At 36.7% G+C, this 72,089-nt stretch overlaps 1 protein-coding gene across 1 annotated transcript; it reads left to right on the top strand.

Moving 5' to 3' along the window:
* The first annotated feature begins 21,022 nt into the window (after positions 1 to 21,022).
* On the top strand, positions 21,023 to 28,232 carry FAM174A (family with sequence similarity 174 member A). The gene is made up of 3 exons (XM_070935744.1): positions 21,023 to 21,539; positions 26,009 to 26,143; positions 27,785 to 28,232. The coding sequence occupies exons 1-3, from the start codon at positions 21,166 to 21,168 to the stop codon at positions 27,786 to 27,788; spliced, it is 513 nt and encodes a 170-aa protein (XP_070791845.1). The 5' UTR covers positions 21,023 to 21,165; the 3' UTR covers positions 27,789 to 28,232.
* Positions 28,233 to 72,089: the final 43,857 nt, after the last annotated feature.

The following is a 72,089-nucleotide window of genomic DNA, read 5'->3' as shown; positions in this document are numbered from 1 at the left end:
GACATATCGGCTGTCAAGAACCTGAATACTCATCACGTAACCATGGCGATGCTATGAGGGTTGCAAATGCGAGGACTGATTGTAAGACTACTTTGTAATGCTATTGTAAGTTTAAAAAATTGTTAAACAAATGGTTATAAATCAAAGACTACAGATAGATACAATTCATTTAAATGTAAACCTTTTTGATATTACACAACTGGATTACCTTTATTTACAGACACTTGGATCAAGGGTTTTATTATTATTATTATTGTTATTATTGCTGTTATTATTATTATCATTATGATTATTATTATTATTATTATCAGTGATGGTGATGGAGTAATGAGAATGATTATTTTCTTTTCTTTTTCTAATCCCAAATGAAGCACTCTGAAAAAGATTAGGAAAGGGATTCCAAAACTGACATTGCCTGCTTTTTTTCTTGAAAATATTCACTCTGTTTCTCTTCAGCTCAGCTTCTACCTTAGTTCAGGTAGCTGCTTTGGTATTGCAAGATTTGGTAGAAGTCCATGATGTGGCAAGAAAATATATTTTGTAGTTACAAGTACTGAATACTTGTCATTCTAAGAAAAAGTAGAAAGCTGATTCTTCAGGCATAATTTCTTAGGCTGTGCCTATAGCTGTAGCATAAATAATAGTCCTTCCAGTGTATTTCTAATTGGAATTTAGGAAAATAACATGTTTCCCTAGACAGCCATTTATAAAGTATAGGTGTTCTATAGCATACAAATAAAAGTAGTCAAGCTTTTAATATTGTTTATTTATGTTAAAACATTGGATAATGTTTTGTAAATGCCAGTGAAATGAGATGAGGGAGGGTGATATTTTGTATTCTCTTAAAAGAAGGACTATGGTCACCTTCTGTAGAAAATCAGGAAGTGCCAAAAAGGAAACAACTAATCATGCAATCATGCTGATGTTTTATTATGCATGTCTATAACTGTGAATGAATGTAGAGAGAATGAGAGGAAGACTGAGATTATATGCAGAGAGAAGAGCTTAATTTCATTATACACAAATATACAGATTTTGACTAGAGCTTCAATGTAATTACCAGGACTATGCAAATCTGACAAAATCCAATTCAAATTTGGGAATTAATTCAAGCAGACAAATCAATTAAAATTGATTTAAATGTCCAATTTGATAAATCTATAAATGCACATCAGCAAAAGTATGGTAGTTTTAAGTCAGTCTGAAGGAATTTGAATCGATTTACAGGTAGTCTTTGGCTCACAACCACAAATGAGCCTGAAATTTTGGTTGTCAGTCATGATGATCATTAAGTGGTGCCCCCACGTGATTGTCAATGACTGCAATTCTGGCAATTGCCCTTGCAGTCATTAAACAATCTTGTGGGTCATTAAGTGGAGGGTATTCCTAGTTAGAAATGCAGGGGGGCCTTCAGGGGGAGATTCTGGGAGGCCAGGTACAGGCCATGCATATCCTATCAGAGGTGCTGCAGTGTGGCACTAGTACATGGAGACTAACGAAAGAGACTGCAACTGCCCCAGCCTGGCCCGGTAGTGTGACAAAAAGGTGCCATGTCTGGGAAATGCAAAATTCCCTGAGAAGTCTTCACAGTGGAGCACAAAACAATTACTCTACAAAGGGCCAAAAGCCCAGGAAGTCTTTATAGTAGGGTGCAAACCAATGGGGTACAGAGCAGATTCCAGAGCCTCCAAGGACACACTGTAGCACTATAGCACCTCCCACAAGAAGCAGCAAATACCTAGGAAGCCCCAGCCCAGCTGCCCTCACTACCTTGATCGCTACGTAACACCTGACCTTCATTGTTTTCTTCATCCCACTGCTGACTAGGCATGTCCAGCCTGGCCATTGGAGGAGAAGGAGGAGGAGGAAGATGAGGAGGAGGAAGCTGGAGGCAGCTGTTCAGCTACAGCATCTTAAAATGCCACTTTTCCCGTGTTCTTGGGCAGTGCTAGAATTCTGGAACTAGCTTTATGCTAATAAATAAATAAATAAAAGCAGAGCTTACCTTACTGTCTTCCAGGAATTGGCTCGATGGTTTTAAAGAAAAGTTTTGACTTGACTTCCACGGGTTAAAACTATTGAACAGATTCCTGCAAGAAAATGTAGAGGGCTTCCCGGGCATTCAGCCCTTTTATTTGTGGTTGTGGTGGATTGCTTCATGCTAAACTCTTAGAGGTTCACTGGCATTTAAGTTCATAGATGAAGAGAAAGAAAGGCAAGCATGGGGAGTTGTAGCATCCTTGGTTGTAAGGATGAGAAGATTACCAAGCACTCAAATTTTGATCACATGACTATGGGGATGCTGCAATGACTATAATTTCAGGGAGGGGTTGTAACTCCTTTCATTCAGCACTCCTGTAATTTTGAACAGTTGCTGAATTACCCTACCTGTAATGCAGTGCCTCAATCTGGCAATCTGGAGATTTGTTTCAAAGGAGTGACTAGAACAAATCTTTTTAGACTGAAGCTTTGCACAACCTTAGCAATTGCTGAGTTATTACTCTGTTTTACAAAAGTACAAAGTACATCATCAGTCAATCAAGATCAGAAAGAGCACTGGAATCCAAGATATACCACCAAAGGAAATTTTATAAGCTTATAAAAGACCTTGAAAGATGAAATACCAGACCAAAAGAAGGGGGAATGGGGAAAATAACTGTTATAATTACATGAATCACATCCCAGACATTTATTGGAACTAATTGGTTATGTTAAATGAATGGAGGTATAAATAGAATTGCTATTTATAATGTTAGTTCTAGTAATGCTAAATGGGCTATTGGCCTTCCAAATCTGGATGCTATTTGCACTTGTCTTTAAAATAAAACCAAGCAGAACACCTTTATAGAAGAGTTAAGGCATCCTGCAAAGTTTGTCCAGGAGCCTCTAAACCCAGCAGATGATGTGATGTTAACTGATTTGAGCTGGGCATCAGAGTTGATTGGAATCAGATAGTCAAATAAATAAACATAACATGGTTATCTTACATAGCAGGATATAAAGCCGAGGTGTAGTGGTTAGAGTGCAGTACTGCAGCTATTTCAGCTGACTGCTATTTCACTGCAAATCTCACCGGCTCAAGGTTGACTCAGCCTTCCATCCTTCCAAGGTGGGTAAAATGAAGACCCAGATTGTTGGGGGCAATATGCTATTTAGTATACTGTCTTTGGTGTAAGCCGCCCAGAGTCCTCGGAGAGTGGGCGGCATAGAAATATGAATAATAATAATAATAATAATAATAATAATAATAATAATAATAATAGAAATAGTTTTTTTAAAAAAAACAAAATTGTATTATTATTTGTATGGGGATTGTCTTGCCAGAAAGCAGTTTTCAAGTTCGTATATCATTGCATGGCCTGGGTTATGCTATTCTCTCTATGGAAGTAATTTTACACCAAAATGAAGCAGCTGCTCCTGTCATATAAAAATAGTAGACATCCATCTAGGCAAAGAGCCACAAAATGTCATGCAACAAGTGTGATGACTAAGATAGGGCTAGAAGTGGAATGACAGAGGTTCAAGTCTTCACTTAGCTTGATTACTTAACAAAGTTGATCTTGATAGAATAAAATGAGATTTCATTTGGGTTTCTAAAAGAAAGGATGATATAAACATAATTACAATACATTAACCAAACATCCAGAATTGTGATTTAGAGATAATTTCTAAGAGTAGCATCCACCAAATAATTTTTAAAATCTATGTACAGGCATTATAATCTGGCATGATCTGTTTTAAAGCTGCTAATGATACAAATAAAAGAATGTTACAGGTCTACTCTGTAATTGAATATTGAACTGAACTGAAATTAAAATACGATATAAATACATGAAAATAATAAAAGGAAAACAGAATAAAAAACATTTATTTAATAGATATTCTGAACTGTATCCTAGATTCTGTGTACATATAGTTAAATGCCATAAAACATACTGTGGGTAATTTGTTATGTACTGAAATTTTTATTTTTATGTGTGTTTAATTTCAACCTTGGGATATGATTGTTGGTTGATTTGTCTTTAAGGACTATAACTACTAAAAGACAAGACATTTTGGCATTTTTCCTTTTCCTTGATCTCTTGCACTGCATATACAAGGAACTGTGATGATCTGTATGCAAAATACATATAGAAGCGTTATCATTAGCTATCAGTTTGTTTGTTTATTTATTTATTTAAAGCATTTATATAGCTGTCCATCTTATTCCAGATGGCTCCCAATAAAAAGTAAAAAATTGTGCAGTTATTACAAGAAGCATAAGAAAGTATTCCAAGCACTAGCTTTAACTCTTCTGGATAGAGAGCGCTGATATCATCCCTGGGATCTGTTGGATCCACTCTCCCATCATGGGAGCCACAATCGCAAGTGTTCCTACCGTTACTGGGGCCACTTTGGACTTTACTTTCCATATCTTTTCCAGGATAAATAACCATCCACAGATTTAGATAGAACAGGAAAAAGCAAATTACATTTTAAAATCTTACAAGACTCAAAAGATAGAAGTAGCCTTAGTTTCCCAAATTTAAACTATATTACCATGTATGTTGCTTGTTATAATTTTATCCATAACACAATGGATAAAATCACCAAATAGTAGAATATCAATATTAAAAAGAGCTGGTCAAGCCAATGGACTTCATGGATATTTGTTTATAAGAAAGAAAAGACACAAATCTGAAAGAACATATTATAATACAAAGTTGATCAAAATATGGAATTTCTTAAAACTAGTAATAAGTCCAGCAATTTCATTTCCGGCCTTCAAAGGATTTCTATGTTGAAGATAACTACAGCAAGAAAAGTATAATTACATGTTGAAAATGAGGACAGGACAGCTTTCAAAATGTAAAATATTCATCTTCAAAGGCACTTTGAAAGTTGTGCAATCAAGAGGATAAAGGAAACTGCACAGAGGGCACACATCTAAACTGAACAGGGCAAAAATATGCTGTTTTCTCAAAAAGTTCTCTATGTTGGATTGGTTTGCTGGCTGAATGTTGACTTTTTAGAGTCTCCAACTTTTTTTTTTTTAAGCCTAAACATACTACAGTTTCTGTACTCTGTATATTTTCTTGATTCCTATTCCTATTATGGAAATTCAGCGTTTTAAAACTGCAATGACTTTATGCTGTATGGTTTGAAATCGGGTTGAGCTTCAGTATGTGTGCATGCTTGTTGATGTTTGGGGATGGAATTGCTGTAATGACTATCTATGACTATCTATGACTATGCTATAACTATCATTCATTCATTCATTCATTCATTCATTCATTTATTTATTTATTTATTTATTTATTTATTTATTTATTCATTCATTCATTCATTCATTATATTTCTATACCGCCTTTCTCCCGTAGGACTCAAGGTGGTGTACAGTCAAGAAAAATATAGACACACAAATATCATAAAATTGCTAATTAAAATTATTACTTAGTTTGGTCAATTAAATAAAACCCAGAATTAGATAACATTTAAAATATCATTCACATGTTTGTATGTTTAGCCCTGCCTGTTGGAACATCAGGGTCTTGAGGGCAAGGCGGAAAGCACGGAGATCAGGGATATTCCATATCTCCAGGGGCAGTTCATTCCAAAGGGTTGGAGCCCCCACAAAGGCCCTCCCCCTGGGAGTCGCCAGTCGACATAATTTGACTGACGGTACCCTGAGTAGTCCCTCCCTGTGAGAACGAACTGGTCGGTGTTATTAAGTGTTGTACCTTATGATTCTTGACGAATATATCTTTTTTTATATGTACTCCGAGAGCGTATGCACCAAGACAAATTCCTTGTTTGTCCAATCACTTGGCCAATAAAGAATTCCATTCTATTCTATTCTAAGAAGTGGTTGGCTTGTTTGGCAGTTCTAGTATAAAAAAAGAACAGTTCCTTTTTTTCCTTTTTATTTTTGGATAAAAAGTCACCTTTTTCATCTGTGCTGAGGAATTAGGGAGAAATGGAAGCTGTGAAGACTTGGCTTTATATCAGTGGTGAAATCTGAACCGATTTACTACCGGTTCGCTGGCTGCATATGTGCGCTGCATGTGCATAGACGCAGTGTGCACCAGGCACGCCAAAAGGAGGCATGGGATAAGTAGAACAGCGCACGGGGGGGGGGAATCAGCTGTGGTGCGCAATTTTTTTTAACTTTTAAAAGCATTTTTTTACAACCTATTCGGCCGAATAGGTTGTAAAAAAATGCTTTTAAAAGTAAAAAAAAGCTCTGACGGTCTTGTGGCTCAGCTGGGATTGTCAGAGCCTTTTTTTACCTTTTAAAAGCATTTTTTTACAACCTATTCGACCGAATAAGTTGTAAAATAATGCTTTTAAAAGTAAAAAAAAAAGACTATGACGATCAGGCAGCTCATCTGGGATCATCAGAGCTTTTTTTTTAACCTTTTAAAAACATTTTTTAAAAGAAGCGGCAAGCAGGCGACCGGGTGATTGAGTGGGCATGGGGGGGGTAGGGATTTTTACTACCGGTTCTCCGAACCACCTGCCATTGTTACCGTATCAGCAGATCTGGTCCGAACTGGGAGCATTTCATCCCTGGTTTATATTTATTGGTGAAGTCCTGCCGGACTAGGGCAGCGCCTAATGTGTGGTTTTTGTATGTTTGTGTCTGTGTAATCTTATTCCAGTTGGAGTTAAACAACAGCTGTGAGCACACTGCCTTTCTTTGGCAGTCAAGCAGCCTCTGCCAGGCTGCCAAAAACCTCACAACAGACATACAACATACTATACTATATCTGTTGCTTGAACATGGTATCTGCTAAGTAGATGAGATGGCAGTCCCTGATGACTGATATCTGCAATTCAACTTATCTTAAAATGGAGGAGGAAAGGGTGAATATAAATAAATAAAAATAGCATCTCACTATATTTGGGTGGAATTTGGATATTGTACTTTAATGAAATGATTCATATTAGCATCTCCAGCAAGACTGGGCCGGGTACATGCATAGGAAATTAACTGCTAGTTCCATAAATTTTGTGGGAGTTTTTTCTCTTTTAAAGTTTTCTTTTTTGTTTAACCCAGTTTCCTTGTTATTTAAATGGCAGCGGGAGTCAGAGCAATATCCACAGCACACTGTAACAATGCCAAAATAGCAACGGGCAATCATGCATGGTGGAGTTTTTTCACAAATGCCTTGTCATTTGCCTCCTGTGTGCTCTTCTTACAAATAGCCATTGGTAGCTGGCATAAACAGTCCCATGTTTAACTTCACCAATTCTGAGTGTAAAATGTAGTAATGCAAGGCTTCTGTAGACTTGCCATTGTTTTTCATGATCAGAGCAATCAACGCATTTTCACTTCTGCTCCAAGAAACACATACCTCTTAAACTGCTTTGTGTTTGTTGAACAGTATTGAATATATTGAAATGCATTCAGCTCAGAACATTTCAACAAGGTACGCTGGATTATCTATTTTCTGCAGAGCTAGGAGCAAAATAAGCCTTCTGTTTTGTGCACATCCTTAATTTTACTGCGCTTCAGTCACCTAACTTGGTGTGTTATCTGTCTGCTAAGTATTCTATAAATTGGTTGCCATATGGTGTGAATTTTTCAGCAGGTCTACAACTTCCGTTTTTCTCTCCAGCAACTGGTTCTAGTTAATCATGAAAGAATTGCATCCCATCAATGGATTGCATCCAGCTTCACAGTAAAACTGGCAATAGAACCTAAGCCAACTGAAATAATTTTTGGCAAAGTCAATTGGCCTTTTAGAGTGCCTCATAAAATTTGTGAATGACTGCCTACACAGATGGCAGAGAATTCGTTTCTGGAATCATGGTCTGAATTATCTAGATAAGGGACTCTTGGCAAGAGAGAGGTTGCACCTCAAAAATAATTTTGTTTAAAACAAGACATGTTACAATAGGACGGCTCTTAGATGAATGCTGTCGGTATTGGAGATAAAATCGTTGAAGACATACCACTGTACAAACAAGAGGGAGTGTTATTGTAATAGAGGCAATAAAGCATTAAATAAAATTTAAAAATAAAAAAGAACACTAACTCTAATGTTCCTGGCCTTCATCGTCTATATGCTAATACTCAGTATGGGAAATAAACAAGATGAACCTGGACTATTAATGCAGAAAGGCAAGTATGATTTAATGGAAATGAAATGGAATGAGACCCATCCTATAATGGAAAATATATAGGAATGGTCCCATGGTTGACATACAACAGCTGAAAAATACAATTTATTCAAACACAACAGGAGTAAAAGAAAGGGAGAAGGAACTGTATTCTGTGTTAAAACTAAATACTTCTGTTCAGAAACCCAAATGATTAAGGGTGGAAATGCTGTTACAGACCATCTTAGTCAAAGCAAACAGAGAAAGAAATAAAAGCAATGTTACTGTTTCTGCTTGCTGTAATTTGCTCAAGGAGATAACACCTTCCAAAAGCTAATAGTTGTTCTTTAATAGACACCTGAAACAATAATGATGCATAACTTTAATTATTGTTACATCTTTTGGGAGGCAAACTGCTGAGTATGGTCCATACAGAAAAGTCTTGATTTCCTACTGATAACTTTTTCCTTGAAAGGCTTGGTACTAACCACCAGGAAAGATTAGCTAAGGAAATGAAAGCAGTTGGAACAGTCGGAAGAAGTGATAATTTAATGTTAAGAACATTTTATTTTCACAGAAACTTAAATGGAGAATAAGTATAGTATGTATCATGGACTTCAAAAAGGGGGAAAAGACGATCTAGTGAAATATAATCTGACATTAATTCTTGGGAAGATATTAGATAAAATAATAAAATATCCATTTATAAGCACCTTGAAAATAATAGTTTTTACCAGGTCAGCATGGATTTGTTATGAACAAATTGAAATTGTTGAGCAAGGTAGTTACATGGGTGCTTCACTTAATAGCCTCAATGACTTATTACCAAAATTCCAGGAGCAATTGTGATAACAAATTGAGGATTACCTATACCAAATTATTTTTTCACTATTATCATTTAAAAACAAGACTGAATAAGTACTAATAAGCTAGTTAAAAACCAAAACCAAGCTCCTACTTTTTTGAAGTGGAACATTTGCTGTTTAATTTTTTTTCTTCCATCATACTATACTAAAACTGATAGCACCTAGTGGAAGCTTTGCTATTAAAACTCGGAAACCATTTAGCGATATCTATTTATTTCTTGACTCAGTGATCTGAAGTAAGCATGCCCTGCCCTACTGTTAAGGTTGATGGAAGCTAGGCTTATGCATCAATGGGTAATAAGAATTAATTGCTGGAAGGAGAAGCTTAAGTGCTTGCTATTTTTCAAATGCAGTTATGGCAAATATGATGCAAGGAAGGAAAACGATCGTCTATAATTAATTTTAAACATTTTTTCCTTCCAACTCCCTCTGGGTAACAGTATCACTGACAGATATTAAGTTAGCTATGATACACATTAATGGATTTATAAACTCTTATGATGCTTACCAGAGACTTATGAGTACACTACTATTTAAAATCAGGGATGGAGAACTTACGTCTCTCCAAATATTGCTAAATTACAATTCCAAGCATTGTTCATCGTTAAACACATTGGCTAGGGTTCCTGGACATTTAGCAATATTTGAAGAGCCACAGATACCTCATCCCATTCACAGAACGTAATACAAGCATTTATAAAGACGAAGGTAGAACAATGGAAAAAGTGCAGGGCATTCAGCTATTTTTCTTTTCTTTTGTCTAAAACTTCAAGAAACCAAGAATTTATTTTTGGAATCTTCTTGACGAGGATGAAAAGTTGATTGTTGCAATATTTTCAGGATCAGACTCAATAAATCTAGTAAGAGTTAAAGGTTTAAATATTTCTCCTTTTATTTACATTAGGCATTCTATATTCACTGAATATTCACAGATAGAAGCAGGGAAATGGATGCATACAGCTCCTTATATATACAATGGGTGGAGCTAGGTGTGGGAGTGGTGAATTATGAATACATTAAGAAGTGAAGAATAAATTAACCCCTGATACCCCGTTCATATACTATTTACACATTAGAGAATAAGGCATTTACATGTGACATTGATAAAGGGTATATTCCTTCTGCTTATTCAACAAAAGTTGAATAAGTTAAGCAATTATTAATTGCTGCATTAAAGGCCAGGAGGTCTGGGAATGTGAAAATTCCAAGCTCTCTTTTTTCTTTCTCACTTATCTTGTGAAATAAGAACCCGCTCAAACAGCATGAAAAGTTCACACCATTACTGGCTTGTGTGTGAAGCTGCAAACATTTCACAACTTTTTAATTTCAGGTTGTGTGAGACTTAAAAGTGTTAATCTGCTTGTAATTTTTCAATGTAGCACCTTTCATATGTGTCCTTCTCATGTTCTTTTTATGAAAAAGAACAGTAAGATTCAAGTTTTTGTTAAAAATGTCATTACTCTGCCCTCTAACAAGCTATTGTTAATTTTTTTAATTAAACAAAATTACAAAAAAAAAATCTTGATTGTGTAATCTGCATTGTCTGAAAAATGGTTGAATTCAAAGTAGAATAAATCACATGGTGCAGTGTAGCTTTAAAAAAAACTTCATCGGTTTTGGCAAGGTGGTGGGGGTGATGGAAGAATTAGTTCTGACAGGATTGGGGAATGGACTTGCAACGATCATATTTTTTGCGGTCATCTGGTTGTTGGCACTCTCCCTCAGAGCTCTTGAGGCTACTTGGGGGTTTATCAGTGCCGTCAGAGTCACCTGTATCAGAGTGCAAGTGAAATCTTCTTGGAACTGGTGAAAGGACTGCATTGTAGACATAAGATAGGTGGAATCTTAACCCTCCCCATCTGTTGAGAGAGGGCTGTTCAGTTGGTCATCCTGGCTTTTGCTGGGTGCTCTTCCCCCCTCCCGTTCCCCCCAATCGATTCTGAAAGATGTGAGAGGCATTTTGGGCCTCTGCAGCCGCTGCATCTCCCCCAAGGTAGTAGCCGCTGCATCTCCCCCAAGGGTGTGGGGGTTAGGGCTAGTTGGACACCGATCTCAGAAGGCAAACGGGCATGGGGGACCACTGGGAAAGCAGTGTGGAAGGCAGGCAAGCATGGCAGGGCTGCGGGGAAGGGAGTAGGCTGCTAGCTCCCTTCCCCACAGCCCTGCCATGCTTGCCTGCCTTCCATGTGGCCTTCTGCTTGCCTGCCTTCGCAAGCTGGCCATGGGGATGCCGGGAAGGCTGCGTAGAAGGCAGGACTGTGGGCTGCAGACTGGTTCAGGGGCAGGCCAGCCAGCCGTTGCTACCGGTTTGCCAAACCAACCCCAATCTCCGCTACTGGTTCGCCCGAACTGGACTGAACCAGTAGCATTTCACTCCTGCTACAAGCTTAATCGATTTCTGCCACTGTATCATCTTCATTCCATTCCACACACAAAAACAGGTTTTATCTCTAATTGTTCTGAATCTCAAGAAAAATTATCTCTCTCTCATATCAAATTATCTAAGTCTTTTTTTTTGTCTTGTTTTCCAAATTTTTCAGTTTATTATTGATTTTACATCTTGAATCAATTCTTTATTTCCTCTTTCCTCTTTCTTTAATTCACTCTTCACAGCTGCTAATTAGCATTGATTCAGATATCGTCTGGCCCAATCCTTCAAACACTTTCTACAATGTCTTTGGTTCAATCCCTCTTAGGTTGCTCTAACAACCCCTTCTCCTCCTTTTGATGCATTTCTGATGGTTGCCATTCTAATATTATAATCCAAAAATGAAACTGTCTTATTTACACAGGAAAAAACAAAAGCCAGGGTCCCTCTGCTTTTTTCCTATTTTGCCTTTCTATGTCCTTAATACTTTAGTCTCCTCCAACATTCTATAGTTATAGTCATACAACATGTCTCATATTACCTTTATCTTTATTTTATAAAATCCACCAATTGTCTGCATTATTTAACATTAAACCAACAATATTTCCATGAAAGTTCAATTTATTTATTTGGTTCTAATATTTTCAAAAGCACCATCACCAAAAATTAATCTTTCAAAATTATTGCTCTTTATCAATTTATACTTTCTTATATCAAACCCTTGTTGAGTTTTTTTGCTAGTAATTTAAAATCCATTAAATTTTAAAAGTGGTTTTTCTCTTATCCTGCCATTTGGAAGTTACCTTTAATTTTAAATTGATTATATCCAATAGTGATTAACAAAGTGGGACTTTTGCAAACCTTATGTCCAATATAGGCTACAGTGTGGTTATCAGCAAAATTGAAATCTTTTGACTTCTGGGCACTAAACAAACAAGTTGACCACAAAATCCACAATATCTCTAGTCTCGCAAGGAGCAGAACAGATGGGTAATTCCATGATTTCTGTTTTTCCAGAGAGCCTCTGCCAACCATCTGGCCATCAGTCTCTGCCACAATGCCCTTCCCATTCCTTCAGGAACATCTAGCTTGCCATTAGGCCTCACCTGGAAGTTCCAGCATACAACAGAAACTGGGAAATGAGGGTAGTCCGCTCTTAGGCATAAAGCATGCTGGGTGATTTGGAGTTAGTCACTCTCTCTTAGCCCTAAGAAAGAGGCAATTGGAAACTACTTTCAAAACCTTGCCAAGAAAACCACAGAGACTTGTCCAGGCGGTCTCCAGAAGTCAACATTGACTAAAAAGCATTTAAAAAGTGAACACATCTATGTCAAGGGTTGCATTCCTTTAAGGGTAATCTGTTGAGACTACATAATGAAGTTGAAGCAAGAAGAAAAAAAAGAATCTTTGTCCTTCCTGTTTTGACTTCCTCTTTCTCCTCTAATTAGTAAGCAGTGAAGACAAGGAAGATAATTCTTACTAGAAGCTTAAAGTGATTTCTTGCAGAGGAGATTAAAAATGCCTTATCTTTCTGTAGTTGAAGACTGTTCAGTTCAAGACCAGTCAAGGGAGACCCATAATAGAATCATTTGTTGGTGAAAAGCTCATCAACAGTTGATACTCATCAAGTGAAAACACTTAAGTAGCAGACTGACTACACAGACCACCTGAGATCACTTTCTTTCCTGCTAGGGAAAATATATATTCTTATTACTTTTTAAACGAAAAAATTTCTGGTTTTTTTTAATCTATTCATGTAATTTAACATATTTGAATCATTTTGCTAATACTTTTTTGTTTCAAAGTGATGAGCAAGAAGTAATCTTACACACAGTGTGATCTTACACTGTACATAGTTATTCAGAACATGTTCCATTGAATTAGGTGAATTAGCATCAAGGGTTGTTAAGGTTTGTAGCCCAAGTCTTACAAATTCTAAATTTTATTTTTAACAAAATATGAAATCTTCCTAAACCAAAGCTCTTTGATTCAAAGGTAACTTGTTACATTTAATTCAGAGAGACTCTCCTATCTCTGCCAGTCCAAGGATTTCTTGATCAAAGAAGGGCCAGAAAACACTGGCTTTTAACACTCAGAACTGGAATGTTACATTATACTGAAATATGCAGAAGTGCAAATAAGGTTGTTAAGATTCACTTCAGGGCTTCTTTCTAGTGAATGGTCTCTCATCCAATCACTGATCTTCTATTATAACCTACAAGCAGATTTGCACTTAATTATTCACACTGTTGAGGAAATGAAAGCAATTTCTCAATATAATGTTAAGGCACATACTTTGCATTCATTTTATGTAGGCCATGAGATAGCTACCATCTGAAGTACTCCAGATTCACAACAGTGTTTGTAACCAAAGCTAATTTATGGCCATGTTTACTTTTTTGTATGTGATATATGTTTGCTAAACTATGATATATTCTCCTAATCCATCACTGCCCAGTGCAACAATTTGATATAAAGGAGAAAAGATGGGCATTCAGGGATGCCCATATGCAGTAACACCAGTTGGCAACTCCTTAAAACTACCTCTTTTTTTAGGTTCACACAATTGCCCTTTGCAACTGCGAAGGCAGTTAGTAAACAAAGACTACATCTACAGGAAAAATTTCCACTCTCCTCTCTTGATTTTCTAGGACAGTGTTTTTCAATCTTGGCAATTTTTAAGATGAATGAACTGGGGAAAATGTGGGGGCTGGATTCACATCTTTAAGTTACCAAGATTGAAAACAACTGCTCTAGAAAAACAGAGTAACTCTAGGAAATATTCTTGAATTTAGTAGATGCTTTTATCTTCTTCTCTTTCTACCCCATTTTAGTAATTTTGTATTAAATTCTGCATAGCTTAATTTGACAGTAGCCACATCCCAAAGGAGAAGAGATTGAGAGATAGATTGTATGTTTTAATACTCTGTCATAAAACACAGATATTCAAACCAATCTAACCACTAATAAAATCTCCCAATTAAGTTTATGGGGCATGACTGTAATCCTCCAGGAGTAAACTCCACTGAACTTAGTAATGTTTACTTTTTATTACATACAGTCAGCATTTAAAATGTACTGAGGTCTTTTAATAGATCTTCACCAACTGAAACATAACCTTTAACTTGTAATTAGGCATGCAAAGAATCTTGAAAATAAGTGTTCTCAGTGAAGCTCATAGCCAACCAGACTTAAGTCTGTTCTATCTTTATTTTTAAAATAGTTTATTTATACATTCTTTTAGTGACTGTTTTCCAATTCAGCAAATTTCTGGCTGAGTTATTATAGAAACAAAAAATTAAAATCATATCTGAAATATGTTGGGTTGAACCTAGGTGTATGAGGAGGGTTGATTTACATTGCAAAATTACCAAGATTAATCTTCTTTAACTTTAAAAGCTTCCATATTTATAATAGCATCAGATTCTTTGAACAGTAATGAGTCTTCTTTTCTAGCAATTTCTTTATTGATTGTGTCAGCAAGTCAGTGTCAACTTTTAACATTCACACAGAAATTACTGAAATCATAATGAGACTTGTGTTAGATTTTGGGGACTTTAAGTATACTAAGAGGAGCGGCATGATGGATCAGCGGTTAAGGTGCTGGACTTGGTGGCTGGAAAGCTGACAGCCTAGGTTCGAGACCAGAGTGCTTCATGACGGTGTGAGTTCCCTTCCTTGCCCCAGCTCCTGCTCATCTATCAGTTCGAAAGCATGCAAATGCGAGTAGATAAATAGGTGGGAAGATAACAGCATTCAGTGTACCTTGATGTATAGTCATGCTGGCCACATGACCATGGAAAAGATCTTTGGACAATGCTGGATCCCTCAGCTGAGAAACAGAGATGAGTACCATCCCCTAGAGTCAGACACAACTTGACAGGAAAAAACTTTACCTAAGTATACTAGGAAAAATTTTTAAAGTGAGAAGTCATTTTTGGTCAATTTGAAAAGCATGCAATATAAATCAAATATTTTTCCATACAATCAAATGTTTTTGTGCTGAAAGGTAGCTATTACCTAAAAAGAATTTGTTCTAACAACTTCTGTATTGAGAATTCAATTTGTTCACAATATTTAAAGGCACTTTTGTCAGAACCCTGGGAAAATCATTTTAATTACCAAAAGCTGCACCAGAGACCTGTCAAACAAAAAAGGTATTAATCATTGTTGGATCGTTTTCTTTATTCTTTGATTTCCTCTCTGTTGATTAATCAGAAACTGTAGTAAAATCTAAAAACCTCATTATCATCCTATTCACTTGTCACAGTGAGCATCCATCAATTTCTCTGGCTCTCTGACATACTCCTTTTATATGAAACTTTAAGAAATATTTTGATAGATTTGCAGGAAGGAGGTGGGTTTTTGATTAGAGAAAAATTGATTTTTTGCAGACTTTGTTTAGCGTTGCAATCCAGAATGAGTTCTGGAACTTTTTACATTTCCACTCTCACAGAAATCCAGAATAGATTTCTTTAAAATCTTTAGCAACAATTAACATGATTCTGGTTTTCAGAGGTTTTCACTGCCAGAATGCATAACTGTAATTATTGTGGAGCTTCTTTACCTCAACATGCTAAGATTTCATATCTCCATCTATCCAGCCCAAAATTAGATGTACCAATACCTTTAAATTCATTTAGGAAGCACGAAGGAAGAATAATTTCCCAAGTTTCTGAGCTTCCTCTTGGCTTTTTAAAATAATAAAAAAAATTGTTGCGATAAATTACAGTCATTATCTGAGCAGGCTCCACTGAATCTGGTAAAATGTATATCCACAGTATGCTGACAAAAATAGAATATATTATTATTAATAGTAATATTTCGTTCTATGAAATTCTTGACCACCTTTTGGGGTCTCAAAGCAGCTTATTCTACAAATTTAAAACCTAAGTCCAATAAAAAAGAAAGCACAGTAAAGCTGCATTTGTCTTTAAATTTGGAGAAAGGAAATTTATAACTTTTCAAAGTTCCTAAGAGCCATTCTCCAAGATATCGCTTGATTAACCAATTTAAAAAGAAATTGTGCCTGAGAAAATTCGGTAAACTGAGCCATAATGTATGAACTTTCATCATTCATCTGCAATACCTATTTGTGGGAGAAGAAAAGAAGATGCATTTTCCTTTTTCTACCTAACATCAGCCAACCCTTTTTGATTAATTTAAAAACATAATTGAGTACCGGTAGCATTTACTGAATCCCAAGATCTGTTCCTATTATGTCATGTAAAATATTTTAAATGAAGAATTGACAAAGTATTTTAAATCAGTTCCTAAGGGAGCAATACAGTAGTGGGTTCCACTTACCTTCGCTACTGGTTCGGCATTGGGAGCACTCGCACACGCGAGCTTGCTTTGCTCATGCATGTGCAACACACTTCTGCACATGCTTAGAACCTTCTGTGCATGCACAGAAGGTCCATAATGACGTCTGGGCAGGTAGGCAGAGCATCCCACCACTGCTACTACCAGTTCGCCCACCACTGGAGCAATATCTTGATCTAAATTTCAAGGACTTTCAAGGATTTTCACCTTAAACATTCTACTAATAGACAAAATTATAGGAACTCAAATAGAACATGATAATTTCTTTTTAAAAAGTAGCATCTGACATTGATAACATACAAATTTGATAAACTGAATCTAAGATTAGATTGGACACCAATTTAATTAATAATCTGTAGTTTACTTAATAAAAGGTTACATAAACACTTTTTAAAATTATGCCTAATAAAATTAAAATCTGCCAAGTTGGCATTCTGTAAAGTTAACTTCAAGCAGTAACATAAAAAATGAAAAAAGCTTATTTTTAGGATCAAATTTATAGTACACTAGACTCCAATAATAGAACATTATTATTAATGACAGATGATGTAATACAAACATTGGAAGCAAGAATTGTCAATTATTTATAATCCAATTCTGTATATCTGTAGAGTGCTAAAAATTCTACATTTTTTTTTTAATTTGATTTATATGCCGCCCTTCTCCAGAGACTCAGGGCGGCTTACAATGTGTTAAGCAATAGCCTTCATACTTTTGTATATTTTTACAAAGTCAGCTTATTGCCCCCACAAACTGGGTCCTCAATTTACCTACCTTAGAAAGGATGGAAGGCTGAGTCAACCTTGAGCCTGGCAAGATTCGAACTTACTAATTGCAGACAGCTGGAGTTAAATTACAATGCATTAGTCTGCTGAGCTATCCAGGCTCCTCATATTACATCTTATCTTATCATATTACAGTAAAAAAAGGCTGTTATAAGTTAGAAGAGTAATGCAGATTTGTTCTAGCTTAGCCAGAACTTTCATACTAAACCAATGGAATAAAAACACTGCAGAATCCTGCTTGCCCCACTTTGAAATGCATGTATTAAAAAATAAGTTGGTGAGCAAAAATAATAAAAATGGCAGATTAAATTTCAATATATTTTGACTTCAGTATATTTTGACAGGGCTGATGATCAGTAGCAAAATTGCTGGCTGGTATAATGTCTACTGTACATTGGTGTGCCAGCTTCAGCTTCATGAAGTACAAGTAAACAAAGCTAAAGACTGATAAATCAAAAATGCCTAGGCTTCTTTGGACTCAGTTCTTGCAACCATAACAAAATACTAAGAAAGGTATAATGAAGTCCATCCAATGAAACAAATCATCAGATCATCTTAGCCAGAACACAACAATTTATGCTCATAGAAAGTCCCATGTTCAGACCAGGTCTTTCTATCACCTGAAAACATAACACAATACTTGTCCACTCTAGTCAAGTTCAAATCACTGGGATCTGACAGATTACATCCCAGAGTTCTGAAGGAGATGGCAGATGTGACCTCGGAAACACTGAATCATATCTTTCAAAGATCCTAGAGCACTGGGGAACTACAAGAGGACAGGAAAAGAGCTGATGTGATTCCCATCTTCAAAAAATCGGGGCGGGGGAATCAGATCCAGGAAACTACAGATCAATCAGCCTGACATTGATACCTGGGAACCTGGAAAAGATAATCAAGCAGCAGATCTATGAACACCTAGAACCAAGCAAAATTATAACCAGAAGCAAATACAGGTTTGTCAAAAAAGAGATCATACCAAACAAATCTTATTTCATTCTTTGACAAAGTGACTAAATTAGTGGACCAGGGAAATACTATGGACATAGTATATTTGGATTTCAGTAAGGCATTTGACAAAGTAGACCACTCCATGGTAAGCTAGAAAAATGTGGGCTAGACAGTATCAACACCAGATGGATTCATAACTAACTGACAAATTGCATTCAATGTGTAGTCCTTAATGGGACTACATCTACATGGAGGGAAGTAAGCAGTGGGTACCACAACGTTCTGTTTAGGGCAGTACTTTTCAGCATCTTCATAAACAATTTATATGAGGTAATAGAAGGAGAACTATTCACATTTGCAGATGACACTAAACTGGCAAGAATACCCAATACCCCAGAATATAGGCTCAAGATCCAGATGGATCTCTACAGACTTGACCATTAGGCCCTGTCTAACAAAATGAAATTAAATGTAGACCAAAGTAGGGTCTACACAGGCAAAAAAACCCAAATGCAAAGGTACAGATTATCTGAAACCTGATTTGATAGCAGTATATATGAGAGGGATCTTGAAGTCCTAGTGGACAATCATTTAAATATGAGCCAACAATATGTGGCAGCAGCCAAAAAAAACAAAACAATCCTAGGTTGCATTAACAGCGGGATAAAATCAAGATCAGGTGAATGTGAAGTACTAATACCACATTATAAAGAGTTAGTAAGACTACATTTAGAATACTGCATCCAGTTTTTGGTCAACATATTATAAAAAGGATGTTGAGACTCTGGAAAGAGTGCAGAAAAGAGCAACAAAGATGATTAGGAGGCTAAAATAAATGAAGAATGATCGCAGGAATTGCTAGTTTAGTGAAAAGGACTAGTGGTGACATGATAGCAGCATTACAATATTTGAATGGCTACCAGAAAGAAGAGGTGTCAACCTATTTTCCAAAGCATCAGAAGGCAAGACAAAAAGAAATGGATGGAAAGTAATCAAGGAGAAGAAAAAACTTGGAATTAAGGAGAAAATTCCTAACAGTGAGGACAATTAACCAGTGGAAGAACTTGCCTTCAGAAATTGTGGGTGCTCCATCACAGTAGGTTTTTAAGAGAGTGGACAGCCACTTATCTGTAATGGTATAGGGTTCCTACTTGAGCAGGTTAGGCTGGAAGACCTCCAGGTTCCCTTCCAACTGTGCTCTTCTCTTATCTTGCAAAGCACATTAATAATCAATTTGCCTATCTTAATGTCCTCCAAGTATGTTTTCTGTACTATAATATTGTGAGGAGATTTGTCCTGCAATATATATGATAGTATCAGACTTGGAAAAACTAAGGAGATAATAATGGGCTAGGCAGAAACATTTGCTGGAGTCACCTACTGGCTATTATCATTGCCTTAGAGACTCTCCACTTCATTTTGCTGCCATCTTTTATTTTTTATTGATTGTATTGTAATTTCTTTGATTATTGTGAGTCACCCAGAATCACTGAGTTGGGTGGCATTATGGTAACTGGTTTATTGATTAATCCAGTGAGTTCACACAGCAGACACTAACTACACCATTAACCTTGATTTACAAAATAGAAAAGTTGGATTCAGAGAAAACATCAAGCCCAAACTAGGTTGAAATCTACATTACACTACAGCTTCATGCTTTCACTTATCTGGTCTAAGGCAACTTTTGATGTTCCTCATTTTAAAAATCTCTTCCTTAACTGGACAACAGGTACAACAGACAGCATGGCTGATAGGTAAATGTTTCTTCCGGGTGGTTTATTATTATCTAACTACTACCAATTGCTTATTATCCTTTATTCTTGCAGGCACAGGAAATGTTGAGGAGCTCTATTTAATACAAACAGGAGCATCTATATTAGTGAGTGTTCACAATATCCCAAAGGTGCTTTTTCAAGATGCAATGGACTTTCTGGTTTTTCTTTGAAGATGTTCCACTTCTCATTCAAGAAGCTTCTTAAACTCTGAGCGCAAATGGTTCCTGTAATCTGCAAATTTTCTGGAAATCCGTTCATGCTCACGCACCATTGGGAGGGTGTTCATCCCAAAGTGCATCGCTAAATATCTATGGAGATTCTCAGTCATCCAAGTCATGGTTGTCCCAAAGGTGATTTTTCAAGAGGCAACTGAACTTTCTGGTTTTTCTTTGAAGAAGAAGAAGAAGCTTCTTGGATGAGAAGTAAAATATCTTCAAAGAAAAAGCAGGAAGTCCATTTGCCTCTTGAAAAAGCACCTTTAGGACAACCATCACCTGGATGACTGAGAATCTCCATAGACGTTTGCAAAGCAACCATCCAGATGTGGATGGATGGATGGATGGATGGATGGATGGATGGAAGAAGGAAGGAAGGAAGGAAGGAAGGAAGGAAGGAAGGAAGGAAGGAAGGAAGGAAGGAAGGAAGGAAGGAAGGAAGGAAGGAAGGAAGGAAGAGAAATGTTGGGACAAGAGTTATCACCAGGGAAGCATATACAAATCTGGTCCCTATCTGGCACTCCAAAGCACCTCTCTTTCTATCCGCTCTTTCTCCACCCTCCCCACTAAACCGCCGCGGCGACAACTATTGCGCAGGCGCCCGAGGGCCCTCGGTCACGTGGCAGGAACCGGGGATGAGGGGCGGAGCTGAAGCTTCGTAGCGTCGCTCGGCGTCCATGGCAGCGTTTTCAGTCGCCGGAAAGATGAGCACTTCCGCCTTCTGGTCTTCCTTCCGTCGAGGAACCGGCGGGGCTTAGGCCGCGCTCTGCCAGGCCAGGCTTTAGATTGGGTGCCATGCGGCGGCTCTGGCCGCCGCCGCCACCGCCACCACTGACGCTTTTGCTGGCGCTGCTTTGGGCGGCCGCGCTGTGCGGAGGAGGAGCGGCGCCTCCCCCGCTTCCCACCACGAAACGCCCTTCCGCGTTGCCGGATCCCCCTCTGCCAGCCGTACGAGTTGGCCCCGACAATGCGCCCTCGGGCCCGCCGAGCGGCGGCGGCGGCTCTTCTGTTGGCGAGGAAGCGCGGAGCGGCGGCGGCGGCGTGAACGGCAGCATGGCCGCCGCGCCCCACCGCCCGGAGGTCAACCAGCCCATGACCCAGCGCGCCCTTTCGGTGCTGGTCCTGGCCAGCGCTGCCCTCATCGTTTACTTCGTCATCCGGACCGTCCGGTGAGCGACGCCTCAGCCTTTTCTTCTCGCTCTGTCCCGGAAAGGGCTTGACGGCGCCCCCGGCTGCCTTCTCCGCCTTTAGCCCTCCGACCGCGGCTTGTCCTTGGACCTGAACGTAACTAAGGCTGAGTTTTTCGGGGAGAGAGCGGAGTAATTTGCTTCGGGTCGGCCTTTCTTCCACTTCCTGCCCTTGTTAGTCTCCCCAGGGCTTAACGTTCATTTCTTGGGCTCCGGTAAACTTGAGGAATCGTTTTAGAATCGTTTTTTTTTTTTAAAAAAAAAAATCTCCTACCCTGTTTTTGTTGGGTTGGTTTACTGTGGAGTATTTTTTGCCGTATATCTGAGTGTGGGGAGGGTTAATTTTGTGGCTCACTTAACGATTGTTTTGAAGGCCTAATTTGGGTTTGGCATTCCTCCACCACCCTAGAACAGGCCATCCCAATACAGTCACAGAATACAGAAGAGTTGGAAGGGACCTTGGAGGTCTTCTAGTCCAACCCCCCTGCTCAGGCAGGAAACCCTGTACCGTTTCAGACAAATAGTTGTGTCCAATCTCTTCTTTAAAAACAATTAAAAAGGGAAATGGGCCAGTGGATGTCTAATGCTTCTTGTTCTCACACTGGAAAAGATTGGTGGGGCTTAAAACAAAGTTCAAGCAAGGAGAAGGTGGCTTCAAATCAATATTCTGTAAGACTGGCAGGTGATAGATAATGTGCAGAGTAACCAAAGTCAGGGTTAGAATTCCTGTGGAGATATAAAAGAAACGGGCTTTTTCTACTTTATATGTCTTGTGATACAGTGACTGTGCGGTACAAATTCTCATGGATTACATGGACATACATCCTGATAAATGCAGACAGAAAAATAGTGATACAAACATATACTTATGGGTGTAAAGGGTATTGTATTTTGTTTGCTCCTTTAGGTTTGTTTCTCTCCCCCCCCCTCCCTCTCTCAGCATCTCTGCAATGCTTACAGAAGCACTGATAGCACCTGAGGCCTGAGATGTAGTTAAAATGATGAAATTCAGGGTGTGGGGAAATCCTGACAGATGAAGTCTGGAATGCTTACATAATTTTGGAAAGAGAATTTGAAATAAATAGCTTTAGAATCATAACAAAATACCGGTAGTCCTTGGCTTATGACCACAATTGAGTCCCAAGTTTCCATTGCTAAACAAGACAGTTGTTAAATGGGTTTTGGCTCATTTTACAACCTTTCTTGCCATAGTTAAGTGAATCACTGAGTTAACTTTGTTACACAGTTAAGTGAATGTATCTAACCAGTTGACTTTGCTTGTCAAAAGGTCACCAAAGGTGATCACATGACACTGGGACACTGCAACCATCATAAATGCATACCAGTTGCCAAACACCCAAATTTTGATCTTGTGACCATGGGGATGCTGCAACAGTTGTGAGTGAAAACTGTCATGTCATTTTTCCCAGTGCTGTTGTAACTTCAAACAACCAGTAAACGAATGGTTGTAACTCAAGGACTCTCTGTATAGCATTAAAAGATAGACTTTAGAGATTTTAAGGAAGAGTAAAAGAAAAAATGGTTGGCATACATTTGTTAAGTCTGGTGCTCTACTGAAAGGCCTAGTTTCAAGTGGTTTCCAGCTGCATAAAACAAGGCTTTTGAAAGCTTAAAAATCCTCAAAGGATAAAAGAATGTTCAGCAAGTCATGTGAATTTCATTTGGTGTTAATTGGAAGCTAAAGATGTAGATAAATAAATGGAAGGATGGATCATAATAAAATGCTTCCAGAGTAAGATTCCTTATTCCTTTTGCATAGATACAAGTGGACTTTTAAAGTGTTGACCCTAACTCTTAAGAGATTCTTTTGAATTTCTTCCTTTTCATGGTGTGTACAAGAGATTAGATAGGAAAATCAGCTCTCACTAGACATACACCATAGATATTATATTGAATCGTACATGAAAGAAGCAGAATATACTTTGGTAAGGTCTCTATCCTAAATAGCAGTTTAAGTTACATTTTTAAAAAATTATCAAATGTAATTTTAGAAGAAATTTGTAAATATTTGTTTTAAATTGGTATGCTATATTTCAGTATTTTCTGTATAATGAGCTGTGTAGTACCGTACAAGAGGAAAATCCTTAATTCAAATGTTCTTCATATAAGTGGAGCTCTTTCAGTATTTATTTACATGAAGCATAGATTTACCAGAATATCAGAAATCTGATAGCACCTTTTCTGACCAGGCATAAGCTTTTAGAGGCTACAGTTCACTTCATCAGATACAATTCTTTTTTAAGTTTCATAAATGCTGCAATAAGGTGCAATCCTGGTTTTGGTTCTTTCAAACTTCTAAATGGCGCACATGAATTGAACGGGGTTTTCCCCCCTACAATTTATTTTATTTATAAAGCCACATATGAATAACTATTTTCTGAAGTGTTGGACAGTATCAGAAATATTTGCCACCCATGTCACTACCCAGAGTGACTCTAACAGTTCTTTTTAATGCATGCATGCATGCATACATACATACATACATACATATGTACATACATACATATGTACATACTTATATGGCCACCTATCTCGTAAGAATGTGACTCTAGACAGTACACAATAATTAAAAATCCAATAATATATAAAAACTTCATCACTAAAAACTATTAAAAATTATTAAAACTGCAAGTAGGTAGGATGATGTTGACTGCAGTAAGAGAGCCATTGCAAGAACTCCCCAGTCTCTTGTGTACTGTAAAGCTCTCAAAGTTGAATCCATTATTATGCAGGCAAATTGAAGTTTGTGCATGGGATTTCATTTTCTTCTTCAACATCATTGCAGCCCTTTCTCAGAATCACTGACACCATTGTAATTAAAGGCCAACAAGCCAGTATAAACAACATCTTCTGAGAGTGATTTTGGACAAATAAAGTGCAATGAAACATTCAGTGAGTACAACTATTGCTTTAACCCCAAGTTCATGCTGTAAAACTGCGATTGACTCACTGTTTATCTTGCATAATCACCTTCCCTGCCTTTTTTAAATTCTACAATATTTATAATTTATTCAAATACACCTTATTTTCCTGAATAATATAATTTACATGAGAGACACAAGTAATACTGCAATACTTGAATGAAGAAGTGGGACACATACTGAAAACAATATCACAAATTTACTATGGTCATGATACAAGAAACACAAGGGATTAAATAAGACATTAAAGTTAGAGAAGGTGGCAATAAATATATATTATTTTATATGTGCGCAAACACAGAAACACACATCATCCTCATAATCACATATATAATGATTGTAAGCCACCCAGAGTTACCCTGTGGTAAGGTGAGCGGACAATAAATTTTACAAATTGTCTCCCGGTGACTCTGTTCCATGTAAAATTCCCATTTTACATATTGTTATTACTAATGGAGTTTTTAAAAAGTATTATTTTGATATGTCAGCAAATGGCCTCATAATGAAAGAACAATTTGAACTAGCTCATTGGTTATCATGATCACTAAAAGTAATTGAATAGCATAGCCTGTACAGTACACATACAGTTACAGGTTACAGCTAAATGTGAAATGTTAGTTTGTATAGAATATTGAATTAGCTTAGAAAAACTATTTGTAGAAGGAAAGAATAAAGTTTCTAGAGCTGCTGAGAGGCAGAAACCAAGAGGGCCTTAAGTAATATATCTTTGTATATTCTGTTTCATTGGTAAGAAATAAAGAAGGGGTATTTTAGAAAACAGGATTATTACTACTGTTTGCTTAATTTCTTCAACACAAAATTCAGAGCTGCAATGAACAAATCAGTACAAAGATAAAGTTCAGAATTCAGTATTCCACAAAAGTTTTTCTTATTTTCATATGTCCATAAGCTTCAAGGCGTGACTTTTTAGTTTGGCATTCTGATAGCCTGTATAAACTACAGAGAGAGGTTTATATAAATAGGCCAAATACATCTTAATTGGATTGTAAGCATTTCCCCTTCGTATTTAATACTTTTGAAGTAAAATAAGAAGCAAAAGCAGTTAAAAATGAAAATTGAAGTGAATATAACTGGTGAGAGGAGAGGGTCATTAAAACTCAGTGTGTAGATACAGTCTTTGGTTGTCCACTCCACCTCCCTTAAAAAAAAAAAACTCAGTGTCTAGGGTGCTTGATACTTTATAAACTCATCTGTATATTCTTTTATCTCTCTACAATTTCTTTATGCTCTACATTGTAAAAATATATTTAAAGTTTAATTAGTTTAATATTTTTGTATTTGCATGGGACAAATACTAAAATTCAGGAAGGGGTGGAGATATATTTCATTGTTGACTAACTTAGAATACAAACTTTATTTAAATATATATTGACTTATTTATATGGTTCAGATGTTTCATTTTTATTTTGTACGCTGAAAGCTCAAATCTAATTCTGCTCATATTAGTCTTCCTCAGCCCTAATTAACACATTGTAACATTTGTATTAGACTTAGACGAAGAAACAGGAAGACACGGAAATACGGTGTTCTGGACACAAACATAGAAAACACAGAGCTGACACCTTTAGAGCAAGACGATGATGATGATGATAACACATTGTTTGATGCCAATCATCCTCGAAGGTTAGTACCTTTATTTCAGGAAGCAATATTCTTGGTAGTAATCTTACTATAACATTGGCACAGGTAACTGAATAAACAGACTAGTATTTTAAACTTTAAGAGAGTTGACTTCAATAAACTATGAGAAAAATTAGGGAGGACTCCATGAATGGAAATCCTAGAAAGAAAAACAGGATGCTTGAGAAACTCTGAAAACAAGATAATAAAGGCTCAAACAAACAGAAAAACAGAAAAACAAGATAATAAAGGCTCAAACCACAGAAAAAGAAAAACAAGATTCCAGATGAAACTAGCATGATTGCACAAAGAGCTTTCCAATAAACTGAGGACTATTTATTTATTGTTTATTTATTGGTTCAATTTATATGCCGCCCTTTTCTGGAGACTCAGGGCAGCTTACAATGCGTTAAGCAATAGCCTTCATACTTTTGTATATACCTGCTTAGTAGGGCTTTTGCTCCCCCCCCCCCAGCGGTGTTCTTTTTTATACAAAGTCAGCTTATTGCCCCCACAAACCGGGTCCTCATTTTACCTATCTCGAAAGGATGGAAGGCTGAGTCAACCTTGAGCCTGGTGAGATTTGAACTTGCAGTAATTGCAGGCAGCTGGTGACTGGAAGGGACTAGAAAGGAAAGTATAAAAAATAGAAAGTGGTACGTAACGAACAGAATTCCAGCAAATAGCTCGAATCTGCAAGGACGGAGTCAAGGAAGGCCATGGCTCAGAACGAACTAAGGCATGCAACAAATGCCAAAAATACCTCTCAAAAATTTTCAATGTGTAAGGCACAAGAAGAAAGTCAAAGAAATGATCAGACCACTAACGGAAGATGGTGGCAAGAAGATGATAAATAGCAGGGAAAAAGCAAAACTGCATAATTCGGTCTTTGCATCTGTCTTTACATAAAAAGAAAAAAGTAGCCCAACCTATCAAAGTCAGCACTATGGGAAACAGAATAGGAATGCAGATCAAACTAGGTATGGAATTGGTAAGAGAACACTGATTTGCTGTGGACGAGTTCAAATCACCGGGACCAATTGGTTTACATCCCAGGATTCTGAAGAAGCTGGCAAATTCATTTGGAATCACTGATTGAAATTTTTCAGAGCTCCTGGATCACAGGGGGGAACTGCCAGAGGACTGGAAAAGAGCTGATGTGGTTCCAAACGTTCAAAAAGGGAGAAAAAATTGATCCAGGAAACTACCAATCAGCCTGACAACAATAACTGGGAAAATCTTGGAAAACCAGGGAATTTCTGAGCATCTAGAAATGAATAAGGTGATCACTAAAAGCCAAATGGATTTGTTAAAAGTGGTTAAAAACAGCAGTGGCTTGGGATAGCAAAATGGGCAGCATATACATTTAATAAATTTACTAAATAAATCTAACCTACAGATCTCATGAATCCAGGTTTTCAAGGATTTATGAAACAGTGAGCAGGATTGGGTCCAAATGAATCTCTGGCTACGATGTTCTATGGGGTAAATGTTATGGGGCAATATAATATAATATATTATATATTATAATACATTGGATAATATGAGATCCTACTTTTGTGAATATTGAATTTTAAAATATGTAACTATATTAATTTGGGTGAGCAGGTTTTGCTTATTTTATTTTTTTCTTTTTCTTTATAGATAAGTATGTGCCTTGTGGGAAAATATTTCAATTGTGGAGCAACAAAAGAAGGCTGGAAGGAACGTGAAGTCAATATCAGAATTGAGGATATGAAATGTATTATGACATCCTTAGTTTGTTGCAATAAATACTAATATTTTACTGTACCTTTTGTATATACAGAAATACTGTAAGGTCAAAGCCTATGGAAATAGCTCACTAAATTTCTAATCTATTTTCAACAGGGTATTTTCTGCTTATATTAATTTGTGATTTATTTTTTTTTTGAAATTCTTTTGTGGGCCAACTTTTTTTTATGTAAACTGTGGTAATTTATTTGTTTGAATTCCTTGCAGCTAGCCAAATCTAACCATGTGTCAGAAGGATGTATGTTCTTAGTAAATTAGATGTATACTGAAGCTCTGTATGAATGATGTAAATAAATGTTTACAGTATTCCTAACATTCATTCCTTGTTCTTTGAATCTGTTGGTATTAGATGATATGATTTGGATGGAAGAAAAATTGCTTGCAATAATCGAACTAATCTATTAGCTGAGTTTGGAACCACTTTTTCAGCAAGTATAAATTAGTGGAACTTTTATTTATACTATACCTAATTTCCATAAGCTAATTAGAGAAGGACTTCTTGATACTCTTTTATGGGGCTCCCCCTGGGGTGCACCCGGAGGCTCCAGCTGGTCCAGAACGCGGCCGCGCGGGGGATCATGGGGGCGACGAGGCGCTCCCACGTGACACCTCTCCTGCGCGAGCTGCACTGGCTCCCGGTGGTCTTCCGGGTGCGCTTCAAGGTGTTGGTGACCACCTTTAAAGCGCTCCATGGCTTAGGGCCGGGGTACTTACGAGACCGCCTTCTGCCACCAATAGCCTCCCACCGGCCAGTACGCTCACACAGAGTGGGCCTCCTCAGGGTGCCGTCCGCCAGGCAATGTCGGCTGGCGACCCCCAGGGGGAGAGCCTTCTCTGTGGTGGCGCCTACCCTCTGGAACACCCTCCCCCCAGAATTACGTATAATAACAGACCTCCGGATTTTTCGTCGGGCCCTAAAAACCTATTTATTCCAACAAGCTGGGCTGGCTTGACCAAATTTTTTAATTTTTAAATTGATTTTAAATTGGAAATGGTTTTAATTCGGCCAAAACATTTAATTATTTTAAATAGTTTTTTTAGATTCACCATGTTTGTATATATGTCTTGTTTTTACCTTGGCTGTGCACCGCCCTGAGTCCTATTTTGGAGAAGGGCGGTATAAAAATTTAATTAAATAAATAAATAAAATAATTGTAAGATGTGCAGAATTGCTAAGACATCTATCAGCATTTTTCTATGTGCAAGCTTTCATGGAAGCTGTTAAAGAAAAGTCCACCATTATAATAACTGGAGATATATCAAATAATTTTATATAATAGACCCATACAATGTAACTGAATTTCTCATGTGCTAATGGCTCCTCTTGTTATATGAAATGTATGGGAATCTAATTATTCATAAATGAAACAGACTATTCAAAGTTTTTTTACACACAGATACACACTCAGCTATTCCTTGTTTAGTGGCTACCTCATTTAGTGACCCTCTGCAAGGTAATTTTTAAAAAAAATTATTTTCCAACCAATGTGCAGAGTTTTAACCAAATTTCTGCATCTGACAATAGTGCACACCAGAGTGACAATAAAAGTGGCTTTGTTGCACAAGAGAATTTTATCCAAATGAGAAAGCAACAGCCTTGATCTTTCGCTTCTGATCTAGGGAACAGATTATCACTAACGTGAGGGTGTATATACAATATTCATAATATTTAATTCTTAAAAGTGCGGTATAGCATACACTTCCTTTCCCACTTTCATTAACAGTAAAATTCATCTCTTTGAAAATAAGATTGATAAATTGAAGATTCTTGGTTCTTAGGAGAATTAGGAAAATAATATTACTACTGCTATGCTACTTTTGATTTAGAAGAAATATATATATTTCAATTTATTTTGCCCATTATTCATAATCCACTGAAACTTCTATATTTCAATTTAGGAGCAAATTTAGCAATTTAGAAGAATTTTTGTCCAAAGAATGAATCGTTTCAGTTCTGTAATGTTAAACATTTCTTGAATTGAAACTTTACTGGAATATCCACATTTGCACAAATAAATTATGAAAATTGCCTCTAGTGAAATTAGTGCTCTTTACTGCAGGAATTCATATAAGTCTGATAGATTGCAAAACTTTTTTTAAAAAAAGATGGAAATTTTGCAATATGTTAAGAGCCGAGGTGGCACAGTGGTTAGAGTGCAGTACTGCAGGCTACTTCAGCTGACTGCTAGCTGCAGTTCAGCTGTTCAAATCTCACCGGCTCAAGGTTGACTCAGCTTTCCATCCTTCTGAGGTGGGTAAAATGAGGACCCAGATTGTTGGGGGCAATACCCTGACTCTAAACCACTTAGAGAGGGCTGAAGTGATATATAAATCTTAAGTGCTATTGCTTTTAATATCAGTTATTCAGATGTTCGTTAATGTTTTTGGCTTTCTTCAACTGCAGGAGAGTATAGTTCCAAACTTTAGTAGTCATAATACACTAAGTATAATGTTTTTAGGTTCTAATTCATCACATTATTGATGAAACTTGGAATATTTTATATTTCAGAAAATGATCCAGATAGAAGTTTAAGTTAAAATTTAATTTATTCAAAATGTACAAATTTATGTATATGATTCATACATATTAACAAAGGTGTGTAGTAATTTAGAAATAAAGGCAAGTGAAATATCAATTCACTTAAAGAAAATTAGTGTGTTATTCCCAAATGTCTGTTATATTAGAGAATACAAATAAAAGCCAACTTTTAATCTCTTTTTACATGGAGTAAAATTGTTGGCTGGCATATATCAACAAGTCAAAGGAATGCAGCCTCAATCATCTTTGCTACTTTGAAGTTTGCAATAAGGGGCTTTGATATTCAGTATTAAGCAGTCTTGGAGAAATTTCAGAAGCTCTTAACAACAGGTATAAAAACATGATTTAGGGCAGAAAAACAAGGAAAGTATTAGGTAAGTATTCAGAATGTCTATTCCTTGATTCACTGGGATATAAAAGAGGAAAGGTAAAACATAGGCTTGCAGAATTCTAATAACTTATCTTGATAGAGTCTTACATTACCATATTGGTCATTCCTAAAGATTCTGGAATCTTATCCAGTAAGGTATTATTCAGTTCTGCCTGTCTTGACAGTCTACTTTGGTTATTTCCCTTTCTTTGTATTTTAAAATATTTTTAATTGGATCCTTGTGTTCAAATTACTGGATTTTGTCATGCATTTACTTCCCATACTCCTCATTCACTTTTTGTCTATATTTTTTTTCAAGTTGTACCTTTTCTTGTAAACCACTCAAGAGTTTTATTTCACTGCATTTCTGTAGTGCCTCCTAAATCATTTCCAGCTTCCTATATTAAGAGATCTAGTTCTTTCCATTTGTTTCCCGAAACCGTGCATTTCTATACAGGTGCTGAAAATATATATTCTGTTACTCATATGCTCGTTACTGGTTATCTCCATATTCTGTGTATCATCTCCTGCCATCTTTGTAGTACTTGGAGTGACTTTTCTGGAGGCTTTTCCCCTTGTTTAAAGCTTTCTGCATTAGGTTTGCAAGGTGTCTTCCAAACATACTATTCCCACCTCATGTGGCCAATTTCTTGCCAGGAATTCCTCATCACAAATATGTCTCATAAACCGAGAATCCAAATTCTTCCCATGGGTACCATCTGTGTATCCATTTGTTTGCTTCCAGTATTCCTCTCTCAGTTCATGAGCTTCAGGGAGTAAAGAGAATGCCACTTGTACTCCCAGCTCCTTCCCCCTTTTGCTCAAAGCTTCATTGTAACTTGTAATGTTTTTAACACAATGTCTGTCATTTATTTCCATGCGGATCCATAAAAAGGAATGTTTGTCAGTGATCTTAAAAGGTCTTAAGAGCTTTTCTGTCACACAAATGTGAATCCTTGGAAGGTAGCATATTTCTCTTAAACAGACTATCTTGTTCACAGATTGCTGTTTTGGTCCTTGTCAATATCCTGTCCATCATCACAACTGCCTGTAGCTTACAGCCTCTAAGGCAAGTGATCCTTTACTTACACAACCTCTAGAATTCTATTCTTCAGTCCTTGAGGCTGGTGGCAGCTGTTATCTTTCTAAAAAAACATATATGCAGAGGCTTTGGAATCTATTCTGAAGAGCCGAAGAAAAAGTGTTCTTAAAAAGTATCATCCATTATGTCATATCCAACCATTTGCCTAGCTTTCTTTTATTTTCAAAATGGCCTCTTTGTATATTGTCCTTCCTATGAAGGATCCAAGAAAGGCACCAGACTAGAAAGCAGGACACCATGAGTTCAAGTCTCATGTTAGCCATGAATGCCAGCTGAGTGACTGCGCCAGTCACTGTTTCAGCCCAACTCACCTCACGTTGTTGGGAAAAATAGGAGGAGGAGGTGTGTTGGATATGTTCTCTGTCATGAGTTATTTGTAAAAATAAGGCACGATACAAACAAAATCCTTATGAGTTTAACTGGAATGTGGACATCATAGCCCCGTAACCTTCTCTTCCCGGAGGGTCAACAGCCTGCACTTGTAGCATGTATGTCCTATAGTAGCAATTCTTCCACTTCCATCTTAGAAGAGCTGGGCTGGGGGATAAGCAGCTTCTTCACTTCCCTGCTTGCTGTCCTTGCTTGTTCATTCCGTGAATTTTGAGTATTATCTTTTTTCCAGGAAGAAGGGCAAATTCCTAAAGAAAGCATTGAGTTTTGGTCTACAGAAGGAACTTCTGTTTAAAGGGGGCACAAGATATGTTGTGTAAGTGAAGTTCCCTTCAAAATGTTAAGTGATTATTTGCAAAGCATGTTGGGACCATAAGTGAACCAAGTGCGCTTTCACATCTGCCAAACAGCTGTGCCATAATTTCCATATATAGTTTCATTAACATTTTGTAGACAAGTCTGTCATTCATGCTCAAGTGCTTGGGAAAGCACCCTTTTCAATCTTTTTCACTGTCCTACTCTAAGAATGCCTCTATAAGGATTAAAAATCCTTAAAGATACTTAAAGACACTGCTCTGCATACTGGCAGCTTTCTGTTTAATTATATATTTTTTATTTAAATTGTAAAATGGGACAGTGAAGCTAAGAAAAGTTTTGAATCCACACAGTAGAATATTTTAATTAAGTGTTTCCATTTTGGAGCTCCCAAAAGTTTACTTGCTATCAGAAGTTCTAAACAAATCCACTGTCCCCCGCCCCCCCCCCCCCCACCTGTTTGTGGCATAACCTGTCAAAATAGTGGTGATCATAAAGAAATTGTTCTCTCTGTTCTCATCTTCCTGCTTTTATTTAATTTGCAGAATGGCTTCTAAATATGTTGTTCCCTTTAACTAGATTAATAACCATTTTTGAAAGGCAGTTGACACAGTAAAAGAAAAAAAACAAGTTAAAAAACTTGTACAATAACCTATATGAATGTCGTAAAATAATTTTGAGGTTCAAAATATACCCTTTTTAATAATAGAGTGGCTGACATGCTATATAATATTATTTTCCAAGTACTTTTTATTTTTCATTGTGGTATCATTTGATAGCAAGAGTTAGGAGTAGGAGAAGCTTGCTACTGATTCCTGCAAAAATCTTGAAATATCAAAAATCTTGAAAAATCTTGAAAAAAATGAAGAAATCTTGAACAATCTGTCTTAAACAAATGAACAATCTTCAACTTAACATAGTATTTTCTCCTATGATTGTGGTCAAAGATGAACACAACACATTGTCAAAGACTGACTACCCTGTTGGTAGAGTTTCAGTCTAGGAATACCAGGGAGACAAAAGTAATAGGAGCTTATGTTACCAGAGTTTTGAAACAGTAACACTATGTAATATTTAACAGGAACATGGATATTATGAAATCTGCAAAGTATTTTGCATAATATTTGAGCCATCCATTGAAGAGGTCCTTTTAGGTCAGACTAATTTCCACTAGTGCTTTTTGAGAGATTTAATTCTTCCTATATTGCTATACATTCAGTAACAAGAGATGCTTAACATTTCAGTCTTATATATTGTTAACATAGCAAATTGGTCAGTGAGCTTTTGTGAACAAGGTAATTCACTTACTTTCTTTAAATCAATGTTTATATTACGAATTTTATTTAATTCTGAGCTGAAACTTAAAACAGATAAGGCATCATATAACCATAGGGCTAGAAGGGATCTCAGAGGTCTTCTAGTCCATCCCCCTGCTCAAAGCAGGAGTCTTATACCATCTAGTCAAATGGTTGTCCAGTCTATTTTTGAAAAGCTCCAGTGGTGGAGCACCTGCAGTCCTGGAGATAAGCTATTTCATTGATTAATTGCTCTTATTGTCAGAATATTTTTCCTTACTTCTAGTTTGCATCTCTCTTTGATAAACTTCCTCCCATTACTTTTGACTTGTGCTCTGGTGTTCAGAGAATAAGATCCTCAAGTATTGGAAGAAAATTATGTTCTCCCTGATCCTTCTCTGTGATAGGGTAAACATACCTAGGTCCCTCCACAGATCATCATATGATTTAACCTCCAGATGCTTTATCATCTTTGTTGCTCTTCTCTGCACGCTTTCCAGGATCTCAACATCTTTTATGTATCCAGAACTGGACATAGTATTCCAAGTATAGTCTCACCAGGGTAAAGCGGTATTATCATTTCTCATTGTAATAATGATTCTATCCCTCTGTTTATGCAGTGTAAGTTTACATTGGCTTTTTTTTTGGCAGCTGCAGCATACTCCTGGGTCATATTCAGAAGTGGGCTGCCAGTTTGGACCGGTTCATCCAAACTGGTTGTTCTGATTCTGCGCAGTTCAGAGAGCCAGCAAATTGGGCCATCAGCTGGCCCTGCCCTTGCCGTTTCGGGGGCGTTTTCAGACAAAAAACAGTCTGAAAACGGCTTGAAAAATGGCCTAAAAACAGGCTGTTTTCAGGCAAAAAAAACCAGGCTGTTTTTTGGGCCATTTTTGGACCAAAAAACAGCCTGAAAACAGCCAAAAATGGCCCAAAAATAGCCGAAAATTACCGGAAAAATGGCCGGAAAACAGTCCAGAAAACAGTCCATTTTTCAGTCCAAAAATGGCCCAAAAATAATCATAAACTGTAAGATAAACTGGCAACTAGTTCACTTGAGAACAAACTATATTTATCTCTGCCTTTCTTTTAAAAAATTTAAGTGGATGGATATAGTCTCCTACCTACATTTTATCTTCATAACTACCTGTGTAAAATGAGAAATAGTAAGTGGCCTAAAGATAATCAGTTTGAATAAAGAAGCTAAATTTGGTCTCCTAAATGTGCATGAAAATGAAAACCTGATATAATAAAGGGATAGGGAACTTAATTAGCAAAGAAGATAATGTATAAAGATAGTCCTCCAGATATCTTATGCCTTAGGCACCTAAAGTATAGATTATATTTTCTGATTTCAGTAATTAAGAGCTATGCACTAGTTGCTAATGATTTCCTATTTGATACCCAGATCCTGGTAGTCTATCTTCCCCATTAGTGTGCAATTTATGCTGCCCTCAATATACATTAAATGAGAAGCTCCCTTTCTTTAACAGAAAATGATGCTGTTTTCAGTCAAAGGCTGTACAAATCATTCAGTGAAGTGCTTTATCCATTTGCAAAGTGCCTTCGGATCTGCTCCTAGAGAAGCAACCGTTCTGTCCCAGCTCGCATCAGTGGAATATTGCTATCTATCCAGCAAAGAAATAGAAATGGAAATATACTTACAGATTCTGCACCCACCCACCCACAATTGTTTAGGAAGCCTCCAGAACAGCAGCCATGAAAAGGAAAATCTGGGTCTCAGTTTGGTAATCCATATCCTAAATAAATACAGCCTAATCCGATTGACACAAATGCTAAAGTCTATTGATACCTTTCTTCATATCATATCTTTCCTATGGTTGGTCGCACAATCAGCGAGCTGTTTAGCCTGTAAGATTTCCCTACTGCTGACTCTGCCTGGTTTGCTTTTACAATTTGAGTTACTTCTCGCAAGACTTTGATTTCCTTGGCTGGGTAGACCTTTGCAATTCTTCCAATTCTGCTTCTGTGAATACATTATTTCATAATATAAATTGATGTTGATCTATTGGCCGCTCTTCTGTTGTTTCTGATTCTGGATGTTCTTTCCAGAATTGATTCTTTCCAGAATTCTTTTAGCTATTCTCTTCTTGTTGAACGTGATCTGTAATAACAAATTATCATTTCTTTGTTTCCAATCTTTGTATATTTATAACGGGTAAATACCTTTTCTTCCAGTAGTCTAGATAGCCCAGAATCCTGTAGCTCATTTATCACCAGATGTCCAAGAATTCCAATACCTGTTTTGACTGGCTGAAGAAATCCTAATTCACAGATCTTTTTACTTTTAGAAGCACAGTAAGCCAATACATTTGTGGGCACACGCTTCAGGAATGATCCAGAAGTATTCAACGCTCAACATGGTCCTTGAAGTCTCTCCTCTTTTTTCAAACTTCTAAGTGAGCTTGAAAAAATGGTGTCCCTGTTTTAAGGAATTGATTCTTGAAAATTAATGTGGCTCTGAAAGTAGTGCCATCATTTACTCTAACTCATGCAGAAGCCAGAAAAAGAGGGCCTAGTTTGACAAATACCAGGGAGCTATTTGTATTAGTGTGAGACCCAAATGATTTTCCAGATGAAATATAAAATGTGCATTGCCTTGTGCTGACAGAAAAGCTTGAAAAATAGTTCTGCTTATAACTTGATCCCAAACACAATAAACTTGAAGTGTTTATATGGGGGTCGGGAAGAGATGGGCTATTGTTTTAAAGGGAACTTGCTTCAACTCAAATGCATTTTGGACTGAAATGTTTTTTATTATGTCACCTCAAATTATAGCAATTCGAGCAAATACAGCCCACCTGTATGTTGGTTGTTTATACTGGCCAGTGCTATGAGGATTTGCTTTGATTTATTAAGGATTACTAAGGTAAAGGTTCCCCTCTCACATATGTGCTAGTCGTTCATGACTCTAGGGGGCGGTGCTCATTTCTGTTTCAAAGCCAAAGAGCCAGCGCTGTCCAAAGACGGTTTCGGGGTCATGTGGCAGGCATGACTAAATGCAAAAGATGCACGGAACGCTGTTACTTTCCCACCAGTGGTGAAATCCAAATTTTTTTACTACCGGTTCTGTGGGTGTGGCTTGGTGAGCATGGTTTGGGTTGGTGGGTGTGGCAGGGGAAAATACTGCAAAATCTCCATTCCCATCCCACTCCTGGGGAAGAATACTGCAAATCTCCATTCCCACCCCTCTCCTGGGGGAAGGATATTGCACTCCACTCTGGGGCCAGCCAGAAGTGGTATTTGCCGGTTCTCCAAACTGCTCAAAATTTCCGCTACCAGTTCTCCAGAACCTGTCAGAACCTGCTGGATTGCACCCCTGCTTCCCATCAAAGGTGCTTCCTATTTTTCTACTTGCATTTTTTACGTGCTTTCGAACTGCTAGGAAGCTGGGACAAGTAACAGGATCCCACTCCATTACGTAGCACTAGGGATTCGAACCGCTGAACTGCCGACATTTCAATCAACAAGCTAAGCATCCTAGCCACTGAGCCACCACATCCCATTGAAGGATTATTATAGGGGGAGCAAAATTAACACATAACAAAGGCCACCTGTATGGAAAAAATTGCATACAATTGTGTTTGCGCAAATAATAAATGAACATTGCAGAAGCTACAATGACATTACTGTAGTTCTGGCAAGTTTAATGGAAGTCTCTTCTTAGCACAAAGAAAGGAATGCTTTTCATACCCTACTATCCGATCCCAACCCTCATGCTCTTTTTCAGGGGAAGCAGCTAGACAATGGGAAAATGCAGCTGGGCTGCAGATAAAGTTTAATAAAGATTTTTATTTTTTATTTTTTGAAGCTGTAGTACAGAGAGGTAGATGAGGAATTACTTGAAACAGTAAAATAAGCTAGTTTTAAAACCCAGTGGTTCTACTATTCTTTTTTTTAACATATTTTTTCTTTGTATATCCTCTTACAAGAGGATATTAGCAGAAGTTCAGATTAAGACACTGCAGAGACATATGTAACATTGGATTCACATTCATGAAACTGTGCAAGAGTAGAAAACATAATTCCCAATATGCAGCTGTGGTCAAGTCTTTTGCCAACAATTGAAAAAACATATGAAAGCTTGGATCCATTTTCTTAATTGCACACTTCTGCAATGGTGTTTTAAAATGAATAATTACATCTGGAAACAATTGAAGTTGATTCTCATTTTTATTGAGCTTTGATTCTGAAACCTCTGAAATAATGACATGAGAGTATGAGACTTTAATTTCATACCAAATCAATCTCATTGTGTGTATTTTTTTTAAAAAAATTGATTTATATGCCGCCCTTCTCCGGAGACTCAGGGCGGCTTACAATGCGTTAAGCAATTGTGTGTGTTATCTTTTGAAGAACTGAAGGCCTCTCCTTCCAAAGACAGGGTTTTAGTACATTAAACATGGCAAAGTGTACAATCACATGTTATCTCATACTTCTAGAAGCAATGGGATTTCTTTCTAGCTTGCCAGGATTCTCAGGTTATTGACATCCTTAATACATTAATCCATTTAATCATAAGGAAACTAAATCAGCTAGCTGTACCTGACCACACTTGTAAATGGATCATAAGCTTCCTAACAGACAGGAAACAGCAGGTGAAGTTAGGCAAAATCATATCAGTTACCTGTACAATTACCACAGGAGCCCCTCAGGGCTCCCTCCACTTCTCGTCTCTCTGTACACCAATGACTTGGTGTATAGAGAGATCCTTCTGTTAAAATACTGAAGTTTGCAGATGATGCAACAGTGATTGGTCTCATTCGAGACAACAATGAATCTGCATACAGATGGGAGGTTGAACAACTAGCCTTGTGGTGCAATTAGAACAATCTTGAACTAAATACACTCAAAACCAAAGAAATGGTGGTAGATATTAGGAGTAACCCTCCAATACTACCACCTCTTACAATACTAGACAACACAGTATCAACAGTAGAGACCTTCAGGTTTCTAGGTGCTATCATATCTCAAGACTTAAAATGGACACGTAACATCAAAAATGCCATCAAAAAAGCACAACAAAGAATGTTCTTTCTGTGCCAACTCAGAAAGCTCAAACTGTCCAAGGAGCTGCTGATTCAATTCTACAGAGGAATTATTGAGTCTGTCATCTGCATTTCTATAATTATCTTGTTTGGCTGTGCAACCAAACAAGACAGGCACAGATTTCAATGGATAATTAGAACTGCAGAAAAAACAATTGCTACCAACCTGCCTTCCATTGAGGACCTGTATACTGCACGAGTCAAAAAGAGGACTGTGAAAATATCTACAGACCCCTCATATCCTGGACATGAAGTGTTTCAACTTCTTCCCTCAAAACAATGCTATAGGGCACTGCACAACTAGACACAAGGACAGTTTTTTCCCAAATGCCATCACTCTGCTAAACAACTAATTCCCACAACACTGTCAAATTATTTACTAAGACTATATATTCTTCTTATCCTTCCTAGTACTTATTTCATCCCACTTACGGCTATAACCATATTGTTTGTATCTTTACAATCAATATTGTTTCATTTGTTTCCTAGTACGATTTGATTGCTTATTAGTAAATATTACTATGACTCTCACTAAGTGTTGTATCTTATGATTCTTGATGAATGTATTTTATTTTTCTTAATGTACACTGAGAGTATATGCACCAAAGACAAATTCCTTGTGTGTCCAATCACACTTGGCCAATAAAGAATTCTATTATTCTATTATTATTTCTATTATTCTATTATAACATAAAAGTGAATAATGTAGTGAAGAGATGCCAATTTAAAAATAATCCAGATATTGACATGTGGTGGTGGTGAGAAATGGAGGTATGAATTTAATACAAGTTTTCCATAATGCCAAAATTCCATATAGAAAGGAACTTTGTTGCATCAGATTAAAGCAAGAAAGGGTTCAGATTATTCCCTAGAAAAAGCTTGATGTCAATATGATGCTCTATTCTGTTTTCTAGCTTCCTAAAATATTATTTCTTCTGAGGAAAAAAAAACCTCATCATTCTCATAGTGTTTTAGAGTTCCCTTAGAATTTATTTTAGGTGTGCCTTTGAGGGTACTGCATTATCGTACGATGGCACAGCTGCTCTTGTTTTTCTTTTTCTAGCCATCTCTGTTTCTATTTCCTGATGTGGTAAAACCTCATAAAAATAGCTTCCTAATGATAACATTTTAAGGGGGTGGTGAGGAAGGGTTAATTTAATTTGAGACTGCTGGCTGCTGAAAACATGGTTTTCCAACAGCAGACACAACAGTCCTCTGCACTCTTAGCTACCTTGTGACTAAGAGAAGAATATAAATCCAATATCCTGCCATCAGAAATTCACCAAATGTATTCCCTTTGAAAAAAAGAATGATTTCATTTCCATCAAGCTGAATAAGAATGTGTTGAGGGAAGATGCAGGAAAATGTCCGCACAATGCTTCTGAAATAGAGAGGGAAAAGATATCAGCACCTGGCTGACTTTTTCTGGGATTAGAAGCTTAATAGGGCTTCCATTCTTAGTGGTGGAATGGAAATAACTAGGAACTTCAAAGCTATGAGAAGTTGAAACAACATCCAGTAAACCAAACACATCCACACCGTTATCAAAGAAACAGAATGAATGCACTACGAAATCACGATGAATCAAGTTCCACTGAAAGGAGACTGGATTGCATTTACTGTGAAGATAACAAATTGCAAAAGGTTTTATTTCCAATGCTTAAAATATACTGCTCAAAAAAATAAAGGGAACACAAGCAGAAGACATCTTAGATCTGAATGAATGAAATAGCCTTATTAAATACTTTGTTCGTTACATACAGTAGTTTATACACTGCTCAAACAACTAAAGGGAACACAAAACTACTATATGTAACAAAGTATTTAATAAGGCTATTTCATTCATTCAGATCTCGGATGTCTTCTGCTTGTGTTCCCTTTATTTTTTTGAGCATTGTATATTCTAGAAATGCTGAAATGAGATAAAAGCTTTTAACTGAAATAAGGAAAGTTATTTTTCTATTTTAGAGTATAAAGCTGTTCAGTAAAGCCAACTCTTCTCTTACAAGTGGAAAATTCAAGCAAATATCATCAGGTGTTCTGCTGAGATCTTTGTATACAATGTGCTGTGCTGTCCTTCAAAACATTCCTGTTCATGTAAACTGAACTTCTTATCAGGCAATCAATTACTTCCTTTTCATATTTGTTGTTTTTTCCCCCTTAGACCATTGTGCAAATCAAATGTGTGAAATTTATTGCTCTGGTTTTCTTAGTTTTTCTAATGTTAATAATAGCAATTGTTGAATGAAGATCTGTGCTTACTTACCAACTAAAGTTAATAGAAAGAACAAAATCCCAGACTTCCACTAACGCTAAACAAAAGAATGACTCTATCCAATTTCAGTGTATCAGAGTTCCTATTTTTACAAGACTAAATTCCTTCTGACTCATTTCGTAATCAGTTTGCAATGTTTACTATTATTAGTCCAAAAATGTATATGCATTTTATGCATAGTTTTTGTAATATAAACATTTTAGTATGCTTTTTTTCTGATATGTGTTTAGTTCCCTAATATATGCATTTTGCAAATGATATTTTTCTGCAGATAATGTGTTTTTCTCAGCACTTTCCCATAATCTATGCAGCTCTATGTGCACTTTCCCTGATATATTCCTTTTGAACAGTTCCCACCCTACCCTGCAAAAAAATTTTTTTAAAATAAAAAAAATAAAAAGGCAGCTACATTGCAACATTCTGGAAAGGGCAGATTTCAGCTTATTATGTATTTGGGAAATTTGAGCAAAATAAAAGTAAATGAAATTTGTACTATATCCTTTACAATATGATCACACATAATTTTTTCTTGGGTCTAACTAATATGGACAACTTGTCTTTATATGTGTGGAGAAAATGATCTTAAATTCCTTTCATGTTCTTCAGTAAGATTAAGGAATAAAAATAAGATGAAGACATAGCTCAGAAACAATTCATAACTATAGTAGAAAGATGGTATTTTATTTGGGAATTATTTATGTACTGTAACTCCATATGCAGTCAGTTTTATCTGAAGTTTGGGTTTGTCTTGCATAAAATCTTTGAAATTTTGTAATTGATTTTTTTAAAATTTATTATTTCAGTTATGACAGTAGGTAACCTATTCAATATAGATTCTCCAGAAGCATAGTCTCCACACACAAAAATCAGACAACAATAGACACATAGAAAAAAACCACATTTATAAAAGAAACAATAAAAAGCTAAAAAGGAAACAAAAAGATCAGATCACCTCCTTGAAAACAATCAATACCCAGATAAGCAGGAGCAACAGCAGATAACAATCAAACAGTAAACAACAACCTAATCAAGGAACTACCAAGCAAAAAACAACACCTCCACCAAACACTGACAAGGGAAGTTATTGTATATAAACAAAGAGTAAACCCCACTCCTTTGGGAAGATGGTACTTAGCTGGGTAGTGAAACATCTACATGAAAACAGCCAAACTCAGAGAGCTCTAAGGACTCCACAGTTCAACCCTGAGCTACATATATTCTCTTCCATTGGCAATATCCCAGTAATTAATGGGAAAAAAACCACTTGCCTGATGTGTATTATATTCTTGTTTTTTTTTTAATGAAGCACCATTTATTTCAACAAGCATCTACTTCTGAATGTTCCATTAGAAAACACACAATTGGTTTTTAAGCAGTGTGACTTGCTTTTCAGTACAAACTTTAATAATAATTTAACATTATCTTGGGAGGAAAGTCTAAATGGTTATTCTATAAGGAATCCTTTCATTGAAAAAAGATGTTGCAATTGCCCCCAAAAATGGCAGCAAAACTGCGGTCATGTTTTTCAGGTGGAAAGCATAGGAAAGCAGTTGTATAACCTCTCTTCTAAAGTTACTCAAGGTTCATGAGAAAAATCAATGACACATTATAAGACCAATTTTAATGAATATCCAGACCAGGTAGAATATGCAAACCAATGAGTTTGTCCAAATAGAATCCAGTTCAGAAAGTACAATAAACTAAGTTAAAATAAAAGCTTTCTGACGTGAAGAGCAGATGAAATCAGGACCATGGATAGCACTACATTAAAAAATTCTCTCCCACTGAAACAAAATGTAACCGTTGCCTAAAAAGCCTGTTAAACCCAAATGATATCTCCTCTAGGCAGCCACAATGTTGTAGAGTGAGCAAATGTTCTACCACCATTCTCTTGTAGAAAGTTGCTAAATTATTAAAAATCCCAAATTAGATTTTGTAACTGCAGATGCCCGAAGTTCAGAAGCTTCAACTTAAACTAATTGAACAATTTAAGATGAATGGCTGGATGGCTGGATGGATGATAGATACATTGATATTCTGGCATAGTCTGGCAGCCCTCACATAAGAAAAATGATAAAATGTGCACAATCCACAATTGCAATTTAAATAGAAAAATCAGGAGGAAAAACAAACTATATAAGATTCAGTTTGATGCAGTGGTTAAGGCACCAGCCTGAAACCAAAAGACTATGAGTTCAGGTTCTGCTTTAGGCATGAAACCATCATGGATGATCTTTGGCTCTCTCTCTCTCTCTCTCTCTCTCTCTCTCTCTCTCTCTCTCTCTCCCTCCCTCCCTCCCTCCCTCTCTCTCTCTCTCTCCCCCCCCCTCTCTCTGCCCTAGGAAACAAGGAAGGGCCAATCACTTCTGAAAATCTTGCCAAGGAAACTAGTCCAGAAAATTCCAGAAGTTAACACTAACTTGAAGTATTTATATCTATATGTCTATTAATTAAAATAATATAAAATAATATAAAATATAAATAGATGGATGGATAGATAGATAGATAGATAGATAGATAGATAGATAGATAGATAGATAGATATCACAGATAGATATCAGTACTATAATAAATCAGTTTTTAACATCCTTCTGAAAGCTTTCAAGAGAGAGCCAGTCTGATTTCCACTGGGAGGTTATTCAAAGGACTAATTCTGCCATTGAAGCAGTGTCTCCTGGCTTCCCCTCACCTCCCAGAAGCATAAGATTATGAGGAGTTTCTCCCTGAGTGATCTAGTAGGTTGGACCAATTCAGTTTGAAATAAGTGGTTCTTAAAAATATCCAGGTTGTGATCCAAAAAGGATTTTATAGCTAAAACCAACACTTTAAATTGAATCAGAAATCAATCAGTAACCAATGCTGGGTTGGCAGCATTGGTATTAAATGTTTCTAAGCATGGCTGCCAGTTTACATTTTGACCACTAGTCCAGTTGTAATTTCTGAGTGGGCTTTAAAAGCAGCCCAATATAAAGCATATTGCAATAGTCAAATGGGTGACAATGTAGGCATGATAGATTACAGATAGATATCAAGAAAAGATAAGGGCATAATTAGTGCCCGGTCAAAACTGGGCAGAGGTCTCTCTAGCCACAGTTTCCATCAGCTGTTCCTGCAGGAGCCAAGAGTCCAGGAGGACTCCCTGCTTCTTCACTGGTAGCATTTGCCCATCTAGAGGGGTCAAAAGAGAAGGCCAATGTCAGGGCCGGATTTTCCTAAAGGCTAACTAGGCTTCAGCCTAGGGCCTCAAGATCAAGAGGGAGCCTCAAGATCAAGAGGAGCCTACATTCAAATTGTTAGCAAAATTAAAATTACACTTTCACTATAGGTGAAAGGGCCTCATAAGTGGAATAGCCTAGGGCCTCTTTTCATCTAAATCCGGCCCTGGCTAATGTACAAACAGCAACTTCATCTTGCTTGTGTTCAGCTTCAGTTTGTTCTCTCACATCCTGACCTATAGATCCTTAATTTTTTGTCACAATATATTGGCCTCAACAATCATGATTTCATGATTTTATACTGTTTCCACCCATTTTGGCCTTTCTTCTTCATGTAGAAGAGTAACAGTTCTCCCTCCCCCCCACCCCCACTAAAAGTATATCTTCCTGACATCTTTCATTTTGGGGAAACTTTTCCTTTTTCCATCCCATTGACCAAGCATTTTATAAAAGTCTAACACATGTTACAGCTTCTTCTTCATGTCCAGAAATTCAAGTTGATGCCTTATTCGCTGAGAATTCTTTCAGCTTGTGACTACTTTCCTAATTTAGTTTTGTAGCCATGACATTCCCTCAGTTGAAGAAGTACAGTATGTGCCTTGAAACAGATACCACAAGACCTGACTATGTGCCCATAAGATAATGTCAACTCTTAGCAAACACATACTGTATACAGTATTTATTCAGGAAGATGTCTCCTCAGACCAAGTTCTTCAGTACCACAGGCAATGCTATTATGTTAGGGTCTAATAACAGAATCTTGTAGAAGTCTGACAGAGATAGTCTCTTGCCATATTGTATCAAAAAGAATCTACTAAGAATTAAAGTGAGTTAATTGGCACCCTCTAAACTGGCAAAAATATATCCAAATTTAAACCCCAATTGTTGGAAATGTGGACAAAAGCAAGGTACCTTCTTTCACACATGGTGGTTATGCTCCGAAACAAAAAATATTGGATGAAAATATATAGTTGGATACAGGAAGTAACAGGCTTCCAGATAGAATATACACCAGAATTGTTTCTTCTAGGAATAATGAAAAAGAAATATAAAAAAACAAGAACATATATTATTTTACATATGACAATGGCAGCAAGATTGGCATTTGCGCAATGTTGGAGAAGTTCAAACATACCTTCCAAAGATTTAATAATTAGAAAGATATTAGATTGTGCCGAGATGGATAAAATTACATTGGAATTGAAAGGACTGATGGATTTGGACGTAATATGGGAGAAATGGTATAATTGGATTGAAGATAGAAAAAAAGAGAAATAAGAGATAGCAGATTTTGTAAAATTATATAGAGTGTAGGAGAACATTAATGTGAAGATATGTAAATGGTCACAGTCATGCACAAGAGTTGAATAAGAATTGTTTAATTGTTAAAACCCAATAAAACTCAAATAAAAAAATAAAGTGACTTTTTGCTCACCTCTTCCTGTCTATGCAGGATAAGCTAATGCTTACATAAATCATTGGATTTTTTCTTCGGGGACATTTCTGAACTCTGTACTCATCTATAAAGACATTGTCTCTACCTTTTTTTTTTTCATAGAAATCAGATAGTCCTTCATCCAAACTCTGTTCATGATTTTCACTTGAATCAAAATATATCTCCCATGTTTGAATGACCATCATAATCTTGCCTCCTACCTGGACCTGGCTTCATTCTATCAGGATCAGTGCTTATTCTTGGATTTTCAAGGTCCATCTAAAGTCTGTGGTTATCCTATGAGCAATCAAGCTATATTAGAAACTATCCAAACAGCCATTTCCATTTCTAATTTATGGACTTCTCGCAAATGCAACAGAAGCATTGACATCTTATAACTTTTTATTTGAACAACTAGAGAAGGCTGCATGGCTTCAGTCTTCTACCTTTATTATAATCTAGACCTTCATTTCTACAGGACGCAATCTTGGAAGGACTGTCCTCTTCTAAGTTATCTTATGAAAGTCAGGTTTACTTTAGGTAAGTAGAGTCCAAATTATCCATGTGAATCCCAGAGATCATGATAAGAGAGAACTGGTTACTAATCTGTGCCCATATTTTCTTAAGTGATTATTTATGAATTCATAAATACACATATACATCTTACTTGGCCTCAAATGATTCTGGTTTTTTTGTTTTGTTTTGTTTCTTGCCCTTTCCATGTCAGATTTAGAAACTGAGGTGCTCAGCAGGACCCACACCTAGCTTTTTGGTACATATAGACGATATTTGGGACTCCTGCCAAACATTTCTGTAAGCTTAGACAATTCTAAACAAACACCGAATTCCCGGTGTATGAGTTCATATTTGAAGAACTGTAGTGGTAGTTAAGAAATCAATTATTCCCTTTGTTCTTTTCAGATCCTCTTAAGCAAATTTTAATCAACCTCTACCAAACGCTACTCATGCTTGTTCTCTATGCAAAATACACATGAAGGCAAAGTTTTGTTATGCACAGTTGTCATTACAACAGGGGGGGAAAATAGCTACAGAACTGCCACTGTATCTCTTTCAACCAAAGGAAATTGCCTGCCAAGATATTAATTCTTTCTTCTTTGGTTTACTATCAGAGAAGTAACTGCCTTATTGAAAGAAAAAAATATTTTTATTTATGACTTAACTACATTTGCTAGATGAAATCGCCAAACTGAGGAGAGGGATTGTGGACCTCTGGAGTTTTATTTTTTGGGAGATCTCTTGCTCAGCATGCAGATACAATTCCTCTTGCAGTACTTTCCATTTATAACTGATCTGACTACAGAGGAAGTGGCGAGTTATGATTCCCAAGATGCTCAATAAACATGTGTAATTGAGATGCAACTGTTCAACTGATATTTCTTCTTTTATTATTGCAATCACGATGCACAATGAAAATTGAGTATCATAAATGAAATGAACTGAATGAATGAATGAAATTTGACAACTGAAATTATTACATCAAAGTACATTCAGCCAAATAGAAAGTAGAATAGAAAGTAGAAGTGTGGAAGACTGACTTCCATAATTCTTAGAATATTCACTGTCAAGCTGGGAATTTGGCAGATTGTAGTCCAACATGTATATTTGAAATGCAACGGTTCATCTGTATTACAAACCACCACAACAATCAATGGAGTTTAAAATGAAAATTGTAATTATAAAGGTCATTGAATGAGATTAACATAAAAAATTGAAGAATTGAGAAAAGTTATGATAAAGTAGTAAACACTCAATAAATTTGATTTAGGACCAGGGGCACTTTGAGGCTTTAATCCTTCTCTTCTACATTAAAGAAAACATTGGTGTGGGAAATATATTTATTGATATTAGTAATCTTGAAACTAAGTTATAGATCAGTACTAAAATATGCTTTTTCCCCACAAAGATTGCATTCCTTCAAGCTTATGAGGTTTATTTTTATTTATTTTTTATTTATTTTTTTTATCTCTCATGCCTCAAAGTGCCTTTTATTATTTTTTTATAAATAACTCAAGGAGGGAAACATACTTAACATGCCTTCCTCCTCATATTTTTCCTATAACAACAACTTTGTGAGGTGAATTTTGGCTGAAAGAGAGTGGTTTTCAGATGGTTTTTCATGCCTAAGGTAGGATTGGAAATCGCAATCTCCTGGTTTTTAGCCTGGTGGTTGAGCCACTAGACCAAACTGGATATACCAATGTTGAGTGGAGCTTATAGAAACCCTCTCATCTCACTATCAAATGATTTTGGGCAGATGATAGATAGATAGATAGATGATAGATAGATAGATAGATAGATAGATAGATAGATAGATAGATAGATAGACAGACAGACAGACAGACAGACAGACAGACAGACAGACAGACAGACAGATATAGTTTTTATTGAAGAAAAGCAACCTTTTCTGCTTTTAAGGAATTTGCAAAGATATACTCAAAGTGGTTTTATCATTAGGTCTATTCCTTAGGAAATTTTGGTTCTATATGAAAGAAAAAAGAGTAAAAGATTCATTCAAATCAAGTTCAGTACATAGCAACTCTATGTATATAACTTTATAATTTATTTTATTGATTTGCCACTATCATTTTTTTGGAGTTCCTAATTGGATTTCCTGATGATCTTTCATTAAAATGCTACCTGTGTCTAACCAGCTAGCTTCTCTCAAGAGCAACAAAAGGCCTAAATATATTTATACCTAAATATAAATTAATCTTTCAATCAAAAATTATTATACTTAAACTGATATAAGAAAAAAAATAAACATTTGTGGTTTTGACCCTGCATATTTTTCCGCATTCTTCAGAATTTAATTTAATTTAATTTAATTTAATTTAATTTAATTTAATTTAATTTAATTTAATTTAATTTAATTTAATTTAATTTAATTTAATTTAATTTAATTTAATTTAATTTAATTTAATTTAATTTAATTTAATTTAATTTAATTTAATTTAATTTAATTTAATTTAATTTAATTTCCAATTTATATACCGCCCTTCTCCCTGAGGACTCAGGGCAGTGTACAGCCAAGATAAAAACATAGAATACAAATATTAAAAAAACAGTTAAAAATATATATAAATTTTGGCCCGAAAGTTAAGAAATCACAGACTGATTAAAAGAATTTAAAAATTTCTTCTTAAGCCAACCCGGCTTGCTGGAAAAGATGGGTTTTAAGGGAACGACGGAAGGCATTGAGGTCATGGATTCTTCTTATCTCAGGGAGCAACTGATTCCAGAGGGTGGGAGCCCCCATAGAGAAGGCCCTCCCCCTGGGGTTCACCAGCCTACATTGTTTGGCTGATGGCACCCTGAGGAGGCCCTCTCTGTGGGAGCGCACGGGTCGATGGGAGGTCGTCAGTAGCAGCAGGCGGTCTCGCAGATAGCTAGGCCCTATGCCATGGAGCGCTTTAAAGGTGATAACCAACACCTTGAAGCACACCCGGAAGACCACCGGGAGCCAGTGCAGCTCGCGCAGGAGCGGTGTTACATGGGAGCGCCATGTTGCTCCCATCACTACCCGTGCTGCTGCATTCTGGACCAGTTGGAGCCTCCAAGTGCTCTTCAAGGGGAGCCCCATGTAGAGAGCATTGCAGTAGTCAAGGCGAGAGGTGACGAGGGCGTGAGTGACTGTGCACAAAGAATCCCGATCGAGAAAGGGCCGCAACTGGCGAATCAGGCGAACCTGACAGAAGATCCCCCTGGTAACAGCCGTCAGATGTTCCTCCAAAGACAGCTGCCTATCCAGGAGGACTCCCAGATTGCGAGCCCTTTCAGTGGGGGCCAAAGACTCGCCCCCAATAGTCAGTGATGGAGTCAACTGACTATATCGGGATGCCGGGAGCCACAGCCACTCAGTCTTGGAAGGGTTGAGCTTGAGCCTGTTCCTCCCCATCCAGATCCGCACAGCCTCCAGGCACTGGGACATCACTTCAAGGGCATCGTTGGGGTGGCCTGGGGTGGAGATGTACAGCTGGGTGTCATCAGCGTACTGATGGTATCTCACCCCAAAGCCACGGATGATCTCACCCAGCGGCTTCACATAAATGTTGAACAGAAGGGGCGAGAGGACCGATCCCTGTGGCACTCCACAGATGAGAGGCCTCGAGGTCGACCTCTGCCCCCCTGCCAATACAAACTGCGACCGGTCAGAGAGAAAGGAGGAGAACCACCACAACACAGTGCCTCCCACCCCCAACTCTTCCAGCTGGTGCAGCATGGTACCATGGTTGATGGTATCAAAAGCCGCTGAGAGATCTAACAAGACCAGAACAGAGGAGCAACCCCTGTCCCAAGCCCTCCAGAGATCATCAACCAACGCGACCAATGCCGTTTCCGTGCTGTGCCCAGACCTGAAACCCGACTGGAACGGATCTAGATAAGATGTTTCCTCCAGGAATTGCGGAAACTGTCACGCGACCACACTCTCAACAACCTTCGCCATAAAGCGAAGGTTGGAGACAGGACGATAGTTAGCCAATATTGCCGGATCCAGGGATGGCTTCTTGAGGAGAGGCCTCACCACCGCCTCTTTCAGGGCAGTGGGGAAGTGACCCTCACTCAACGAAGCATTAATAACGCCCTGGAGCCAGCCTCGTGTAACCTTCCGGGAAGCCAGTACCAACCAGGAGGGACATGGGTCCAGTAAACATGTGGCCACACTAAGTCTCCCCAAAATCCTGTCCACATCATCGGGAGTCACAGCATCAAACTCCTCCCAGATAACATTCTCAAGACTGTTCCTCGTCACCCTGCCCTGATCTACCCAGTCAGAGTCCAAATCCCCCCGGATCTGAGCGATTTTGTCATACAGGTATTGTCCGAAATCCTCCGCCCTGCCTTCTAAGGGATCCTCCCGCACTCCCGGATGGAGCAGGGAGCGGGTCACCCTAAACAGGGCGGCCGGACGATTCCCTGATGATGCAATAGAGGTGGAAAAGTAGTTAGACTTTGCCGTCTTTATCGCCTTAATATGCGACCTTACCAGTGTTCGATCAGATTCAGCGAGACTGGCCCTCCAACCGCTCTCCAGGTGTCTTTTCCGGTTTTTTAATGCTTTGCCTACGCAGGAAACCAACTTCAGTTACTCTAGGTGAAATGTGATTACTGCTCTAATATCCTATACATTTAATGTATAGGTCCTAGTCTATTCTATCCAAATAGACAATCCATCAGTTAGAAGTTCCCAGACTGGATAAATCCACTGTTATTGACAGCTGCTCTGTCAGTAGACTTGTCAAAGTGTGGAATTGCAGTTTGACCTTGAATTGTTATCATCAGAATTCTCATTACCAACATCCTAATTCTTTACAACACAAGTGTCCTTGGTGGACTTGATAGTAGTTCTGGCAGAGATAGAGTAGAAGGGCAGATGACTGGAATACAGATGGTAGGTCAATTCAAGCATAAATCATTGGTGCCAAGCTCTAGGAGAGAAAAAAAACATATCAATATAACTGATGCCAACTTGTTTATGCTTATATTACGTTTTGCAATAGAAACATTTTCACAGTCATTGTTGGTCTAGGTGCAATTCATTATTTTGAATTTTCCACATTGTATTACCCTTCCAGTTTATGTTTCAGATTCCTTATGTTATTCTGTTTGCTTAGACTGGCTAACAGTGTCTAGGCTTGAGGTGACAAATAAGTAGATAGATAAATAGAGAGGTAGATGTTAGAAAAAGAGAGCCATGTCTAATAAATAAATCAAATGGTAACATTTTAAAGCAACACATTCAGATTTGGAAAGCAGAAAATTTATTGTTCCCTTTTAATTTTTTATGTTCCTCATTTGTTGGATGACTTCATGATTCATTCATTTTAAATCTACCTTTCCAGGACCCACCACAACATTGTTTAAACCCTTTTTTTTTCTCTTCCTCCCTCCTGTCTTTCCTCCCTCCCTTTCTCTGTCTAGTGTCCAAGCAAAAAGCCTTTCTAAAACTCATAGCAACCTTAAAAGAAAAAGAAAAGAAAAGAAATAAACACATGGTGTGATGGAGCACAGGTGATGGAGTTCCAATTTCTACTTCCATATGTTATTCCTACTGTTTTAGCACAGTAATAGCTATTAATCAAATTAAATAAGATCAGTCTAAGTTCTTGCTTGTTGTGGTATGAGAACTGCTATGGTAGAAGAGGTATTGTACTACCATTTCTACAAAAATGCATGGTAATGAGAACCATTTTTAACCACAGATTGCAATTTATTTCTACTATGATGTTGCTTTGGTTTTGTATTCATGCTTCTTGTGCTTATTTTCATATATTTTTTAATAAATAAATTATTAATTTATTATTATTTATTGATCAACATGGCCACCTATTTCACAAAAAGGGACTCCGGGTGCTGTATAACAGTCAAATAAAACAGTCAAATAAAACAACAATGTATAACAAACAATCATTAAAAAATATTTTAAAAATCATTTTTCAAATTTATAATATTATTTAAAAATATATAAAGCACAAGGCAAGGACAGAGTGAATATAACCCAAGTTGAAACATCTAAGAATGTCTCTGGTTCCCTAGGATCCCAGGACCTGGTGACATAATTTTATTGTAGTAGTGCAAAAAGGGCCAACTGTCAGCCCTTTTCTAACAGTGGCATAACATAAAAAAGGTGCTTGCCTTAAAACAGATATACAGTGAAACCTTGCTTTCATGAACCATAATGTTCAAGGTACATCATTGCAGCAATTACATAATTTGCTTAATGACATCATTACATCACATCATTATTTCAGTACATAAATGTCATAAGTCATCATAGATGTTATAAAAAGTGAGGTAAATTTAGAAGCTTTATCTGTACTACATAGAATAGAATAGAATAGAATAGAATAGAATAGAATAGAATAGAATAGAATAGAATAGAATAGAATAGAATAGAATAGAATAGAATAGAATACTTTATTGGCCAAGTGTGATTGGATGCACAAGATATTTGTCTTTGGTGCATATACTCTCAGTGTACATTAAGAAAAATAAAATACATTCATCAAGAATTATAAGATACAACACTTAGTGATAGTCATAGTGATAGTTACTAATAAGCAAACAAATCATTCTAGGAAACAAATTAAACATTATAGATTGTAAAGATACAAGCAATAGGGTTATAATCATAAGTGGGAAGAGATAGGTACTAGGAAGGATGAGAAGAATAATAGTAATACAGTCTTAGTAAATAATTTGACAGTGTTGTGAGAAATAGTTGTCATCAGAGTGATGGCATTTGGGAAAAAACTGTCCTTGTGTCTAGTTGTTCTGGTCTGCAGTGCCCCATAGCATCATTTTCAGGATAGAAGTTGAAACAATTTAGGTCCAGGATGTAAAGAATCTCTAGATATTTTCACAGCCTTCTTTTTTACTTGTGCAGTATACAGGTCCTCAATGGAAGGCAGGTTGGTAGCAATTGTTTTTTCTGCAGTTCTAATTATCCATTGAAATATGTGTCTGTCTTGTTTGGTTGCACAGCCAAACCAGATAGTTATAGAAATGCAGATGACAGACTCAATAATTCCTCTGTAGAACTGAATCAGCAGCTCCTTGGGCAGTTTGAGCTTTCTGAGTTGGTGCAGAAAGAACATTCTTTGTTGTGCTTTTTTGGTGACGTTTTTGATGTTAGGTGTCCATTTTAAGTCTTGAGATATGATAGAACCTAGAAACTTGAAGGTCTCTACTGTTGATACCATGTTGTCCAGTATTGTAAGAGGTAGTAGTATCGGAGGGTTTCTCCTAAAATCTACCACCATTTTTACAGTTTTAAGTGTATTTAGTTCAAGATTATTCTGGTTGCACCAGAAGGCTGGTTGTTCAACCTCCCATCTGTATGCAGATTAATCGTTGTCTTGAGTGACACCAATCATTGTTGTATTATCTTCAACAAGATGCAACAAGCTTGTCAATTTAGGGGGAGGGATGCAAATGGCAAATTTCATCCCCTTAACATGGGTCTGTTAATTTTTTTTTCTATACTTACAGTTCCTTAAAGTTTGATTGTTCATCTATATGTAGATCAATCAATTTATCCCTGGCTGAAGAATCACATATGAACTCATCATGTATTATCTGTCCAGGGTGATATAACAGATAGACTACAGTACATTAAGCCTTCAGAATAGGTCCAGTGCAGCTTAATGTATTCACTCATTATGTGGTGAATGGAATAGAAAGCATACTTCTAAATTCGGTGCTACGAAACTGAACCAGATTGCACTTATCACTCTGGATGACAAGACCGCAGTTTAAAACTAGCTCAACAATTTGGGATAATAGGACAAAATGAATGAGTTGGAATTTAATAAGGGTAAGTCTTAGGTTTCAGATTTCTTAAGAACAAGTTACACTTTGAGAATATCAATTTAGTATTCAATAGCAGAAAAGGTCTGGGGGGGTGTTAAAGGATTCATTGTTGATGAAAAGGTGATTATAAATTGTCTGTGTGTTGTCTTTAAAAAATCCATTGCTTATAAAAGAAAACTCCATTGTTTATAATAAGCAAGAAAATGCTCTGACTTTGCTTAGGTTTCTCTAGATTTAAAGTGTCTTATGCTGTCCCCTTCACACTACCTTCTATGGAAATAATAATTCTACTGTTCTTTTTCTTTCTGCTCCTCCTCTTTCTTCTCCTTCTTTGTACCACCATATTCTATCATATCATGTAACTTTGTCAATGAATCTTATTTATACTCAGTGGTTCTTAAGCAATGGTCTTTAGACAATCTTAATGAATTTGGTTCTGTTCACACATTTTTGCTCTGTTAAATACTGTAGGGATGTTTTCAGTCACAGTTATCTCAACTTCTTCCATTTTAGTGTAATAAATTAAATTAACCTAAAGTTTTTGTTCTGGCTTTGTTATTTCTATGTGTTGGGCATCTGGCTTCAAAGTGGCCCTTGGTTTAAAAAGGCTGCATAGTTCTGCCCTAATGTGAAATTCATAAAAATGAATACTGGCAACTCATTATGTCCATCCAACCTAATCTAACCTTTTCTAATCTAGAAATGAATATATAAATTCTGTCTTTTGCTGATTACTTTCAGTTATGGTTACCATTTTTCCAAAGAATGGTGGCAGGAATCAGTTAATAATAATTTGAAGGAGCACAAAGGGTCAGAACAAATACCTAATCACCTCTTTATAATCACTGATGATATACTGTATTTCAGGTTCTGGAATTATTAAAATTCTTTTTTCATTCTTTCTACCATAGAAATACTGAACATGATGTGCATCTTGCCACCCAATACTGTTGCTGCTTAAAAAGGATGAAATGTGCAACTGAAACTTGGACATTTGGTATTTTGTCTCCTGTTTGGGAGTTGCTTAAACAAAAAATAAAATATGTAAACAGTCCGTGTTTGCTTTGGAAATCAGACACAGGCTGTCCCATTCCAGAATAGAAGCATACTTCAGATGCTCAAATTAGACAACTGCAAATATTTGTATGTGGACAGCATTCATCCACCAAAGCAACACCTGTTCACATCAAAGTTGTTTAAATATTTGTATATCCTCTTCTAAACACTTGAAATGCTATTACCTCTCTCAGATCATTCTAAAATTTCAAGCACATAAATCACCTCTGACTACTGATTAGGATTAATTGAGAATTTTTTCAATTGGGTACTCAGATATAAACTCACCCTTTTGTCAGAATCAAACATTAACTGTCTTAACTGTTGAATACAGTTACTAATAGCACAATTTAGATATCACAGAAAACCCATGTACATCATAATTTTAAACTCAAGTACATTTTAGCTTCCAAATGTGCACCTGATGTATGGGGAAACAACAACCTTGTGAGGTGAATTGGACTGAGAAAAAGTAATCCTACATGAAAATGGGGAAAGATCACAAAGTATCAAGATCTGAAAACTGAAATTGAAAGATTGTGATATAAGCTGGATGTGGTGATCCCAGTGGTTATTAGCATATTGAGTACCATACCAAACAATCTTGGATGGCACTTAGAAAATCTGTGCATTGACAACATTTCCATCAGGTATTTGCAAAAGGAAACACTGCTTGGATCTGGACACATATTACACCAATAGATTAAGACATCCTAGGTTCATGAGAAGAACCTGATGCATATAAAGGCCACCACCAGCCAAAGAACTGGCAGATGTTATTTCAAATTGTTGAGTATATAATTATAGTTGATTAAAGTTGTATTCAACTTGATTCTGGGCAGCTGCCAACAATCAAACCAATTCCTATAAAAACAATAAAACATAAAAAAATCAAAGATAAAAATGGCATGCACAATGAAGCGAAAGGCTCACTCTCCATTTTTGAAGGCTTAGATGAAGAGCCAGATCTTCAGAGGTCCCATAAATAATAATGGAATGGGGAATGGAGATCTTTGTGTTATTTTTATTTCAATCATATTTTTATTTTTATTTTTTTGCTGGATTTATTTCCTGAAAGATTGGGCTGAGAGGGAGTGCCAGCACCAATCTTTCCACTTTTTTTTTTTAATTTGATTTATATGCCGTCCTTTTCTGGAGACTCAGGGCGGCTTACAAGGTGTTAAGCAATAGCCTTCATACTTTTGTATATTTATACAAAGTCAGTTTATTGCCCCCACAATCTGGGTCCTCATTTTACCTACCTTAGAAAGGATGGAAGGCTGAGTCAACCTTGAGCCTTGTGAGATTTGAATTTGCAGTAATTCCAGGCAGCTGATGTTAATAACAGTGGTTTTAGTTTGCTGCGCCCCCAGGGCTCTGACCCTCATCTGTCCTAGCCCAATGCTTTAAGTGCTACATCAGGGTTGTCAAACTCATGGCCCACAGGCTAGATGCGTCATGCACTACCATGCCCACCCTTTAGCAAAGGAGGAAATAGTTGTGATACATCATGTGATGACAACATGTTGTCACGAGTTTGACACCCCTGCACTACACCATTTGGCTCTGCTGAGGTTAATTTATTTAAAAGAATAGTCTAATACTAATTTATTATAAGAAAAAAGAATTGGAGAATGGCTCCACAGTCTTCTGTGCAATAAAGATTTGCAATATTTGGCGAACATGTTCATAATTCTCTCAGTATTTGCAAACTCTTTTTTAAGGACATATCACTTGTACAGCTTTCTTTCCATTTATCTATTTGCTTGCTTGATTGTCAGGTCTTTATTATCTGTTAATCTGCTTGCTTCATCCAAAATCCCATATATAAGTATGGATAGACACTGGTTATTCAAATTAAATTGTGCTATCCTGAAGAGAATACCATTTTCCCAAGCATTTTGAAATATCCATACCAGATAATATTAGGCTATAAAAGTCTTCTTTAACTTTTGGAGATATGTCAACCAAGTGCTAAAAAACAACAAAATTGAATTTTAATCAAATAAAAATGTGATTGAATTTACACATCATTGTACCCTTGAAACGATGATGAACCAGAAATGATGTTTTGAGGTTGCTAAAGGAAAAAGGAATCACTTATATCAATGTTATCCCATCTGCTGCCCTAGGAATGCATGCATCTTTGAAGGAGATATGCTGGAACTGGTAGTCAAAAAAGTAAGAAAAGTGGGCTACGACTGTGTGATTAAAGGGCAGAATTTGTATTAAAGGGATAGAATTTCAGTCACAGAATTATGGTTGCTTTCTTGATTTGTTGACTCCCTCTTAAGTGTCCCTGCTTTGAACCTTTGAGCATAGTTCCCTGTGCCCCTTTGAAAATTACTAGTAAATTGTTATTTTTAGTAAGATAAAAAAAGGAAATCAATTAAATGTTTCAGGAAGAATATATTGATTCTTTTACATCAACCTAATGTTAAGTGTTTTGATTTTTTTTTCATCTAAACCAAACCAATTAATCCTGACCCTCTCCACTTCCTACTCTAGGGAGTACAATTAAGGTTTGCCCCTCCAAGGTCAAAGGTGACTCATGGTTCAAAAAAAGATAGTGACCTTTAATTTTTGTCTAGTGGCCAAGAATAATAGGACTGTTCCAAAGTTCACAGATATTGTATTTATTGTGAAAATACAGTATATCAGTAAGAGACTTTTAAAAAACCCATGGCATTAATTCTAAAGCTCACATAATGTAATGGTGTCTGTTTTGGAATAACTCTGCATCAGAAACTGATTTGTAAATTCCTTCTGCCAACAGTAGACTTGGATGGCTCTTTCTTGCTGATGTAGCTTTATTTCAAAAACTGTTTTCAGCTGTGCAATTCCTTCATTCTCTAATATAAAATCTTCCTGGAATTTTCTCTAATCCTAGCAAACATTATAGTAGAATAAATTCAAATATTCCTTGAGTAACAAACAACATCATTCCCTATTATTAATTTGCAAGCAATTTCACTTTGACCTTGAAAAAAGATTGTCTATACTGGAAATTCACTTGTCTGTAAGAATTTTGCTGAAGAATTCCACCATGAAAACTATAAGAAGATTTAGCTTTTTTCAGTCATATACCAAGAAAGTGAAAACAAACATCTTTAATAAAAATGTTTAACTTGTGGCCACAGCAAAGTGGCACATGAGTTTCAGTCTGTCGTTTTTTGTTTTGTTTTTTTCATTTTGGTTTTATAGAATTGAAGGATAGACATACTATTTCCTTTGATGCAACTCAAGACAACAACATTGGAGTACAAAGGAATACAAAATTGTTAACATGTTTTCCTTCCCTTTCCCTCTCTTTTATTAAACACGCTGCTTGTTTCCCCTTTAGGTTTGAAATATTATCAGGATCTGTATGCCTGTGGAACATTAAAAAGGTTGCTTTGTTTAATGGAATGTTCCCAAAAGTACACATAGCAAAACAGCTTGGAAGTGAACTGTAGGAACTTATGCATAATGGATTGTGGCTTTTTACCATCTAACAAAAGCTCAGTTCCTAAAGGTAAACATAACATTCCTTTCCCTGTTCTGCTTACTAAAACACAATAAAAATCAATATGAATAAGCTAGATGCTTGGCTCCAGAGAATGACTTATATGATGCAAATCTCATTCCCCAAAGCCCAGGCTGTGAACAGGATGCCAACTCCTCTAATTTTGAAAGATTTCATCCCTCAAAAATAAACCAGAGCACAAAAACTCCACCACAAACATCTAGAAATAAACTATGCCATACTGTCTTTGTATAATTATAAATCTTGTTCAAGCTTATATCTTTGATAAGTTGCAAATGGGCTATCAATGACCAGCTAGTTGGATAGTTAGATATTTTGAGAAACTATAAAGAAAAGAAATATTAATGGCAAATGAATGCTAACTAGGCTATTAGTAGGAAACAGTATTCTGCTGTCAGCTTTCTTATCTCCTTAGCTTTTCCTCAAAACAATGAACATCATTGGATATTTGCAGACAAGCTACAGTATATAATCCATCTCCTGGTTTTTCCCTGCATAGGAAAATAACTAAAGGAGGAGGAGACTGACTTTCTTCAACGGCACATTTCTGTCTATTAGTCAAAAATAAATCTATCTGAAGAAGATCACATCAAACTCTAAGATTTTGCTGACAACTTGTTCTTTTGAGCTAATGCTAAAGAGGCTCTGGAGATCTGAATTGACACCTGGTTTCAAAATACAGATATTGTGGTGCATTTGTGTGTTGGTTATGACATCAGGGCAAATATAGAATAGAGAAGCAAACTGTTCTGGATGAGGCTGTACTTTTCTGAGAGACCAAATAAAAAATGTAGATGTTCACCTGAGCAATTACGGCTCATGGGTAAGCTTGCAGCTTTCTCTCTGCAACCTTCTGTAATCTTTATTGGAAAAAGAAAGGAACAGTTACACCTGCCTCACTGACATGCAGATTTTATTACTGCAACATGCTATTTGCAATTGCCCTTGAAGAAATATTTAGAAACTTACAGCAGATATAAAATACTCTGTGCAAATCAATGCACTCTGAATGGTATTGGCTTTCTAATTTTCTAAACTGCTTTCCATGAGAAACAGGAGTCTGTATTTCTTTCACACGTGGCTTTAAAACCTCTTTTCTTAAATTTCATGGGGGGGGGGGTAACAGTGCATTTTTTTAAAAAGCGCTATTTATTCTAGTGTTTTTCATACTGAAAACTTCTAAGTATTCTTAGCTCGTCTGGTTTCTCCTGATTAACTGAGGTAGGTGATGGGGAAGGGCCATGGTGCTACTTGGAGTTTAGCTGAATATGAAGGCAGGGAGGCTACCAATATTGCACACATGAATGTATTGTATCAGGTCTTAATTAAAGAACAAAACTCTGAGTCTTCAAAATGTTCTTCTTGGACAAAATGTTTAAAAGCATTTTTTAAAAATGAATATGGTGGATGAAATATAGAAGAACACAGAGGCTAGACAACATCTGTCTTTTATGTAGACATTTTATTAAATTTTGTTTTTCCAGCTTGCTATAAGCTTTACTTAATATACGTTTTACTGCTATTATATTTGCTGTAGTCTGCTTTTTAATGACCCCCATTCTGATTGTATTTCAGTTATATCATTCTAAGACATGTAAACGACCCTTGTTTATGGTTAAAAGGACGTATTAAATATATTTAAATAAATGAATTCCTATCCAATGGATTAAAAAGAATATCTATTGTATCTATTAGAGAGTGACTAAATTACAATATCATCTTTTAGTAATGTATTTCCAAAACCCGGCACAGATGGAGAAAGGAAACATTCATGAAGAAGGAAGGAATATTAATTTATGGTGCTGCTGTGTACGATTCCTTTTTATATCTCAGCAATTGAGAGATAACTGGTAGCTTTGTCAAGGTCCTTGAAAGACTCATACAAAATATTTTAGGCAAAATTTAAAAAATGGATCTAAACCTGCTCCACATTAACAGAATGATTCTGTTCACTTGATTGTATCTATTTCTTGTCCAATCTGTGCAGGTTCTTTCTTTGGCTTCAGTAAGATCTAAACAATGAGAGAGAGAGAGAGAGAGAGAGAGAGAGAGAGAGAGAGAGAGAGAGAGAGAGAGAGAGAGAGAGAGAGAGAGAGAGACAGAGAGAGAGGGAGGGAGGGAGGGAGGGAGGGAGAAACCTGCCCCAATACCAAAAAGTATTTTTGTCAATTAAATATATTGCTTGAGTAGATCAAGATGCATCATTGAAAATTAATATAAGTAAAGAAATAAATAATGCATCACTCTCAACAATATTTACAAGAATATGTTAACAGAGTTTACATTTTGACAGTTGCCACATTTGTTGCAATAAATATCATTCTCAGCTGAAAGAAATGTTGTATCTCTGAAAGAAACATATTGTTCTCGGTTCACTGACAGCTAAAATCCTTTAACTTAAGCTATTAGAATTAACCAAGCAATTTAACAGTATTTCAACAGATTCCCTTCGGGATTGGTATAATTATCACAACAGAATATGATACAACAGATTCACCCAGGCACACAAATTCCAGAATCATAGTTATATTTTATCATTTTATACTTTGCAGTATAATTATAAATTATTCATAATTTATAAACATAACTATAATTATGCACATAAGATTATGGTTGTGTATTTTATATTTTTAATTTATAATTAATTAAAAGAGATGTTCTAATAGCCTTCTATAAGTTAGTGGGTAGGCCTGCAGTGTCCTTGTATGAAAACAGCCTTGTGCACAGCAGAATCATTTAATCTCGGAAATATATTTTAAAGGCAAGTTCTGCTTTTAAAATATACCCACAAAAATATATAATGGAGCAGATTGATTACATACTATGATTGTAGAAATATTCTGTGCCTTATTTAAAACAGCTCTGGCAGAAAATCAGCTGTAGACATTTTTGACCAAATCACTGATAAGATGTGTGACCACATCATCTCCAGGTATTATTGTTTATATTCTGTGTCCCTTAAGAAAAGTATTCTAAGTTGGCAATAACCTCCCCCCAACTCTGAATCATCCCATAAACCTGTAAAAAGTACTGTGTAATTGTCAACTCCAGTTCATTTGCTACTATTTGGGGACACTCTTTTTTTTCTCTTTCCTATAATATTTATTCAATAAATCCCTTTTTTGGCATTTCATCCTGGTTTAGATGTATTATCTTTGAATTCTAAGAACACATCAGTCTACCAGCTGGCCACTAGGCCAACACATTATTCAAGGCACACATTTTCCCACTGCGTCCAAACCATTTCTATGTATTTTCCCTTGGCAATAAGAATTCAATCCCAGTTAAAGACAATTTACTTGATTTGATCCTTCCCTTCTTTTTTGTTTTGTTTTGTTCTGGCCCAAGTATTGGTTCTTCAGATTGGGTAAGGTTAATTATATTTGTTATTTTGCTACCTTGCCTCTCTTTGACGAATCTCACTCTCTGCTCTGTATCTGTAACATCAGGAGAATTAATGACCCACTTTGCTGCCTGAAGATGAATGAGCAGCATTGTAAAGCAATTTACGTGCTATAAGTGCTACAAAATGATTAACCATGATTATCATTGCTGCAGCATTCTTTCATAATGTGAATTTGATTGAGAAGAGTTGCTGGGGATCATCTAATTTGTCCAGAACCTTCCGATTTTTGATTGTGCCAATACCCTTTGAACTTAAAAATGACCTTCTTCTCTGATGGTGCCCATTTGGACATTTTCAAACTTTAAAAATACATATTATTCCTCCTTTTGCCTCATCATTCAGTAATGTTGCCTTAATCTGAATCTTTAAGGGGAGGAATTCTGTCAAAGCAATATTGATCACTAGCTTAGAGTGTTCTTCCCTGAAGGACAACAACAATATATTTTGGGTGTCTTCCTCTGTTATTCAGCCTAATACTTGGAATACTTTGTGTCATTCCACCCTGAAAAGGCTCCTTGTAATCTTTTCTTCATATGTTCTGATTTTGGGGATTCCATCTACAAATTTGGGCTGTAAGGCATCCATTATGATAACAAAGGTTAGTCCTAAAATTACAATTTCAGAGATACTCATAAAAATATAGATATACTTTTCTCTATTGTGGGACATGTGGGTTTCTCCATTTCCTTGTCTCTCGATTTGTCATGTTTATAAATCATGGGGCTAGAATGCAGTCTTATGCCTTTTTACCCAGAAATAAATCCTAACCAATGCAGTGTGGGACTTACAACTTCAAAGAGATGCATAGGAAATGTAATATGTACCCAGATCATATATCTTTATCTGGACATTTTAGCATTATATCAAAGTGAGCATATACATTCATCTTTCAAAACAGATTTTGGAATCATAAAATTAAAAATAGAGTTGCCCAGTGGCTTCCTTGAAACCAATCTATTTTTTAAACTAACGATTACCAATGTATTGTTCTTGGAAACAATGCAGCATTTATTATAGGATCCTGTTATGACTTCCCTTCTCCTCACTTTCCCAAAACACCTGGCATAATGCAGTATTAATATATTCACCAAGAGCTGTTTAGCTAAGATCCTTAGAAGCTCATAAAAAATGAAAAATAATCAGAGGGAACAGAATGCTGAAATTAATGTTTTTTTCCCAGCCATACTTTATTACAAAACAGCTCAGCATTTCAAGTTCAACATGCCATTCTATTTAGCTAAATTCCCTTTAGCTCAAATGCTTTGATTGCATGGACACCTCTATGTATTTTTCTTGCCAACCACATAAAAATAGTTTATCACTGCTTTCTTCCATTTGAGGAGATTAGTTTTGGGTCTTTCCATAGGGAGAGATTTAGTCTCCAATTCAATGATTTAAATAGGTCTAATATTGCTTAATATTTCCAGATATTTTAGACAAGACATATGACACAGTTGTTTTGTAGCAACAATTTGGAAATGGTTTGCCATCACCTTCTGTGGGGATGTTTTTCAAACCTGGAATTGCCTGGTAGTCTCCCATTCAGATATTGAATGGGTCTGCTCTGGCTTAGATTTTTTGAAATCAGCCAACAGAACACAGCATTCCTGAAACTGCATTTATCATTTGGATATATTGGAAATGAAGTAATTTTGGAAGTACTCCTAAGTAGAACCAGTTAGTCCTCACAATGATACTTTTTATTTATTTTATTTTTATTCATTTATTTTCGTCAAGCATGTATTAGATAACAGATATAAGTAAAGACATAATTATGAATACATGGAATGGATACGAATAAAAGGGAACATTAGGACAGGGACGGTAGGCACGCTGGTGCACTTATGCATGCCCCTTAAATACCTCTTAGGAATGGGGTGAGGTCAACAATAGACAGTTTAAGGTTAAAGTTTTGGGGGTTTGGGGAAGAAACCACAGAGTCAGGTAGTACATTCCAGGCATTGACCACTCTGTTGCTGAAGTCATATTTTCTGCAATCGAGTTTAGAGCAGTTTACCTTGAGTTTGTATCTATTGTTTGCTCATGTTTTGTTGCGGTTGAAGCTGAAGTAGTCATTGACAGGTAGGACATTGTAGCAGATAATTTTATGTACTACGCTTAGGTCAGACCGAAGGTGGCGTAGTTCTAAGTTGTCTAAGTCTAAAATTTCAAGTCTGGTGGCATAAAGTATTCTATTGTGGGTAGAGGAATGGAGGACTGTTCTCGTGAAATATCTCTGGACTCTCTCAATTGTATTAATGTCCAATATGTAGTGCGGGTTCCAGATAGATAAGCTGTATTCGAGAATTGGTCTATCAAATGTTTTGTATGCTCTAGTTAGTAGTACAATATTACCAGAGAAGAAGCTACGTAAGATTAGGTTAACAACTTTTAATGCCTTTTTGGCAATGCTGTTACAGTGAGCTCTGGCACTTAGATCATTTGAGATCTAAATCTCAATCTAGGTCCTTGACAGAGTGAGGGTTGTCTACGAGGTCATATCCACCCAGCTTGTATTTTGTGTTTTGATTTTTTTTGCCAATGTATTTGTTGGTTAAGATTTGGAGTTGTCAATTGTTTGACCATTCTGACAGATAATCAAGATCTTTTTGTAGGGTAGCAACATTGTTGGTGATGTTGAATAGTTTTATATCATCAGCAAAGAGAATGCTGTTACTTATAATATGATTGCAAAAGTGGTTTATGTAAAGTAGAAAGAGTGTGGGTCCTAAAATGCTTCCTTGGGGGACACCGCTGTTAACAGGTGCAGGGTTTGATAGGGTGCTCCCTATTTTGACAAACCATTGAGTAGTCTGTAGTTAGAATTGGGATGCATTGATTGCATTGTAGTATAGATATTAAAGTGTGAGCTTGGATCTAATCAGCTTAAATTCAAATTCCTGCCTTCCTTGAATATCTCCTTCACCATCAAGCTATTAGTCTCTCACTGCAGGGCTTAGCAGAGAGAAGCACATGAACCGTGTTGTTTTTATAAATAGTCTCAGCTATGTTCTTTGGTATGATTATCACATTTTTGTTGTGGATTGAGTTATAACACTCCAATTCAGTGAAATACTGAACTGAACTAATCTAAATTATCTTTTAATAACACAATTTGTATCTCTCTATAATGTTATTTAATCATGACTTGAAATGCTCATTTTTCTTGCAAATACACAAATATAAGATACTGGCAACCTTTTCCTCAGAATTACACAGATTTTGATGTAGTTAACAACCATATCTTTTTATTTTTAATAGTTAAGAAATAAAAGTTTCAAACAGTTGTTAGATGTTACTATTCAAAAGAAAATGATCTTGAGGGAGCCCAGTAATATAATTACATTTTTTAAAAAAAAAGACTAAATCAAATGTATTATTTACTATGTTTGTAGCTCTTTTGCTGTTGTTTCTTGATATTATTTTGCTGATCTTCTGAGGAATATATTTTTAAGTTGAATGTGTGAGAAATTTTCTTTGTGAAAATTTCATATACACTGTATCACTCATAGCATTTCATACTTCCTTTATTTAGCATACCTCTCTTAATGTTGGGTAGAATTTCTAATAAAAATGGAATTCTGAAAGAGGAAGATCAGTCTCCTTAAGATACTTTGCCCATCTTTTTCTCCCTTCTCTTTTCCCATTGTTTTCCCTCTTCCCTTCCTATTCATAATTATTGCTTTCTTTCCTCCCAAGATTCTTTCCGTCCAACTAATTTTTTCTATGTCAAGCAAGTAAAGAAAAACAACAAAGACAATGAACAGGATTGTTGAATCACTAAATGGGGCAGAAAATAATGAATTGAAATTAAAAGATGCCATTCCCTTCTAATAATTCCCTCTTCTGTTTAAGTGAAATCTTACCTAAAAAATAATACTTGCCTGGGGATAATGTTTCATGCTGAAAAAGTACAGGTTTGGATTGATGCCAAGACAGGAAAATTCTGTCTTTTGTAGATGACCTATTCTTGAGCTTGAAACATAAAAAGAAAGAAAAACAATGGTTGGTTTTACAATCTCTACTCCAAATTTTGACTGATGTGTTTTCTTTTTTTTTTTCAATTTTTATTTAAAAGTACAAACTAAACAGAACAATGAAACATACAAAACATAAAAACATATAAACACCCATTTCAATACATGTCCAGTTTGTTGCAACTGTAATATACATTTCTCTTTGTATTTTGACTCTTCCTTATTTGGTCATTTCCTTTTGTCTATCTACTATTGATCTTTGTTGACCTATGTCTGTTCTTTGTTTCCATCATACTATATTTGGTCATTTTGTTTACTTCCTATTGCTTCATCTCTTTCCTATCTTTCAACCAACTATACCACTTTTCCCATACTAAGTAAAAGTCATGTTCTTCCCTATTTTGTAATTCCTTTGTGAGTCTATCTAATTCCGCACATTCCATAATTTTATTGATTACTTTATCTGGTGTTGGTATATCACTACTCTTCCAGTGTTGCGCGTATAGTATTTGTGCTGCTGTTATCATATGTATAATTAAATATGTTGTTTCTTTTTCGTAGTGTCCATTCGCTATGCCTAGTAGGAAGCTTTCTGGTCTTAGTTCTATCTTTTGGTCTGTTATTTCCTCTATTTGTATTTTGATCCTTTGCCAATATTGTTTCACCATTGGGCAGGTCCACCACATATGATAATAGGTGCCTTTGTGGTGGTTGCATTTCCAACATGTTGATGGCGTGCCGGGGAACATTCTTGCCAATCTGGCTGGTGGCAAGTGCCAGCTATAAAACATTTTATAGAGATTTTCTTTATAGGGTACAGACATTGTCAATTTATAATTTATTTTCCATAGTTTTTCCCATTTGTCTAATTGAATACTATAACTGAAATTTTTTGCCCAGGTTATCATATTTTCTTTCACTACCTCTTCTTCTAATTTATATCCTCATAAGTAATTGTAAATTTTTTTGATCAGTTTGTCCTGTGTCCCTTGCAAAATTTGATCTAATTCTAATTTATCTAATTGACTAATGTGTTTTCTATTGGGCTGATTTTTCTTCCAGCTGCCTACCCGTAATTGAAATTTTTATTTTTAAGATACTGGAATCTCTTTATTTACAGTAATTATAAGTCTAGCCAAGTCACAGATGGAGATTTCCTGTCTTTCATTAATAGTCACCATACACCATACAATAAATTCTCAGCCTATTCTGGAGCCTGGAGAAATGAAATTGCATTTTAGTTGTTCAAGTTTTAAAGTAGAATCTTCCATCTTCTGACATATTTTGTCATGTGAATAATGTTTCAGTGATGCTGCTGCTGCTGTTGTTGTTGTTGTTGATGACGATGATGACGATGATGATAACATTCTTAGAAAAGTTCAGAATCTATTCATCATTTGAGATAACTGCAGGCAAATTCTACACCCACCTTCCCTTTAGTTTCTGGGCACTGCCTTCTATGACTAATTATACTCACCTGGCTCCTATAGATACATGGCTCCTATAGATCCATCTCCCCTACTAGGTAGTATACAGAATTCTGCCAGATATTTTGGTTCCGTCCCCATAGAGTACAGTTCAGATTTCTTGCCACTTCTGCCAACAAAAAGTTTTATATGGGAGCCTTTTCAATCACTTGTATTAGTCTGGTGGGTGGGAAAGTGGCATTGTTTTGCCTACCCTTATGCCATTTTTCATATTCTATAGTCTTATTTTGGGTGCTGTTGCCTGTGCATACTCGGTGCCAGCACTACCATTCCTGTGGAGCACCTATTTGAAATCCATGGTTCTTGGATAGAAGCTATTAAGCCTTCTTCCCTGTTCTTCTTCCGTTTGAGTGACAAGTCATGATGCAGTTGAAGGGCATGAGTTGAACTGGGTGCTACCGGTTATAGCCCTTCATTTCCAACTTACACGCTCCTGTGGACATCATTACTGACTGTCTCCTACTTCATACTCTCCAACAACTGAAAAATTGCACGTACAACAGAAAGAAAGAGCCAAGCTAAAGTGGGATAGCATTCCCAGGATAACATGTTTTCTCCTCGGTCCATACCTCTATAACAGTGGTCACCAAGGATCACTGGTGGTCCGTGAGAAATTTTTGGTGGTCCGCAGAAAAATTATTTGCATTTTTTATATTGCACTAAATACTATTTATCTTTTTTTTAATTCATATTAGTGGTCCACGGGATTTAAAATTATGAATATAGTGGTACCTGAGGTCCAAAAGGTTGGTGACCCTTACTATATAACATGTATACAACATGCATGCAGTAAGTCTACTTTTTTGGACATGGGCCTAGTTCTCTTCTACAAGACAGAGAAATTGTATGTTAGATACTTACTTCTTGAACAATTTAAACGATGGCTAAAGATTCCATTTCAGCACCACTCAAAGATGCCTAGTTCTTCTTCACCACATTTTAAGCAGTTGCTGATGTTGCAGCTGGTCATTATGGCTAGAAAGAGAAGTGCATCCAGGGACATCTGCCAATATTGGCCCTTAAGTCACCAGCCTTGCCACTTAGGAGATATCACTAAATCATTGATACAGCACAAATTGTCCACATATCTTTCTACCAACTGAAGAATTGGAACAATACATGTATATGGAAGAGTCTATAGGTGGGGTGAAATGTTTCCAAGAAAGATTAAAGTTTCTTTAGCTCTGCCTATCCCCTCCCTATTCCAGATTACAAATATTCCTACTTTTTCCCTGATCGAAGTGATAACAGAAAGATGTCCCATAAAATTACATTACATTACATTACAAGCACTTTGGTATGCATTTATCTGTACAAGACTCATTCTGGAGAATTTTATTTCAATTCTGGCTATTACTAGTTCAGAGACTTGTCTCATTTGCATGTGCAAACCACTCTGCTGTATAGATTTAGCTGCCTGTCACTTGAGGCTGTATTGGTGAACATGTTTAACACGTTTGCCTGACCTACTTTATTAACACACATTTCTGAAAGATAAAACTGGAGTGAACCTCTGAGACAGACACTATTTTTACTGAGAGGCATCTGTGGTTAACAGCTGGTAGGCCTATACCATAGCTGCTATTTGCAGAGTCAGGATTAGTACTGTAAAATAGCCAAGTGAAATGATCGACTTCAGGTCTCGGGGACAAAATGAAATTGGCAAGTTAAACATGCAGCAAGATTGTGTTGGCCTTTTTAATAATTAGCACTTAGACTCTTCTTCAGGGAGCCAATGCATCAGGTTAGAATTATGCACAGGATTGGTTCATAGAACTTGAAGCATCTAAGGTTGGTTCCAGCCTCGACCCTTAAGAAGGGCGAGTTGAGTGTTTGGTTGGTCTAGTGGTTAAAGCACAAGGCTAGAAAGTGGGAGAGTGTGAGTGATGGCAAATCTCACTTTAGCCATGAAAACCAGGTGGGTAACTTTGGGCTATTTATTCTCTGCTGCACATATGCACATGTCTGCACACACATGTTCACATGCATGCATGTTCACATGCATGCATGTACACACACATGTTCACATGCATGCATGCTCACATGTGTGCACCTTTCAGTTTGGACATGCGCGCACATGCAGTTTGGGCACTCGGTGTCTAAAAGGTTTGCCCTCACTGCAGGGGTGAAATCTAAAATTTGTTACTACCAGTTCTGTGGGTATGGCTTGGTGGGGGTATAATGTGACTGGGTGGGCATGGCCAACTTTTTTTTTTTTTTTTACTTTTAAAAGCATTTTTTTCTACAACCTCTGACTATCAGGCAACTCAGCTGGGATTGCCAGAGGCTTTTAAAGGCATTTTTTTTTCAACAGTCTCTTCAGCCAAAGAGGTTGCAGAAAAAAATGCTTTTAGAAGCCTCTGATGATCTCAGTTGAGCCGCACGATCATCAGAGGCTTTTTTTTTTTAACTTTTAAAAGCATTTTTTCGGCCAAAAAGGTTGTTTAAAAAATGCTTTTAAAAGTAAAAAAAAAAAAGGCTCTGATGATCACGCGGCTCAGCTGGGCATGCGGGGGGAGCAGGGATTTTTGCTACCAGTTCCCTGAACCACCCGCCACCATCGCTACTGGATCAGGCGATCCGGTCCGAACTGGGAACATTTCACCCCTGCCTCACTGGTATAGGGTTTCCTGCTTGAACAGGGGGTTGGACTAGAAGACCTCTAAAGTCCCTTCCAACTCTATTTCTTCTGCTATTCATTTTTCTTTATTTTCTGCTGATACAGGATTTGGAAAGTGAACCATGCAAATGTTTATATTACAGGCAAAGATCAGACAGTTTTCTGTTTTGAATACTTTATCTGAAATGGTTAATTGGTTCCAACTAATTCCCAAATAATCATTATGTTATGTTGGGTGTAATTGGATGGTATGAAAGAGCTGACAATGGCAATACAGGAATAGTAGGACTCTGTGATCATTTTTTTCAATTAATTTGACTTGTAGCTTACCATGCATGGTACCACTGTTTCTATCTCACTTTATATATTTGCAATGTTGTAAAATAATTACTATATCTTACATATTGCAAGATTTATTTACTTACATATTTATTGGTATATAGTAGAACTGCAACATAGACTATGTTGGTTTTTTTTTTAATTCTTTGGTTTTATTAAATCAGGTAGTTTTATTCATTCAAATGAAACACCTGTGGGTATTGGCCACCAATTTATTTATTTACTCCCCCATGTTTCAGTCAATTCTGGGCCGCTCCCATTTTTGTGCTTTATTGGTCTTTGGGATCTCTATAGTTGTTCTGTAAAAGAATAATTGCCATGTGGCAATGACATACTGATTATATGGACTGCTGTGCTGGCATGAGGAAGCAAATAAAATAGAAAAAAATAAATAAATTGGGGGTTAAGAGAGGAGAGAGAAAGAGGCAGAAAAAGAATGAGAGAGTTTTTATTTTTTAGTATTAATTGAACAAAGTTCACTTTACTCATAAGAGTATGTCTATAACCTTTAACTGGTGCATCACAAGGCAAATGGTGCATCACAAGGCAAAGCTTTTTCAATCAAGCTACATCAAATGAGCTCATGTAAAGAATGAGAGGACCCCTTACTCCCAAGAAATAAAATTTGGGGAAGTTGGGACTTCTGCCATGTTGCTGTGCTGCCATTGCTTCAGTGTCACTGCCACACTGCTGCAATCATATGACACCTCCTTTTCAACATTCTCTGATAGCTTCTTGGCCATTTGTTAAATCCCTAGCTCAGTAGCAATCCCTAACTCAATTCCCTACCCAATAGCAGCAAATTATTTGCCAGAAGGGAAGGGAAGGGAAGGGAAGGGAAGGGAAGGGAAGGAAAGGAAAGGAAAGGAAAGGAAAGGAAAGGAAAGGAAAGGAAAGGAAAGGAAAGGAAAGGAAAGGAAAGGAAAGGAAGAAAAATTTTGATTCTCACTGCCAGCTTCCCACAAGAAAATACAATGGGAAAGCCAACAAGAAGTCAGAAGTTGTTCCCTCTCCTACTTATTTTTTTGCTCACACTGGTCATTTTGTTTAGGCAACAAAATACGTCTGAAATGATGACCCAATGGGCAATGGGTTGTAGCGCTGTATAAATATTTTACTGATAATAATTTCTGTTAGGCCAAAGCTTTTCCTGTAATAGATAAAATTGAAAATGTCTGTACAAGCAGAAGGATAGTCACTGTGGCCATAATAGGGCAACTATACTGTGTACTCCAGGTTGACCTTTAAATGTGTGCCAAAAATGTAGTCCCTTGGGGATATGGAAAAGCAAAATGACAAAGTAAAAGTGGATAATGAAGGGGAACACAGACAAATATTTTCAGGCTGGAGAATGCGAACAGAATTTGATACAGGGTAACTTGTATAAAATAATTTTCCTGTTATTTCACAATTATTGCAACTTTCTTCAGAC

Source organism: Pituophis catenifer, unplaced genomic scaffold, assembly GCF_029215685.1.
Source record: "Pituophis catenifer annectens isolate HBS135680 unplaced genomic scaffold, rPitCat1.0.hap2 SCAF_2, whole genome shotgun sequence".
NCBI classification, from domain to species: Eukaryota; Metazoa; Chordata; class Lepidosauria; order Squamata; family Colubridae; genus Pituophis; species Pituophis catenifer.
Note: the sequence above shows the minus strand (reverse complement) of the source record. Positions and strands in the feature narration are given on the sequence as shown.

Coding starts and splice junctions, on each gene's coding strand:
- FAM174A (XM_070935744.1), top strand. CDS start 21,166: ATGCGGCGGCTCTGGCCGCCGCCGCCACCGCCACCACTGACGCTTTTG. Junction 21,540..26,008: donor TTCGTCATCCGGACCGTCCG/GTGAGCGACGCC, acceptor CATTTGTATTAG/ACTTAGACGAAGAAACAGGA.